The sequence below is a fragment of the Lycium barbarum genome, chromosome 3 (assembly GCF_019175385.1).
Source record: "Lycium barbarum isolate Lr01 chromosome 3, ASM1917538v2, whole genome shotgun sequence".
Taxonomy (NCBI): domain Eukaryota; kingdom Viridiplantae; phylum Streptophyta; class Magnoliopsida; order Solanales; family Solanaceae; genus Lycium; species Lycium barbarum.
In genome coordinates this window covers 31803742-31875830 of record NC_083339.1, presented here as the reverse complement: position 1 = coordinate 31875830, position 72089 = coordinate 31803742, and the positions used below count along the sequence as shown (strand labels likewise).

The 72089-nt window shown below is 38.8% G+C and overlaps 2 protein-coding genes across 9 annotated transcripts; one reads left to right on the top strand and one right to left on the bottom strand.

The window, feature by feature from the left end:
* Window positions 1–14261: 14261 nt before the first annotated feature.
* On the top strand, window positions 14262–33908 carry LOC132630954 (uncharacterized). Of its 8 annotated transcripts, none has more exons than XM_060346540.1 (14): window positions 14264–14700; window positions 23042–23095; window positions 23963–24051; window positions 25930–26112; window positions 26657–28861; window positions 28965–29094; window positions 29193–29281; window positions 29545–29789; window positions 30287–30373; window positions 30508–30607; window positions 31301–31508; window positions 31583–31715; window positions 33273–33330; window positions 33421–33908. In XM_060346540.1, exons 4-14 carry the CDS (start codon window positions 26044–26046, stop codon window positions 33604–33606), a joined length of 3510 nt encoding a protein of 1169 aa, XP_060202523.1. In that variant the 5' UTR covers window positions 14264–14700; window positions 23042–23095; window positions 23963–24051; window positions 25930–26043; the 3' UTR covers window positions 33607–33908. The 8 variants fall into 8 exon arrangements, with proteins under 8 accessions (XP_060202525.1, XP_060202523.1, XP_060202522.1 ...); XM_060346539.1 differs by having other exon boundaries at window positions 23949–24051; XM_060346536.1 differs by adding an exon at window positions 14800–21723 and having other exon boundaries at window positions 23042–24051.
* A 3579-nt stretch (window positions 33909–37487) lies between these two features.
* Window positions 37488–39999, bottom strand: LOC132630668 (uncharacterized). Its single transcript, XM_060346223.1, has 7 exons — window positions 39368–39999; window positions 39116–39256; window positions 38659–38937; window positions 38406–38550; window positions 37861–38345; window positions 37736–37801; window positions 37488–37623 (listed from the first exon to the last, which is right to left on the bottom strand). The coding sequence occupies exons 1-7, from the start codon at window positions 39997–39999 to the stop codon at window positions 37488–37490; spliced, it is 1884 nt and encodes a 627-aa protein (XP_060202206.1).
* Between the last annotated feature and the right edge of the window lie 32090 nt (window positions 40000–72089).

The following is a 72089-nucleotide window of genomic DNA, read 5'->3' as shown; positions in this document are numbered from 1 at the left end:
AATGGTTCATGGTAATATGGTGGAAGGCTAGGGGAAAAATGGGAATTTAAAAAAAAAGTTCAAGAGAGCTCTTGGAGAACCCCTTGGCCGTGTGACATATGAATATATATATATATATATATATGTAGAGAGATGACCAAAGTAAGACCATTATTCATCTTTACCATTCAAGAAATTTCAAGAATAAAACATAAGAGACCATTCGGCCACCATGGCCAAAAATTTGAATCCATGAAATTGATCAAGAAAAAATATTTTCTTCTAGTATTCCAACTAATTTGAAGGTCTTAATTAACATGGAGTGGTTGTTGGAACAAGCAAAGTACTCATGGTGCAAGATGGAAGCTCTATCCGAATAAGAGGAGCCAAAGAATAAAGGTAAGGTTTCACCCCTCCTTTCATGTGTTATAGATGATTTGTGAATATTGTAGAATGAAGAAACGGATGAAATTCATGAAATAGATGTATGTTGGGGGTGGCCGAATGGGATTGAATGGTGTAGGAAAGATGAATTGATTTTTATTTAGTAATTTGATTGTGGTTCTTGTGGATTTCATAATAAAAATGAAGATTTAATGGCTTGAAATGAAGTTGTATTCGTTTGTGGATTATGGAAGAAGCTAATGTGATAGTAGTATGGTTTCTTATGATTATAAGAATGAATGATATTGCTAAAGTATAGATGGTTGGTGTTATCTTGATTATATGTGATTGAATCGAATACAAATGAAATGTCGTCGGATTGTGTAGAAAGAATTGTTAATGTTAGAATGTATTTTGAGATAATTGTTGAAGTTGGAAGATATGATTGTTGGTATTGTTATTGATAATTTGGCCGAGTTGCATTCTCGGGTTTGTTGTTGATAAATTGGCCGAGTTAGATTCTCGGGGATGATGTGTTTACAGGGGAAATGCTGCCGAAATTTCGGCAGAATATAAGTGAATTGTTTGAGAAGCTAAGGCAAGTAAATGAAAATGAATCTACTGATTATGCAAAATCTTCTTGAATGTAGAATAGCAAGCTTGGATAAATAAGCGTAGCTAATAAGGCGTGGCACAGGTATGTAAGGCTTACCCTTTCTTTCTTTTGGCATGGTCTTTATGAAACGAATAAATGACGTATATGTATGATTTCAGAGAGATTCCTATTCTTAGAGCCACTAGGATGGCTAATATTCTTGGCATCCATAAGTGTTACATATGGCTTTGATGCAAATCTATGATGTCTGAAGTTTGTCGATATGTTTCCAAATGGCATTCGAAAGATAATTTATATGACTAAAGTTTTGGTTTTTCAAATGCTAGCACGTTCGACTATTCCATTGAGTCTTTGATATATTTTGATATGTACATATGATTCCAAAAGTTATATTTGATTTGATCTATACGATATCCGAAAGATACTTGATATGATAATTGCTTCGATTTTCCAAAAATGGCTTTTGAAATGCTCGTAGAAGGTTCTGTACTTCAAACGTCCATAACTTCCTCATACTAAGTCGGATTGACCCGAAACTTGTTTTTGAGCCTTCAGGAGTCGGTAAGTATACTTGTCTATCGAGTCTTGATTTATGTGCATATGGTTTCGCATTATTCTATTCGTGCAAGCCTCAGTTTGGATTTCACTGAGCCCGGGCCAGGACATGTTCTCGTGCGTACTTCACTGCATTGTTCACCGAGTCCCTCTCACCTGCGGGCCGGGACACGTTATATGTATATGATGATGTGATGATATGTGGATGGCGGCCAGGATGGCATATGATGATTTTATTCACCGAGACCCGCAGTAGAGGGCCGGGACACGTTAGATGTATCCACCGAGTCCCTCAATAGAGGGCCGGGACACGTTATGTGCATACATGATATATGATGTTGACATGCATGATTCTCTCCACCGAGTCCCTCACAGGAGGGCCGGGACCCGTTATGCATATATGGTCTATGATGTGGACAGGTATGATTTTATCCACCGAGTCCCTCATAGGAGGGCGGGGACATGTTATCTGTATATATGATATATGATATGGATACGCATGATTTTCATTTAAAAAGGCAAGTACTTGATGTTTTGAAAAGGTCATACTTGATTCTGGTAAATCTCTGTTTCAGCTATGATTCTCTTTTACTGTGATCCTTGCCTTACATGCTCAGTACATTTTTCGTACTGACCCCTTTTCTTCGGGGGCTGCGTTTCATGCCACGCAGGTACACCCAGATGAGTGGAAGATATTACAGAAGATGTTCCAGCAAGGTTGGCAAGCTTCGTTTTGTTCCTGGAGTGTTGCCGAGTCAGAGCATATGTGTTGTGATTTCTGATTGAAGTTAGAGACTTTGCAGACAGAGTCGTGGGTATTGGTTGTTAGTCCTGTAAGCGGCTCCATTAGCCGATGTGTCATTTGTGTTATGATATAAGTTCTATATGATTACAGATTTTGTTTGATTTGAAAGCAACGAAAAAGAATGTTTCTGAAAACTTTACCATGTATTTCATCCTTATTTGATTTAAAAGTTCGACAAGATTATGTGTGTACTAAGAGTCAGAGGGTTCGCTCGGCCCTAAGTAAGGGTCGGGTGCCCATCACACCCTAGTAAGATTAGGGTGTGACAGACGAACTTAGTTTCTCCGAGTCATATGACTTCAAAATCATATCGTATATACTTCAAAGGTACTTAATACTCTCCTTAATGTCATAAGGGCTTCATGTTCGCCTTGAGCTTGCATTAGTCTATTTACAGTACGACAACACGGAATGTTCGAGGTGTAACATTTAAGTCCATTTTATACATTTGAAGCTCATATACGCCCTCTTGTTTTGTCCCTTTAAGTTTGGGCTTTTGGCCCCAAAACCTTTTCTTTTTCTGAAAATATGTTTTAAGTCCAAACAAATTGTCACAAATCACTTCACTTTAAAAATCCAGATTTTTTATCCTAATTCAAGTCTACCCATCTCAATAAGTCTTAAACCCAAGTCATTTTTATGATCCAATTTCCAGTCCAATTCAACAATAAGGCCCGAAGGGCAAATCAGTTATGCATTTTTGTTTGGAAACAGTCTGTAAATAGGCTTAAGGCCCAAAAGCTAATTTTTCTTTCCTTGTCCGTTCATTTTAAGATTTCCACAAAGGGGAAAAGGCCCAAAATTTGTAACTTTGCTTCAAATAATTCGATGTGACTTAATATATATTCATCAAAACGGATTTTCAATTTAAGAAAGATGTTTACAGAATACCAATTTCATGCTCGTGTTTAAGAAACAGCCGAGTTTAAGAAAATCATTTAAGCGACTTCCTAATAACACTGGCATTTTTCTAGGTTCTAAGAATTCATAAGGATTTCAATATTTACAAGTGTTTTTACAAATACACATCACATAAATTTGAACGGAAATGGAGAAGAATTAGGCTGGTGGGCCTACCTAAGCCCACCAGTTAACTATTTTCACCCATAGTTAGGCCTTCAAGAAATATTAGCTTCTCTTTCAATGTTTGCTTCCCTTTAAATTCGGACTCGATCAAAGATGATAAAGTTGGGCCTCAGGACCAACATGTCTTAAATGCAGAGAAATGGCCCAAGTGGCCCGATGTTCATTCAGATGGGACACACAAAGGAAAAGAAGAAAATAAGGATTAGAGGGTATCTAGGACTTGTACAATAAACTAAAAGCTTAAGTAATTTAAAATACATATGATTCACGTATACGATCAGCTAAGTATAAGATATATGTATAAAAAAAAGGAAAGGCCTCAAACCAAATCAAACAATACGAATAAGGCTCAAACTAAGAAGATCGTTTAAACACAAATACAGACTGGCTCAATTCTAAAATAATAACTGCGGAATGAGGCCCAAATATATAAGGGTACATGACAAAACAAACACAAGAATACAAAGAAGGGAATCATGTTCAGATGTGAAGAAAAGAAGAAACATCAATTTACAACTAAATCTATGGCTTCATACAATCCTGTGGAGACTTATTGACACACATACTAGCATTCAAATACCAGTTTAGACTCTGATTCATGCAACACTTCTCACTACAGCTGATGGGGAACCATATATTAAGCATATCACTTTAAGAAGAGAGAGAAAAGTATGTAGATTTTGACATTAACCAGCTCACAAGTCATACATTTGGACCCCACTTCAAGAAGACTAAGCAGAATTCCACAGATGCAGAGGTATTTAAACCAAACAAACACATAAACATACATTCATTTTTTTCAGGAACTAGACAAGATTCCATAGGACTCATTTGATAATAACAGCGGTGGGTTCAGCTTATTCCAAGATTAGCTTCTTAGGTTCACTAAGGATCACATGACAATCTTCAAACTCATTTCAAGCAGTAATGTATCCATTCAAAGATGTTACACATATGCGGGTGAACTAAGACTAAGTTCAGGTTCTCATTTTGCCTTATTTAGACTTACCAGCAATATTTGAAGCTGATTTCTATCATGTTAAGGGGATAAGTAAATCCTATAGCTTATGTCAATACCACACTTATCATAATTAACTCCTACATCAACTTAGGGACCTTAGTTACATTATATTGGACTAAAGATTAGCAAACCTTGTCATTTAGAGTCATTAGTCCTATATTTTAATTAAGCATACCATCATTAGGTGTGAACTTAGGTCTAAAGGACTAAAACAATACAAAATTCAAGTTGGCACTTTAATCAAACCAAATGGTGCATATAGGCAGGTTCTTATATTGGTTTTAGACATGCTGAACTTAGACTATGTTTATTAATGGATCTCCAACAGCAGATTGATACTCATAAAGGCACATTAACAGTGGACCAAGTAGACCAAACTAAGACTACATAAACCCTTTAACAAAGGATGCAAACCGCAAATAAACCATTTAAAGTGTTTTTAACAACTTGACTTGATTATAAAGGGAGGCACCAGTTCATTAAGCTGAGCAGAATTCACCATTAAGGGAACACATGTGTTATGCTAAGCCATCATAAAGCACCAACAGGATACTATCAATCATGTTAAGCTATTATAATGCAAATGAGAAACACTAAATCATGCTAAATTATTATCAAATAGTGATTAACAGTAAATAAACAAACATGTTAAATCATATTGAACAACTATCAAAGAGTGACTAATAGTAAATAAACAAACATGCTAGATCATTTTAAACTACTAAAGACTAACAGTAATAATATCCTAATCACAGACATAGCACCAAACAAACATAGTAGAGATTAATAAACTAAAACTAAACAGAAAGGGAAGAACATTTACCTTTCTTTGGCGCAGCCTAGTCAAGAATGGACTTAGAGACCCTTTGCTCCTCCACACTCAACCACAGAAAATAAGAAACAATAAAAACTTTTAAAATTTAACTAAATCGAATAAGTAAAGGTCTCAATTAATAGAAACCCTAGGTATTTCGATTTTTGAGTATTTTTCTGATATTTCTGTATGCTCAAAGTCTGTCTAACTAAGTGAATTGGGGGTTCTATTTATCAAACCCCTAAATCTTGAAACCATAGCTCATTCCCGATCTGGGAGTTCTGCAATTTGAGAATTTCACTTCTCAACACCAAATCCAATGGCTGAGAATCAAATATTCAAACGAATCAAGGGTTAAATTTGACCCAAAAGTGGTCAATCCGCATGGTTTTTCAAGAACCAATAGAAATCGTGAATTCAAATCACAACAAAAAGTTCTAGTCGTTGTTATACAGAAAAAACACAGAGGGGCGGGGGTAATACCTTGTTTGGGGTTGCGTTTGGTGAAAATAGTTTAAGAATTTAATGCTTTGCTTCATTTGGCCATACCAGGCCTGAAGAAAGCAACATACGCCTGTCATATTGCATAAAATAGCGATGATGACTAGAGGAGAGAGAAGGAAAAGGGGGGTGGTGGCTAGGGTTTTGAACAGCCCTTGATGAGAGACGACCTAAAGGGTCGTTTGTTTTGTTGAAATGAAAGAGTATAGGGGCTTCATGTTATACCCCATATATTTATACGTCGAAATATTCGCAAGCAAGTCGACTCAAATTAAAGACAGGATCATTTTCGAACACGAAATAGAAATCCTTAATTTTAAATTTTAATTAGAACATAAATTGTTTATAAATTTTCCTTAGTGTAAAAATATTATTGGAGATTAGGGATTAATTAATTGGGATTAGATTATTAAGTAATAATTAGTGATTAATTAAATTAATTAAATTTAATTACAAAAGTGGGCCCCACCCGATTTTTAATTAAAAAAAAAAGAGAAAAACAAAACACAAACAAGTGACACATTAGAGGCCACGTGTAACATCTAGGGAGCAAGTATATAAGTCAAGAAGATGATTCACAAAATGCAACATTTCATTTGAAATCAAAAAATAAAAGAAAACAAAAAGGTTAGGGGGGCATTCGGCCATGGAGAATTTCAGCCGAGAGAGAGCTTGAGGAAGAGAGGAATTGGAAGTGTAAAATTGTTGTAACATCCAAGTGGTTAGCAAGGTTAAGGAGCCAAGTTTATTAAGGTAAGATTTAATCTTTTTTATACACATTTTGAAGGTGATTTAAACTCGTATAAATTGATAGATGTGTGCTGAATATAAAGAATTGTATGTGGTGATGTTAGGTTGTTGTGTTGGCCGTGAGTATGGACTGTTTTAGCTTAAAAATGGTGATTAATTTTGACGTTGTTATCGCTATGGTTGTTATGGATCGTGTGACGAAAGTAAAGGAGTTTGATAATTAAAGTAAAAGTTGGGTTGTTATGAACATGTTGTTATCCTTGTCAAGTTGAAAGGATTGGAGATGTGATCATGTCTATATGTTGTTGTTGGTATTTCTGTGTTAACAGGAGGGTAATTGGAAATTCGGATTAGGCGAATATATAAGGGAGATGCTGCCCGATTTTCGTTAAGTCTTTAACTAATAGAAAACCCTAACCGAGGTTGTGTAGGCTAAAGGATAAAGTCCTATACACAATGAGCTATAGATTTGTGAACTAGAAAGTAAAGCTACTAACGATATCGTTACTCTTATATTAAATAGGCTAAAAGAGCGACGACGCGAACGGATTTACGAATAGTCGCTAACAGGTATGTAAAGCTAATCCTTCTTTCTTTTGGCATGGTCTTTATGAAACAAACAGATGGCGTATATATGACTCCAAAGAATCTCCTATTCTTAGAGTCTCTAGGATGGCTAATGTCCTTGATTCTCAGAACTCACTTTATTATGTCTTGATACGTATCTATCATATTCATAAGCCGGAAGAGGCTGCCCGAAGGGGCCACCCTAGCTAAGCCGGAAACGGCTGCCTGAAGGGGCCATCATGACTACGCCGGAAGCGGCCGTCCGAAGGGACTATTGTGTTATTAGCCGGAAGCGACTACGAGTAGGATTCTATATTTATATTGTGTATGCTATAATTTGTGTAAGGGACCACATGACATGGTTCAAAATGCTGTTCCAGGTTACTCCCGGGTTGCTTTCTAAACTTGCTTAATGTTGCGCTTTTCCTTGTTTTGTGATTCAGTACTGCCTTACATATTCAGTACATATTCCGTACTGACCCCCTTTCTTCGGGGGGCTGCATTTCATGCCCGCAGGGTCAGGGATGCGGTTCGGCAATCCAGCCACCTAGGAGGAGTCAGCATTGAGAGTTAGACAGCTCCACTTGCTTCGGAGACTGTTCCTGTTTTGGTATAATTTTGTGTGTATATATTATGGTCATGACGGGGCCCTGTCCAGTCACTTATGCACGGTCATACTCTTCTAGTAGTCTGCGAACAGCGTGGGTGTCATGGATACTGTTTGGCCTTGCCGGCCATTATTCTGTTGTACAGAAGTATCGGCAGCCTCGTTGGCTTGCATTGTGATACGTTACGCATATATAAATATGTTTTGAGATGTTTTGGTTTACAGGTCGACTTTGGTATTCTATTTACAGCTTTCGAACTTAGTCAAATAAACCCTATTGAATGCCATGTTTGAGTACAGGTAACATAAGTTGGGTTATCAGGTAGATTAAGCTCGGTCGCTCGTCATGGCCCTAGGTTGGGTCCTGATAAAAGTGGTATCCGAGCAATTCAGTCCTCGGCATGTTCGCAGACGGTGTCTAGTAGAGTCTTGTTTATCGGTGTGTTGTGCACCACATCTATAAACAGGAGGCTACGAGACATTAATAGGGTGTCATTCCTTCTTTCATGTTGGAGATCGTGCGAATAGAGTTGTGTCATAAGTGAAGTCCTTAATCTAATAGTCTTGTATGATTTCAACGATGACTAGGAAGAGTGAAGCGACAGCAGCCCAGAAGGGCAAATCAGTTGAGGATGAGGCAGTTAGCCAAGCCCCCAGGTCTACCAGAGCTCAGACTTATGCTGGGATACACATTCAGTCCCAGAGTTCTCCTACTTCCCCACCTCCGGAGGAGCTCAGAGGGGCACCTGATCCAGCCTCAGCTCCAGCACCAGCACCAGTACCTCCAGTCCCTCATCCGAATGCTCAGGGTCAGGAGATAAGAGAGATGAGAGATGCTATACGTTTGTTGACTCAGATACTTGCTACCCAGGCTGAACGACAGGATAGGGGTCATGAGTATCCAGATAGGGCTACTAGTGCCAGGGCCCGAGATTTTCTTACATTAGATCCCCCAAAATTTAAGGGCACGGACTCTAATGCTGATCCTCAGGAGTTCATAGATAGTATGTAGCGTACCTTAAATGTGATGAAGGCGTCAGCTACAGAATCTGTTGAGTTAGCTGCTTATAGATTGCAGGGTATAGCAATTAATTGGTTTCAGTCATGGAGATTATCGAGGGGTAGGGATGCTCTTCCGCCGACTTGGCAGGAATTTTCAGATGCCTTCTTGTGCCATTATATTCCACCCGAGTTGAGGCGGGAAAGGGTTGATAGGTTCCTTAACCTGCAGCAGGGTAGCATGTCTGTTAGAGAGTATAGTGTGGAGTTTGATTCTTTGGCCAGATATGCCCCTTCTATTGTGCAGGAAATGGAAGATAGAGTTCACCGATACGTGATAGGATTAGAGCCAGGGTTGCAGGAGGCTTGTATGGCAGTAGCGATGCAGCCAGGTATGGATATAGCTCGTACTCAGGCTTATGCTCAGGGGTCAGAGGATCGTAGGCACCAGCGAAAGGCTATCTCAGAGCAGAGTAGTAGTCAGCCCAAGAGGGCCAGGTCAGAGGGTCAGTATAGAGGTTCCACTAGCGAGAGCAGACCCCAGTATAGTGCACCTCTGCAGTTTCGAGGATCTCAGCGGGGTAGGGAGACTTTCCTTAGGCAGGGACAGAGTTCCTCTTATGCATCGGGTTCTCAGCAGCAGGTGGGGTCATGGCAGGAGGTGATGCCCCCTCCTCGATGTGCGACTTGCGGGAAACGTCATGTAGGACGATGTCGTCAGGGTGTATGCTATACTTGTGGTGATCCGGGGCACTATGCTAGAGATTGCCCACAAAGAATGGGTAATATTGTTCCTGATAATTCGGTAGCAGCGTCGTCATCCTCAGTGAGAGCCCAGAGATAGGACTCCAGACTTCTTCCGGCCGAAGTAGGGGCAGAGGTAGAGCATCTAGCTCCAGTACTGGGCCGCATCGTATCTACGCTCTAGGTGAGAGGCCGGATCTAGAGACATCGCAGGATGCACCATCAAGTATACCCTTCTTCAAATAAATTATTGATGGACTTAAGCGATATACGAACTGTCCCTTATCACTATGACGTGATGTATTACAACATAAGTTAGAATACAAGCATAGGGGTTAATGGGGTAAATCGAGACAAAAGACTTAGTGGAACACTTAGTTGAAACCTTAAGGGGGGAAGTGCCCATAGCATAGCAAGACTATACCTATAAATCCGAACTAGGGTAAACGAATAGAAGACTATCTTTGATATGTAACCTTTTAGTTATTATAACATGATACCGGCGGTATCACATCCCATATTTTCTTGCATTGGAAAGCGTGTGAGTTAAATGACAGTACTAACGAAAACGTGGTTATCCCTCAAGCTTATAGGTTATTAAAGTAATGGTACGTATGTGTTGGAAATGTTAGAAGTTAAAAAAAACTGAATAAAAATAAGTTTTGTCGAGGTTTGAAATTTATTTGAATAAGACTAAGCGCACAAGGAAGAAAGTAAGATTTCAACGGAAGAGCTCGCAATACAACTGACGACGGACTGCGAAGTAAGAAGAGAGTAAAGGCAATGACATGAAATTATTACCTCGGGGGGTAATAGAAAGAGGAGATATAATGGGAATGACTATGTAGAGATCTGGGATGCGTTATAACAAATTATAGCGAATCGACAAACGGAAAAGGTATGTGAAGGGCATAATCAAATAAGAGAACACTTGAGAAAGTACTCGGGGTTCAGGACCAGATTAACATTCGAGGAAGAATGTTCTAAAGGGGGGAGGATGTTATACCCCGTATATTTATACGTCGAAATATTCGCAAGCAAGTCGACTCAAATTAAAGACAGGATCATTTTCGGACACGAAATAGAAATCCTTAATTTTCAATTTTAATTAGAACCTAAATTGTTTATAAATTTTACTTAGTGTAAAAATATTATTGGAGATTAGGGATTAATTAATTGGGATTAGATTATTAAGCAAGAATTAGTGATTAATTAAATTAATTAAAGTTAATTACAAAAGTGGGCCCCACCCGATTTTAATTAAAAAAAAAAAAGAAAAACAAAACACAAACAAGTGACACATTAGAGGCCACGTGTAACATCTAGGGAGCAAGTATATAAGTCAAGAAGATGATTCACAAAATGCAAGATTTCATTTGAAATAAAAAAAAAAGAAAAAAAAAAAGGTTAGGGGGGCATTCGGCCATGGAGAATTTCAGCCGAGAGAGAGCTTGAGGAAGAGAGGAATTGGAAGTGTAAAATTGTTGTAACATCCAAGTGGTTAGCAAGGTTAAGGAGCCAAGTTTATTAAGGTAAGATTTAATCTTTTTTATACACATTTTGAAGGTGATTTAAACTCGTATAAATTGATAGATGTGTGTTGAATATAAAGAATTGTATGTGGTGATGTTAGGTTGTTGTGTTGGCCGTGAGTATGGACTGTTTTAGCTTAAAAATGGTGATTAATTTTGACGTTGTTATCGCTATGGTTGTTATGGATCGTGTGACGAAAGTAAAGGAGTTTGATAATTAAAGTAAAAGTTGGGTTGTTATGAACATGTTGTTATCCTTGTCAAGTTGAAAGGATTGGAGATGTGATTATGTCTATATGTTGTTGTTGGTATTTCTGTGTTAACAGGAGGGTAATTGGAAATTCGGATTAGGCGAATATATAAGGGAGATGCTGCCCGATTTTCGTTAAGTCTTTAACTAATAGAAAACCCTAACCGAGGTTGTGTAGGCTAAAGGATAAAGTCCTATAAACAATGAGCTATAGATTTGTGAACTAGAAAGTAAAGCTACTAACGATAATGTTACTCTTATATTAAATAGGCTAAAAGAGCGACGAGGCGAACGGATATACGAATAGTCGCTAACAGGTATGTAAAGCTAACCCTTCTTTCTTTTGGCATGGTCTTTATGAAACAAACAGATGGCGTATATATGACACCAAAGAAGCTCCTATTCTTAGAGTCATTAGGATGGCTAATGTCCTTGATTCTCAGAACTTACTTTATTATGTCTTGATACGTATCTATGATATTCTTAAGCCGGAAGCGGCTGCCCGAAGGGGCCACCCTAGCTAAGCCGGAAGCGGCTGCCCGAAGGGGCCATCATGACTATGCCGGAAGCGGCCGTCCGAAGGGACTATTGTGTTATTAGCCGGAAGCGGCTACGAGTAGGATTCTATATTTATATTGTGTATGCTAGAATTTGTGTAAGGGACCACATGACATGGTTCAAAATGCTGTTCCAGGTTACTCCCGGGTTGCTTTCTAAACTTGCTTATTGTTGCGCTTTTCCTTGTTTTATGATTCAGTACTGCCTTACATATTCAGTATATATTCCGTACTGATCCCCTTTCTTCGGGGGGCTGCGTTTCATGCCCACAGGTTCAGGGATGCGGTTCGGCAATCCAGCCACCTAGGAGGAGTCAGCATTGAGAGTCAGACAGCTCCACTTGCTTCGGAGACTGTTCCTGTTTTGGTATAATTTTGTGTGTATATATTATGGGCATGACGGGGCCCTGTCCCGTCACTTATGCACGGTCATACTCTTCTAGTAGTCTGCGAACAACGTGGGTGTCATGGATACTGTTTGGCCTTGCCGGCCATTGTTCTGTTGTACAGAAGTATCGGCAGCCTCGTTGGCTTGCATTGTGATACGTTACGCATATATAAATATGTTTTGAGATGTTTTGGGTTACAGGTCGACTTTGGTATTCTATTTACAGCTTTCGAACTTAGTCAAATAAACCCTATTGAATGCCATGTTTGAGTACAGGTAACATAAGTTGGGTTATCAGGCAGGTTAAGCTCGGTCACTCGTCATGGCCCTAGGTTGGGTCGTGACACTTCACCCCCTTTAATTGGAAACTTGGGCCGGGTCGGTCCGTTACGGACTGGGTGTATATGGAGGGCAGGCAATGCTATTTAACAAATAGCCACAAAAATCAAAGTGTCTATTAATTTAAACATTTCAATTATGGCCAAAATTTAACTAATCAATCAATTAATTAAATTAAAGGCTCGGCTAAAACACATAAAAGGGTTCTAAATTTACAAATTTGGCCTTTTTTGAACTAGGCCGTGCAATCGGCTATTTTAATTATATCCAAATTGGGCTAATCCATCAATTATTTCTATTGTAGTCGCGATCAGACAATTTTCAAATATAATCATAATTAAGGGTCTAACCATTTATGATTAATTTAGAAATTGCAAATGCAAATGGATTATCCAAAGACTGAAATTAAGGGGTACAAATGACTATTTACTTGATTAATCCAATTTCTTGAAATTAAACGGAGTAAAGTGCTTGATTTCTGACAAATTCTAATAATTAAATAAATAATTATTTTAAATTATCTCCTTGATTAAATTAGCAAATATTCTATATTAATTATAAAATGTGTAAATTAATTTCTAAATGATTTACAATATTATTGAAGTCATTTTGCCAAATGAAATGGAAAAATATTATCGGGATAACTTTATGGAATCATTTTGATTGTAAAAAATACACATTTTGCTCTGTTTGATATCCAAGGGCTCTGGATAATTAAAATAAGTCCTGGGAGGTCAAAAGTTAGGTGTCAACACTACTTTATGAAAATAATAAAATACTAAAACTTAACTAGGATTAAACTAGAAAAGCATGTAAAATAATTTAAAAAACTGTTGCTAAATAAATAAGAAAAGAAAGTGCCAATTTAGCACCAAAAGCACACGTGAACTTCAGCCAATATTTGGGCCAAATATCACGTGAATCAGTCCCATGTTGTGCAACGATTTTAGCCCATTGTGGGCTGAACTAGGACTGTTCACAGTTTTGGTTAAAATCAAAATCAAACCGAAAATTTAACCAAATCGAATAAAATAACCGACATTTGGTTTAGTTTGGTTTGGTTTGGTTTTAAATTTGAAAAACCGAAAATATTTGGTTTGGTTATGGTTATCGTAATAAATAACCGAACCAAACCGATAATTATATACATAAAATTTATAATTATTTATATGTATAATATTAGCTTTTTATAAATAATTAAAGATATTTTATACCTTTTAATTATTAATTTAATTTTGGGCTACTTATTTTTAAGGCCCATGTCTTAAAAGAATATGTCCAACAATCCAAGCCCAACTCTAATAAGTCGTAAGCATAAGGGTTGTTTGTATTTTGAAACCTCTGTTTGACTTGTTCTTTTGAATCTAAACTGCGTTGCAAGTTTGGTCCACCTGATTTGCCAACAGCGTGTCTTTCCCTCAATATGCAGCAAAGTTCACCCTTGTGGGCTATGAGGAAAACAAAGTTTCATAAGAAATTTGAAGAATGTAGAGAGAGAATATTTGAATTGTCACGGCTAGTCATAAACCGAAAAACCGAACCAAACCGAACCAAACCGACAATAACCAAACCGGTGGTTATTATTTTACTTGGTTTGGTTATGGTTTTAGACATTTAAAAACCGACTAAATTGGTTTGGTTATGGTTTTAACCAATAACCGACCCAAACCGAACCATGAACACCCCTAGGCTGAACTTCCGCTCATTTGTGGACTTAATTTTTAAGCTTTTTGTTGGGCTCTACGTGGATCCTTTCTCTTGAGCTTCATGTGGCCCCAATCTTCCTCCTCTTGGATTTGAACTGGGACAATGAAATACATCTAGCACTTAGGCTATTCTTTTCTATAATTCTAGGTTCATTATTGGGCTTTTCTTCCGCGATAAACATCTTATTGATTTCTCATTGATGCCACTGCGAATGCTATCAGTAACCCTAGGGATTAGCCTTAAATCAAGGATTAGTATAATCATATGATTATTAAATCATTTATATCTTTCTTGTGTCCTTCATAATTTCTTTCCTTCGGCAGTTGGCTTGATTGATCTTCTTGTTGACTTGATTTATCTAATTCCATGAATCTTGTCTGGAATCCGACTAGTATCTTCATCAGACTTGATTGTTGCTTCCTTCCTTTTGCGATAGAATCACTCATCAGACTTGATTGATGCTTCCTTCCTTCTGCAGTAGAATCACTGGTGGTCTTGAGTAAATATCTTCACGCCTTGATTCTCCTTACGATTTTCCTTTTGGCTTTGAAATTTATTTCCTTTAGCACATCTCGTACAACTGTTGATATTATTTTAGGTTACTTCCTCGATGGCTTGATTGGTTTTCCTTTTGAGTCATTGTAAGTCGGTTACTTACTTTCTTCTTTGATACTTGATTTGCTTTCCTTATTTCTGATCCTATATAGGTGTGCTTAGTTAATAAGGAGTCGTCATTAAAACATGATTGATAAATGCGGATTAATAAAGCTAACACTAAATTTCTAGTAATTATTTTATCTTAATTTGTCTATATGATGATGACATGTATTTGTAAGCAATGATATGAATGGAATTATAGAAACAAAGAGGTTTCTGTCTTTCCCATTCCAGATGAAGGATCTTGGACAAGTTGATACCAAATTGGGGATCAAGATTAAAAGAAATAGTGGGAGATATGTATTGAGTCAACCTCATTACATTGAAAAAGTGCTAAATAAATTTAGTCACTTAAATATAAAAGAGGTTACTACCCCATTTGATCCAAGCATTAACTTAATTAAGAATGAAGGAAAAGTTGTCTCTCAACTTGAGTATGCAAGTGATATTGGAAGTCTTATGTATACTATACAATGCACAAGACCAGACATAGCAATTGCAGTTAATAAACTAACCAGATTTACTAGCAATCTGAGTATTGATCATTGGAAAGTCATTGAGCGAGTTTTTGGTTTTCTTAAGAAAACCAAAGATTTATGTATTCAATGCTCAAAGTTTCCTGCTATTTTAGAAGGATATACTAGTGCAAGTTGGATATTGTGCTTGGGAGACAACAAATCCCCTACTGGTTGAGTGTTTACCTTGGGAGAAGGTGTAATTTCTTGGAAATATAAGATATAAACTTGCATAACAAATTCAATCATGGAATCAGAATTTGTTGCATTAGTAGAAGTAAGAAGAGAAACTGAGTGGCAGAAGGATTTTCTTTTAGAAATTCGATTGATCTCAAAAGGTGTGAGTTCGATTTTAATTTATTGTGATAGTCAAACTACTCTAGCTCGGGCATATAACAATATCTACAATGGAATGTTAAGACTCATAAGTCTTCAACATGATTATGCTAATTGATTAAAGAAGAAATTATCTCTCTCACATTTGTGAATCAAAAAGTAATTTGGCTGATCAATTTACTAAACCTCTTATAAGGGAGTTGGTGAAAACAACTTCGATTTTAACTGGGTTAAAACTCCTTAGTTAGATCCACCAGTAATTGCAACCCTAAATGACACTATGAAATGAATAGTTACGGATCAAAGGATAACAAAAACTTATCGATACGTGGATGTTTCAGTACTAAATTAAGAAATATACCAGTACTGGTTGTCATAGATTAGAGGGTTGAGTTCGTACACTCTTAATGAGGTTCAGTTCAAAGAATAAATGTCTCAAATGTGACAAAGACACTGAAAGAACTTCACTTATATGAACATTAGTGGTGCCACTTTGATTGAGAGGTGGGGTTACTCTCATAAATGTTCATGAATTTTGGTAGCACATGGTCATAAAAGAGCTAAACATGTTTGCGTGGAAAGCATGAATGAAATATTTATGTGTATATGTCACCGACTGTTGTCACAAGGAATAACAGGTTTAAAGTTATTATGCTACATAGGATTTTGATTTCATCTTGTGAAATTATACTAAGGTAATATTCACATAGAAAGATATATTACTCTATGCGTGAACATAACTTGATCTTTGAGTCCTAATTTATATTTACACAAGTGGGGGATTGTTAGCAATTGTTTAAATTAAATTAAATAGTTTTAAAAGAAAATGTGTCTTTTAAACAAAAGGATGTGTCCTTTCATTCTTTGGCTACTACCAATTCTATTTAACGTCTACTTATTCTGATTTCTAATAGAACTTTCTTCTCTTCAGTAACTTTCTTCTGTCTGCAAAGTACTCTTACTTCTCCAATTCCAAAAATATCAAGCTCGAGTTTTTGCTTTCCAAAAGAATTTCTTCACTATTTGCTTAGTGCATAAATTCATAGTATGTCATATCTACTAAAAATATTTGCGTAAGATCCCATAGAAATCTCGCAGAGGAGAGGGAGCAAATATTTTTAGGAAAGTGTTTCGTACGTGTTTTAAGCCCAATTCCATATTCTTTATTCCTATTTTCCAAAAATTATCATGATATTGTTCAAGTAACTTTGCAAGTGAGAAATTAGAAGTTAAAAATATTGAGATATGTAGTTCATAGCAGAATAATGAATAGAACTAATAACCTAGCATCACAACACCTGAAAGCGTCTATAATAATGTCCAAGAAAGAAAGAGCACCACAAAACAACAACAAAAGTAGTTTATGTCTTTCCAAAAACATCAGCATTGCATCTAGGAAGTCAACACCAAAAGTAATTTCAACCATATCTACGAGGAGGTAGCAAAAAGTGGCTCCAGTTGTATTCCAAAAATTAGAAGCAAAAAAAATTTCATTGGTGATAAAATCAAAGAATAGCAGTCGGCAGAAGTTAAGTGAAAAATTGAGAATTCTACAAATATTTGCCAAGAAACAGAAGAGTGAAAATTTTGACATAAATAAAATAGCAATGAACAATCTTAATGACAAATTTATCAACAAAGAAAAAATAACAAGGATACAGAACTGTCTCAACTTTCCAAGTTAATGTGTTGAAGTCCCTACAACATTTAATTATGACATATATCCAGGCTTTTTTCTCTCCCTCACATATATGAATGTTGAATATTCTTGTTAATCAATTTCTATTTATAACGATTTATGTTGTAGTATGACTTCCACAAAAGGAATTAATTTTTCAAGTTAGTTATGAGGTACGATTTAGAAAGAAGGTGAATACCCTTCGATAATTTTTTGAAGGAGTAGTTTTCATCTCTAGGACATGCTTGTGGTGAGATGAATTTAGTTTGTTTGTTACGTTTTAGTTATCTTTTTTCTTTGTGTGAACATGTTCAATTTTCCTCTTGCTGCTTCCTGCAATGTCCATTACGGTAGGTGGAAATTGTGTGTCGATCGTGTTCTTTTTTTTCATAAAGGACAATACGATTGATTTTTCGTGAGTCGCATCCTGCGAACACCTTTCATTTGAATGTTGAACGTCTTGCCAGTCAGTTTCCTCCTTGAAAGTATAAATTCATGAACATTTTACTTGGAACTATTATTTTTCATACTCCTAACATTTGGCATTATCAACAATAAATCCATCATTTTAACTTAGAAATTTTTTGGTGATTGGTGAATTTGTTAGTGTTGAACGCTTCTTTTCTTCAATTTTTCCTTAACTCTTAATCCTTGCTCTAACTATAATTTTTTTTGTTGCATTTGCATAGTATTAATAAAAAAAGTTTAAAATATGTATTATTTAGTACATATATTATGTAGTACATATCTCTTTGTAGAGGAATCGTATGACCTATTTCTAATTTTTGAAGAAGGCAACAGACTTATAGAAGAAGAAAGGGAAGACAATAGACCGCGTTCGTCTCTTCGAGCCATGTGACCTAACTCTTTCTTATCTAAAAAGTTTCAAAAATAATTAATTACTAGATAATAAATTATTCGTCACCGATTTTGTCATATTAAGAGCATAACTTGGTGCATTCGGGAACAAAATAATTTGATAGCCACAATGTCATGGTGGACGACTTCTGCAGTAAGGTTGATATTATTTTAGTATTTTATGCTTTAGCACGAGTTTCGTTATTACTTCTTTTTGGGAGCAATTTATAATTTAAGGTTAATGCTAGCGAGTAGTAATACTTTTATTTCATTAAAGCATTTGTCTAAAGATCCCTGTTATTTAATCTACTATTTCTTTTATCTAAAATAAATGAATTTTTCAACGACCCAAAAACTATTAATTTTTTTTAAAAAAATTTACACTTCTATGTAATTGGTTTTTCAACTTTTGATGAAAAGTCTGGGGAAAGTAGAAGAGTATGTCAAATAAATCTTTGATCATTGTAATTAGTTAACTTTCTTAAAGGGAGTAAGTATGTAATTACACACAAAAAAATTCACTTATTTTGGACTAGAGGGAGTAAGTATTTAGGCTTGTTTCTGTCACAGGGATAGATGAGGAGCCAGAAACTTTAGTTTATGAGTTCTGAATAACATTTTTTTTCCTTCTAGATTCTGAATAATCTTTTGTAATATATTAAATAATTTCTTTAACATAAACTATAAAATTTGAGCCTAAATTATTGAATTTTGTCAAACCCATAATTAGAATGTTGGCTCCACCCTAGTAGTGGAGAGGCTTATACTCCTATTCTAAAGTAATTTATCCAACTTGATAAGATAAGGGTACTACTACGTGATATGAAATTTGAACATACTAAACACGATGGAGGCTCAAAAGTATAAGTAGAGTTGGAGATAAAGATCCGGTACGAAGGTGATCATTTGATGATACTACTACGAATTTTTTTTATTTCGGACTCACATAATTAATACTAGTTGTGTGAGGTTTCTTTTTGTGTTTACCCAAACTTTGTGGACCAAAAGTGTTAAATTTGAGTTCACTTCTTTTATGAGACAAAAAAATTCTCATAAAATTAATTTTTGTTATGTTAGACTTAGACACATAACAATATTTTTAGACTTAGACACATAACAATATTTTTCCTAGCACTATAATAAAAAATGTGAAAGTGAATAAAATATTAGGTAAGGCATGCATGGAGCTTTTGAGGGGATGAGGCTCCCCTCCAGTGCGAGATCTGTCCAGTTCCTCCAGTTGGTCCTTATATTGCTTACATCTATCCCCTAAAAGTTTTAATGGACCAAATTAATTTATTTAACTAAACGATTTTAACCATGGTCAAGCATTCTCTCTCTTACCACTCTGGCCATTTTCTCCCTTGATCCACAGTCACCATTTTACTCGTTGAACCATAACACCATGTAATCTACAATATTATTATTTTTTTTGCAAAGAAAATCCAGTTATTAACCAAAAACAAAAGCTATAACAAGAAGAAACAGTGGATTTCATAATAATCCAAAGTTGAGTACATTCATCATCTTTTCCCTTCTTCCAAGTACCTATGTCTCCCTGAGCTTTGCATCCATTTCGGTCAATTCCAATAGGTTAAAATAGGGAGGTTAATTTAGAGATCCGTTAATTCCAGATTGGGATAAAGAGGGTTGTTATTTGCAATGAGAACGGAGAATGGCGGAAGTGAGAAAGCAAGAAATTTAGATGATCTCAAAGGATGCACTTGGGTTATAAAATTTCAACAATCCGAACAATGAGACTACTTTGAAGCTTGATTTTGGGGAAATGGTGATTGACATAGCTTTGTTGTCTTCTTCCAAGATAAGAAATTCAACTTGGGGTTTCTATACAAATATAACGGTCAACTAAAGGACCTAGAGATTGCACTTGGATGTAGAATTCAATTTATTTCGTATAAAATTCTCTTATTTGATTTCTTGGGTTCCTTTTTCTCTTATTGCATTTATAACTGTAATCTTCAATAGGGGCTTTTCACTCTGTTTCAGTCTTGCTTTTCTGAAAATTTTTGTTCAGATGATAAGGTTTCCAGAGTCGGAGAATTTTTTTAAAAAAAATTATTTTGTTTATCGAACTAGATTTTGAATCTACTTGCTCTGTTTCCACCGAGTTTTTTAAGCAAGAGGCGGGTTTCTTTGCTGATAAGGAACGGGAAGACAGAGGAGAGAGAACTGTTGATAATCATAGTTAATGTTATTTGGTTAATGAAATAAATCTGGTCCTCCAAAAAATTAAAGAAACACGTGTAATTCATTTAGTGTAGGACCGGAGGAACTCGACAGATCTAGCACTGGAGGGGAGCCTCATCCCTTATGAGGTGCTGTTTCCAGTAAATAATGTCCACGTAGGCGTGTAAATTCTAGACAGAGTATGAATGGGAAGAACCTTTTTTGAGTTGGCATAGGAAAACGTTAAAATCAATTGAATACTTTTCCACATATTCCTCATGGCTACCTAAACGTAAGATTGTTTCAATTTGACACTCAAACTGTTAGACCCCGTATTTTATACGTCGAGTTATTCGTGAAGGAATCGACACGAAATAGAAACCTTCAGTTTTAAATTTCTAAACTAGAACTAATTGGCTATAAATTTTACTTAGTATAAAAATGTTATTGGAGATTGGGAACTACTTAATTGCAGTGTTAAGTAAAAATTAGTGGCAACAATGAGCCAAAATGCACAATAACGTGCCATGTCCAAAAGATGACTCAAAGTCATCTAAAATAAGGCTATTATGGAAGACATACAAATATGCATTTAAACATTAATTCATCCACTACACTTACATTGTATTGTGGACAACTAAGTTGAAAGAAAACCAATGTGAGGGTCGGCCAAGTGACCGAAATTATGGAGAGAAAAGGGTGAGGCATGCATTTAAATATTGAAGACATCCATTATTTTATGAAGGCATGCATTATTCTATGAAGGCATACATGTTGGAAGAATCATTGCACATTTAAATATTGCCAATTCATCCTTGTATGATTGCAAATGACAAAGGTTAGTGTATGATTCATCCACTACACATGCAATTACATTGTAAACAATTAAAAAGAAAGGAGAGACAAGGGAGGCTCGGCCAACATGTAGCCGAAAGTGAGGGAGAAAGAAAATGAAATTAAATGCAAAGTTAATTGAGTGGCTCAATTTCATGAGTGGAGCATGTGTACAACTTGTAGGCATCTTAGTTTAATCAAATGGATGACTAAGAGAGATCATCTTCTCATTTCAACTTCACAACACAAAAATAGAAAACCTAGAGAGGGGGAGAGTGACTCTCGGCCAAGAGGGCTGATTTTGAGCTCTTTGTGTGTTGACCAAAAAAAATATTTCTTCAAGCATTTCAACCCTTTAGAAGGTCCCTAGAAACGTGAAGATAGTCATTGGAGCAACAAGAACCATTATCATTTCAATTCACAAACTCTAGCCAAGTTGAGAAGTCGAATTGTCAAGGTAAGATCTAACTTTCTTTTACATGTGTTAAGGGTGATGTAGATGTGTGAATATAAGTTTCATGCATAAAATGATGTGTGTTGATGTTGGAACATGATAGTAGCCATGGAATTATATATGTTGATGTTGAAGTATGGTTGTAACTTGGTGAACATGAATTGCATGCATAAAATCATGAATGTTGGTGTTGGAATGTTAATGTGGCCGTAGGGACTGTTTTAGTGGCAATGGTGGACTGATTTTCTTTAGTAATTATGGTTGATGCTATCATAAATTGCATGGTAAAAAGAATGAAAAGAATTGGAAGGTTAAAGGTGAAGTTGTGTTAGTATGAATATAAATTGAATCCATGAAATTTTGTGTGTGATGTTGAAGCATGTTGAAACCGTGTAGGGACTGTTTTGTGTGGAAGATAATGAACTGATTTTACTTGATATTTTGATTGTTGTTGTCATGAATTTTATGATGGAAATGAAGGTGTTTAATGGTTAGAGTTGGAACTAAAATCGTTTGTGGGTTGTTGTAAGGATTATAGTGATGACGATGTAGCTTAGTTGCGTATGAATTGATGATGTACATGTCGTGTGGTTGCTGGTCATAATTCACTGAAATTATATGAAAAGAAGACATGAAATAATGTGTAAGAATCGTATGTGGTTTGCTTAATATGTTCGTAAACGTTTGCAAGAATTCCGAGCATCTTTATGTTGTTGGTTAGGGATTGTTTTGGACGTGTTGTTGTTTTTGTTAAGTTGGAAAAACTAATTATAATTAAGAGTATACATCATGTTGTCATAGTAATTGGGCTGTTATAGAATCATTTTGATGAGGTATTACGACTATAGACTAATGAGAATAAAATAGAGGTGTCATAACCGCATGTAAACTATTATCGAATGTTGTAAGGTATGGGCTGATTTGAAACCGCATGCGGGCTGTTTTGACATGTTGTTGTTGTTCTTATTGAGCTTGGAAGATTAATGATAATTAAGATTATGCATTGTGTTGTATGTTGAATGGGCTGTTATAAAGTTGTTACATGCAAACATTAAGGCTACGAACTATTAGGAATAACTTGAGAATGTAGTAGCCGTATGTGAATCGTTATTGAATGTTGTGAATGTGGGATGTTTGGAATGTTGTGTGGGCTGTCCGGATTGGTATTGAACGTATAATTATTGATGTGGGATTGGTTGTATGTAGTTGGTTTGGCTACAAGAGAAAACGCCGTCTAAACATCTAGAAAGGAGTTACTAACGTTAGAATACATTTTGAATCTCCCCGTATCTTAACTGTAGTTGTTGGCGTCTTAATATAGGTTGAAGTATTACTGGGCAGCGTATACATATTGTGTGACAAATAAGCGCTAAAGGTATGTGAAACTAACCCTTCTTTCTTTTTGGCATGATCGTTGTGAAATGAATATACGATATATATACGATTCCAAAGGAATTCCTATTCCTAGAACCACTAGGATGGCTAATGATCTTGATTTTCATAACTTACATTTTATATATATTTTTTGATATGTACATATGATTTCAAAGTTCCATTTTGATATAATCCACAGGGACATCCGAAAGGTAAATGACATGACTATTATTGAATTTGCGAACAATGGTTCGTGTTGACTATTCTATTGAGTCCTTAAAAACGTTTTGAATTGCATATAGTTTCTCACTACTCTGCTCGTGCATACCTCAACATATCTTTCACCGAGTCCCGGGCCGGGTATGTTTTCGTGCACAACCTCACTGCATTGTTCACCGAGTCCCTCACTAGAGGGCCGGGACACGTTATATGTATATGTATATGATGATATGATGACATGATGATATGATGATACGGTGATGGCGGCCAGGATGGCATATGATGACTTTATTCACCGAGTCCCTCACTAGACGGCCGGGACACGTTATATATATATGCATGATGATGATATGATTTTATTTACCGAGTCCCTCACTATAGGGCCGAGACATGTTATATATATACATATGTACAGGATGATTACCCAATTATGTCACTACATCCCATAACGGGTTGAGTATGATATATGATATTGACATGCATGGATTATGTTTCAAAGGCAAAATGTTTTGGTATTCTGAACATTGTACTTGTTCCCTGTACTCCATATTTCAGTTATGATCCTTTTACTGTATTTCACGCTTTACATGCTCGGTACATATTCCGTACTGACCCCCTTTCTTCGGGGGGCTGAGTTTCATGCCCGCAGGTACAGATACGCGCTTTGGTGAAACCGCCAGCTTAAGACTTCCCTTCTGCTATCTTGGAGAGTTCCGTTGTTCCAGAGCCCAAATTTTGGTATAGATCCTTTTTTATCTAAATATATGCATATGTTGTCTAAGGGTACGACGGGGCCCTGTCCAGTCATATTTCACTGTTGAAACTCTTAGAGGTCTGTGGACATGTGCGTGGGTCGTATTCAGACGTAATCAGTTGTGTGTGTATTATCAGTATGCGTATTCTATCGTTGTAGCAACCTCGCCGGTTTGCAAATATTGTCATGTTATGGTAGCAGCCTTGTCGGCTTGCATTTATATATATATAGTTGGGACGTTCCCACATGTTATGACAGCCTTGTCGGCTTATGTACTGCGTTATCTGTTGATAGTTGTGGACTGAACATATAGCTAACGGGTGTGTATACGAGTGCCCTCTTGGGTACTAGTCACGGCCTACGGGGTTGGGTCGTAACACAAACTCTTCAAAACATGTACCTATTGGCATAATGTGTGTGCTGCACTTAGTTGAAGCGCGTGAGGAGGGTAATCTAACTAAGCATTTCCTTTTTAATTTTTATTTTATCTTCTTCTTCATCTTACTTTGCCATCATTGACCACCAACCCCGACGCTGCCGCTGTCCACTCTTCTCCTTCCTATTTTTTCTCCGGCCACTTCACCATCGTCATTTTTAATTTCCATCACCGCTGCCACCCCGCAATTTTTTCATCCTCTTTTGGATGATGACCACCATCTCTGCCACTAGCCACTGCCTCGTCATTTTTCTTTCTTCAGATTTAAAAATGCTACCACCATTTCAATTTCATTTCTTTTTCTTTTTCAAATCTGAGTTGGCCATCAAGAAAAAAAGATATCAGATTTGGGTCTCAAAACTTTTCCGGCGAATCTCCCTTTTTCCTGGCAAGTAGAAATGATTCTGAAAATAATTTCTCTGAGATTATAAAAACACTCTAATCTCTAAAGAATCCACAACACAAGAAGGAAAAGAACCCAAAAGAAATCAATAAAAACTCAAAAAACTACGTTCATGAATTACCAAAAGATTGAAAGATTGTATCCATTAACTTGTATCACATCCTCCTTTTCTTACTCCTTATATCAGTGAGAAATTAGTCGAGAAAGCAAGTTTTTGTATCAGTGGAGTCTTCTTTTAGATGGATAAAAGAAGAGCAAAACCTAATGATATCAAAGAAGAAGAAAAGAAGGGGGTGGCAGGGGAGGGGGTTCTATAGCAGGGGAAGAGTGTTGTGGGTGGGGGTGGTAGGGTCCTTTTCTTTTTTGCATAAAATACTCCTTTTTCATTCACTCATAAAATAATTTTTAATCATTATAGAACTTAAATGCCATGTGTCCACGGTTAATTTGTCACTTGCCACGCCACTGGCAAGTGTAACTCACACACTTTACATTTTTGGCAGATTATTAAAAAAGTGTCTAATTGGTTCAAATTCGGAATATTATAAATGTTCAATAGATACAAGTCTAAGTTGAGATGGCCATAAGAAATTTGTGGATAAATTTAGGGGCTGTATATGACTTTCGCCATTAATTTTTGTTATGTTAGACTTAGAAACAAAACAATATTTTTCCTAGCACTATGTGAAAGTGAATAAAATATTAGGCAAGGCATGCATGGAGCTTATGCGGCGCTCTTTCCAGTAAATAATGTCCACGTAGGCGTGTAAATTCTAGACAGAGTATGAATGGGAAGAACCTTTTCTGAGTTGGCATAGGAAAACGTTAAAATCAATTGAAGTGGATGAATGTCTTGAGTTTCAACATAATAGTCGAGACGGACTCTTTTATTCGTGTTTGATGTGGGGTTTATTTATTCATTTACTTATTTACAAGAATAATATATAATATTAAGGTATAAAAGCTAAAGGTCTACAACTATTAGAAGGTCTACACCTATTAGAGGGTTACATTGAATTGCAGGCTTAACACAGAAAAGAAGGCGAGGATCAGAGGTTTGGAGGCGTAAGTAAAGAGCAGTCAAAGTCCAGCATAATATGCAATTGTTGCAAGTTATATTTTGACATAACTCTGACAATGGTCGTCATTCAAGAACCCATCAACGTTAAAATTCCTCGCAAACTTGAAGTTTGTGAAAAGGTCGAGGTAAGCTTTTCTATACGTATTCACTCTGGGTATTGGCTTTTCTTGAATTGCATTCTTTAATTTCGGCCTTGAAATTGCTTATTATCTTTGTTTTTATCCAGGCTCCTTTTTTTTTTTTTTTTTTGCTTGATTATTGCCACATTGCTTTAAATTTCAGGCAAACAAAGTGTATCACAATGGGTAATAAGCTGTATAGGGATGCATGTGTTTCTTTTTTAAGGTTCATGTACTGAAGAGCATTTAAACTAGTAAAAGCTATTAAATGGTTGCCAAACAGATAATAAATAAGTGTTTTTTTTCCCAAATTTGGATTTATTGTACATATAAAGCGTATTATTGAACATCAAAAGATTGAAGGGTTTTGTGAAAGCTTTCAATCACCAGTCAAAGCCATGCTTTCCTTTGGGCATTGAACAGTGTGCATTTGCTTTCCTTTGGGTATTGAAGAGTGTGCATTGTGTCAAAATAGTTCAATTTCGGGTTTTGAAGGAGGGGACAGGGCTTTTGGGTTTTAATAATTCACTTGGTGTTGATATTTATGCAGGTGAGGAGTATCGAAAGTGGATTCCGGGGTTCATGGTACTCGGCTACTGTGATTGCTTCTTATGATTTGGTTCGGCAAGTTCGATACGATGACCTTCTGTCTGATGATGGTTCCATCAACTTGATCGAATCCGTGAATGTTTCTCCCATGCTTGATGGGGTTATTCCTTCTGAAAAGATGCCACTTACCTATCGTGGTTTGATTAGGCCTTTGCCACCTCCACTTCAATTTACGAGATGGGTTCTACGTTATGGACAATGTGTTGATGTGTTTTATCAAGATGCTTGGTGGGAAGGTGTGATTTTTGACCATGAAGACGGTGCAGATGAGCGCAGAATTTTCTTTCCAGATATGGGTGATGAAATGAAGGCTCAACTCGACAATCTACGTATAACTCAAGATTGGGATGAGGTTTCAGAAGAATGGAAGGCTCGTGATAGCTGGATTTTTCTTGAAATAATTGAGGAGATTGAGCAGCTGCACCCCCTTGTGGTCTCACTGAAACAAATTTGGTATGAAATTCGGGAGAAGAATGGCTATGAAAATCTTAAGGAGTGGACATCTACTTCGAGGGATATCTGGAGGAACTTGATCAAGGAAGTTGTGCATGAAAACACCATGTTAACCGTCAAGCAAATCTTTTGTGAGTTGAACACTTCACCAGAATTTGGCCAATTTTCAGAACCCGCTTTCCAGAAGGTTGAAACATATTTTAATAACTCAGCCATTGTACCTTTTATTGAAGCCATATGCAATTCGGATATGGATCAGGATGTGTCATGTCTTCAGCCTGTAGTTGTTTCAGAGGGTTTTGCACCAATCTCAGTTCTGCCAAGCCAAGAAGAACAACCACCTAATGCTTTGTCAGTTTTACATCCCCCTAAAAATGAAATTTCTGGTACTCTGTCCATTACTGAGAGTGAAACACTCAACTTTAAGTCTTCCAATGAGATACATTCTAGAAAGAGGAAGCGACTTGGATGGAGGACCATCCATGTAGCTGCTGAGTGTTGTCCTGATGCAGTTTCTGAGTACAACCATAGGTCCCCAGAGTCCTTGCTAAAACTTAAGAAACATTTGTTTTATTTAGGATGGAAAATGGAGCAAGCAAAGGATTGCAGCATCACTAGGACACGGTACATTGCTCCTGATGGAAAGATATTCCATTCACTTCGTCAAGTTTCTAAGATGTTGGGAAAGTCAGGAACTCGGGCAGAAGGCCAAAAAACTTCATATGATGACCTCAACCTGTCTACTTGCCTGGCAAAAACACTGACATGCAGTGAGGTGTCTGAGATGCTATCTCCTTCTCAAGAACAAATCATTGATCCTGAATTCTGCCCTCAAGCGGTAATTGACTATTTTCTCGAAAGTGGGAAAAAGAAGCATCTGAACCTAAAAGCTAGGAAGCACCTAGCTGCAATAGGATGGGTGTTTTATTATCATTGGAAAAAGAGTGGCAAGAGAGAACTGCGGTACTTTTCTCCTAATGGGAAAGTACATTTCTCTCTTCAAAAGGCGTGCGAATGGTGTATGCAGCAGTGGGAAGCTGAGGGCCAGTTACCTGAATTAATTTCCCGATCAACTGCTCAACTTAATAAAGTCACAGTTTGTGAAATCAGCAAAACAAGAAAGAAGAGTAATCATGGTGAGATTCATGCAGGTGGCTGGAACATATCCAGATCTTCAAGAACAGTAGCAGATGGTATAGAATCTCAGTCTTCAGCTCGTCTGTTGCGATCAAGTAAAAGAGCTCGGCTTTCTTCGTCCTTGCATCATACACCTCGAACAGTGTTATCTTGGTTGATAGACAATAATGTGGTTCTGCCCCGTGCCAAAGTGCAGTATCGTGGCAAAAGAGATGGTCAGCCAATGGCAGAAGGGCGGATCACTCGTGCAGGGATCAAATGCAAGTGCTGCCAAAAAGTTTATGGAATTAGCAACTTTGAGGTGCATGCTGGAAGCAATTATCACAGACCTTCAGCAAATATATTTTTGGAAGACGGACGATCTCTTCTTGATTGTCAACTGCAGATGAAAGAAAAGACTAGTGTAAGAAGCACGAGGAAAAGACCACGTTCGTTGAAGAAAGGCAGCCATTTGGGCACAAACGACTACGTATGTTCTGTGTGCCATTACGGTGGTGAATTACTTCTGTGTGATGAGTGCCCATCTTCCTTTCATACTGGTTGCCTTGGAATGAAGGTATGTGTGTCTCTCTGTCCTAGTTTTGTTTCTTTCTCCTCTTAAAGATCCATATTGGCTCTACACTTGGTTTGATACCAACTGCATTATCTTGCTTAAACAGGAGGTCCCAGATGGAGAGTGGTTTTGCCCATCATGCTGTTGTGAAATGTGTGGACAGAGCAGATTTGATAAAAACAAAGACCACTTTACAGACAGCAGTCTACTTATTTGTTGTCAGTGTGAGCACAAGTGTAAGTAGCTCTTTTGATCCTTTTTTATTTATCTTCCTACAACAGCTTATCTTAGGCATACAGAACTCTGGCATTACTGATGATGATCAATTTTACAGATCATGTTCGGTGCGTGAGAAATAAGGGTCTTCAAAAGCTGGATTATTATCCTGTAGGAAGTTGGTTTTGCAATAAGAGATGTGAGCAGGTATGTGGTTTCACGCCTAACACAGGAATAGAAAGCATGACATCATGAGTAGAGAGCAGAGTTACCATATCTTGTCAATTGTCTGATTGACAAGTTATTTTGGTGTAGAAAAATTTCTTATTGATATTCCAATGTTATCAATCCTAGGGAAATGTTTAATGCGTGAAAAACATCATGTTGACATGCACCAGTAATCAGTTTCTCTCTATTGAATTTTTACTTTAAAGAAACATTTGTCTGAGTCAACTTAATATCTGTTGCAGATATATTTGGGTATCCGTCAACTTCTGGCAAAGCCAGTTATGGTGGGAAATGATAACCTCAGTTGGACTTTATTAAAGTACGTAAAATCTGACGATTTGGATTCTGATGCTGCTAATGACGAGTTCATCTTGGAGACTTATAGTAAACTTAGTGTTGCTCTGGATGTGATGCATGAATGCTTTGAGCCTGTCAAAGAACCTTACACAAGGAGAGATCTTATGGAAGATGTTATCTTCAATAGATGGTAATATACAACTTTGGAAATTCTTTAGTGACCATGCTGAATTATGTGCAAATATTTGTGTTCAACTGCATATTTTATACGAAACAGAATTATTCATTTCATTGTTGACACCTTTCATCAAGGATTAGAGTAGAGCTCTCACCGGTCATGAACTTAATTACCCTTGATTTTGGACTTGCCATAATTAGAAGTAAGTTGAAAATGCCTTTATTACTTGTGACTATAGATGACATGGTACTCCGTATCAAAAAAACTATAGATGACATGGTATAGTATATCTCAAGTTGAGTACAGAGCCATATTAGTTTCGAAGCTGCAGTACCTAGCTGGGGTATTTGGTTCTAACCAGATGTTCTTTTGACAGCAAACTGTCTTGAGGGTTTATTAAGAAAATGCATTTTGTATCTCTCGAGTTACTTATATACTACTTTCAGAGACTTGTATGAACATACTTTAATTATTTGTGCGCTGACAAAAGTTGGAATTTGAAATTGCAGGTCAAAGCTGAATCGTTTAAATTTTCAGGGTTTCTATACTGTGCTTCTGGAAAAAAATGATGAAGTGATTACAGTAGCGACTGTAAGGTATCCAGCCATTATATATTAGTATTTATCATTCAAGTATAGTTTTATTTCAGTATTGATCTCTTTAGTCTTATAAATTAGTTGAACAATGTGACTGAATCTTAGAAAGTAAGCTAACTCTTTCCTGCTCATAGGGTTTATGGAGAAAAGGTAGCCGAGGTTCCTCTTGTGGCAACGCGATTTCAGTACCGCCGACTTGGAATGTGTCGCATCTTAATGAATGAGCTTGAAAAGGTATGCAATTCTACTTTCTTTTTCTGCTTGGGGGAGGAAGGAAGAGTTGTTGCTGAGGATGTACCTATATATGTGGTTAAAAGTTCCCCAAAAATTACTTAATTAAGCAGGGATGTTCATGAAAGCTATTATTTGTAGGAGATATCTTTGAGTTTTTTATTTTTAGTCATGTGGTTCTTTCCTTCCATGGATATATAATTAATATTTTCGACACTATGCATTTGAGTTGACCATTTGGGGCCATCCGCTTGTTCTCCTTATCAGAAGGATAAACATGCATTTTATAGGAGAGAAACGTTTTGACACGGTTATTTTGGTTCTCTAGATGTCATGTTAGCAGCAGTCTTAGGGATTCTTTTTTCTGCTCCAACTCTCAATTATGCTTCGTCGATGTCAAGTTCTTGTTATCTATGAAAACAAGGACCTTAATTCTAGTTAAAATAGTTGATGGTATGGGGCATAAATGACAGTGGGAATTCCAATGGTCCTTAAAACTATGGCTACTTTCTTTTTTGCGATACGAAACAAAAACATTCAACCTTTAATTTGAGTCAGCTGCTGCGTACTGCTAAGCTTGAAAAATGTGTGAAGTAGTCTTTAAACGTGGGGATTTGCAGATAATCATGAACATGCTTTGACAAAGTTTGAAGATACTTGTCATTTGATCTAATGCTATTTTGTTATTCATTCCAGAAACTCGTGGAATTAGGAGTTGAGAGACTAGTTTTGCCAGCTGTCCCCAACGTGCTAAACACATGGACCACTTCATTTGGGTTCTCAGTGGTGAGAGAATCTCAGAGACTAAACTTGTTGAATTACACTTTCCTTGATTTCCAGGGTACAGTAATGTGTCAGAAACTCCTCCAGAATATCCCTCCAGAGGTATCAAGTGGATCAACAGGTAAAACTCTTCATTTACTATGACAGGAGATGGCGATTTGATATGGACGTACTAAAACATTCATTTTTATCCAGAAGCCTATCAAACTCAATTTGACTACATAAACAGCATGGAGAATGTTGAGTTGGATGGAAACAGTGCGCTTTCTGAGGTTCTCCAAGCTGAGCAAATTGAGGGGAGTGAAATTGTGGACCAAGGATCTGCAGAGTATGTTTCCCCTTTGTTTTCTCTGTTTTTAAAAGATTGTAATCAGAGATTGTAATCAGAGAGCTATAACATTCAAATCATGCAGAGCGTAACATGAAAATTGTAATAAGACTTTGATAACCTAATAGCCTATTCAAGCTTAATAATCATGTCGTGATCATTCTAACTACATAATAGCCTCAGCTAATCCTTATTCCATAATATAAGGTGAGGGTAGGGGCATGTTTTATTGGGGTTGAAAGTCCTATGCTTTGGTAAGTCCGGGGATGACATATCGTGATTAAGTGGTTTTGAGTTTTAGAAGAGCTACGTATGAGATGTGAAGATTCAAATTTCTATTGATTGAGAATAAATCACAATCCGACTGTATGAGAAATTGCAGAAACCTAACAAAATCATTGCAAAGGACCCTGTTTAGAATGTCATATAGTTAGCCCAAACCGCCACAACGTCCCTAACCAATCCACAGTGTGTAAAAGCTGTGTGCTTAGATTGTCTCATCAGATTAACTTTGGCAATTTAATGATGATGCATGGTGTTGGACTTGATGGGCTCGCCATTTTTCATTGTCAAACTACCGTTTTGAACATTCCTCTTAAGGGATGAGGAGCGCTCTTGTGTGTACCGTTTACTATTCTTGCTTAAGAAGCATTCAGTTTGAGAAAAGTGGTCCATCGAGATGATGCTTACCCAACGAAGGTGTAAATTGTTATTTTACTGGTTCATCAAGGCTTTCCTTAGACTACACGTGGGTCAAGAATATTGTAGTACATAGTTGCCAACTTGAAAGGCTTGACTCTTCTTCTTTTTGGCAAGAGAATACATCTGAGATATAGCTTATAGGTGTCGAAAATAAAAATTTCTTTTGCAGAATAAGAGGTTCTAAGTTTAAGCCTTCTTCCAGAGACCTAACAAGAACTTTTCAGAGGACCCTGTTTAGAATGTCATATGTTTAACCCAAAACACCCCAACCACAACAATGTGTAAAGGAGGAGCAAAGCCATGTACTTAGCTTGTCTCATCATGTTAGGTATAGAGATTTTATGGTGTTTGACTTCATCGTGGTCTCTTCATTTTCAATTTTGCTTCGGATTGGTTAAGAAAACTCAATTTGGCAAAGATAGTGTAAAACACACACACACACACAAACACAGAGATGATTACGTGGTGAACCATAGATACTGTGCAGGTATGCCCCATAACATGGTGCATACACTTTAAGATGTAAGATTACAGATTTGGATTGTCTTTTGTGTTTATATGTCTATTCTTCAAAGAGACGGGGATATGGATAGGGGATTAGGAGTTTAGCAAATGAACATCTTACTTATTGATCTACTATTTGTATAATAAAGTTGGGTTGCAGAGGCTGTTTGTAGTTATATTGTAGGTTGATCAGTGAAAGAGTTTAGTCTTGATTGACTTTGGAACAGTGAACACATTTAGGATCCGAATGCCCACTTAGAACTTGATTGTTTTCTTCTGCTGTTGTTGTGTCCAAACCCTGGCAATTTCTTTCCCAGCTGATAAAAACTTAACTGTTGTACTATTTCTCAGTGCATCTGGAGGATGTGAAACCAATGATATGGATGCTCCAGCTCCTCTCATTATCGTGGTACATTTCCTTTGCTCAGAACATTGTCTCCGGAGATTTTTCTTACTTAGATCCTCATGTTAAGTATAATTGTTTGTGGTCTTTGAACAGGCGAACCAACAAGCTCCTCTTGGCTGCCTGCCTTACCAGCATGAAACTAGTCCGGATTACGGAGCTGAAGTTACTGATGGTAAGGTTTTTGAGAAAGTAGGTGCTGGTCAATACATATGTTACAAGCGGAGAAGAAGATACCAGCCTGTGGAAGCTAAGCTGGTATTGGAAGGGGTAACTATCTAGGAAGCTGGTAAATTATTAGAAAAAGATAACCATGGAACTGTGGCATCTCTTAGAAGGCCAAATATTTTTGCTCCGTTAACCTTCTTTTTTCCTCAAGGAGATAACTTTAGGCTGTTGGTCTCTAGCTCATATATATATGCTCATGTACAGCTATCTCTAGGTACTATTAGCTACTATACATCTTTTCTAATCCTGAAAGTACAAATGTATAGAGCCAAAGTCAATGGCTTGCAAGTATTCACTGTCGCTCTGCGAATGTAAGCCAATTCATTTATAAAAAGCAGAATGTTTGAGAAATTTTCCATCATGGGTTTCGTGGCAACAAATGGAGGAACATACGGTTGGTTGACGGCCATGGACAAGGGTATGGTTACTTTTGGTAATCTGATACTTTGTTATACACCCATAGAAAGAATAAAACAAGGCAATGTTATAAAGTAGACTCTTATGGGAAAGAGGAAGTTATCCAATGTCGCCTCATTCCTTCTCTGTTTTCGCTTGCAACATTGAATCTGTTGACTTGATCATCAGTTAGTCGGCACCACTAAACACCCAAATGCTTTCTGTAAAGCCCCGAACTATTTTAACACTCCTTAAAGCTTTGAATTAATACCCGTTCAATGACGGTTTAAATAGCAGAGAAATCCTTTCCTCTGGTAATGTACAAAACTATCGGGTTAAGTTCACAAATGGCTTCCATAAAGGGTGGTTTTGATTTTTCGGCTCCATTTAACAAATTTTTTAGAAATAGCCTATGCTTAAATTCGTTAGGCTATGCTTTTGTTGTCCATCAGACATAAATTCGTTTTGCCTATAAGGCAAAATTTTAGAATATTTCAAGACAGTTAACTTGTTCCATTGACCACAACTTCTACCTTATAGGCAAAGGCTAGAATTTATGCTTATAAGGCGGAAGTTTAGAATATTTCAAGACAGTGAGTCTGCTAAAATGACAACAAGTTCTATCTATAGGCAAAAGTTAAAATTTATGTCTCATGGGAAACTTAAGTTCTTCTCAGCGAATTTTTTCAGGTTAAGGTAATTTTTTAGAGATTTTATTAAGCAGGGACAAAATTTCAAGACCGGACACTTTTGAAGACGCCACGCGTCATTTTATGAAAACTATCAACTGTGTCGTTGGGAAATCTATTTTCGACCTTATTAGAATTATTAAAATTGTTGAGTATTTCTTGATGATCCGAACCCTAATATTTGTAGAGGTGAATCAATGAAGATGGTTCGAAGGGGAATTGTCAACATAGAGGTGATCCTTAAGGGGAAGATGTACTTGAGTGCACGTAAAGAGAACATACAGAGCTATGAAGTTGCTTGAGTGCACATGAAGAGATATGAAGCTACTATGAATTTTCATCATGAAAAAGGGGAAATTTGTTTAGTTGCTTTAATCTGAATTTTAATTCAAGATCTTATGAAGTTTTGATGATTGACATATAATGTATAATTGACAATCAACATTCAAGAAGGATGGACAAATATATAGAAGAATCAGGTCCTTAATAGATCTCCAAAAGAAACTGGTAAAGTTGACAACAAGAATGCACAAACACAGAAGAATCAGGTCCTCTGCGGAAGAACTGGAGACTATTTGGTCCAAGCATAAGAAGTTGTTCTACACGCAAAGAAGGAAACCTTGAAGAATTGAAATTAAGGCTTAATCAAATTCTACAAGAAATACAAGTTCAAGACATAACAATATATTCATAATTGAACATATGGAATTAGCTTTGAAATAGGAGAAAACAAGTAAAAGTCTACGCGGATTGGAAATCAAGTCAAACTTTGTTTAGGTTCTTGATTTCTTGAACCTACTCTACAAAGATTTGGAGAACAAGAAGCGACCATCTTACTCCTATATAAAGCATCACATTGATGCTGGTTGAAGATAAAAAAATCGAGAGAAAATAGAGTGAGATCTATTTAGAGTGTCTTCAGACAGCAAGAGAAAGAATCAACTGCAACGAAGAAGAACCTGTTCCTATTAAGATTTATTCATTCAATTTTTCAATATGTAATAGTTAGATTCTCTGTTTTGTATACAACCTACTTACTTTATTAGAAGTTTTGTATTAGGTTGCATTGAGTTGCAGGGGACTTCTTAGACTGGGTAGAGTCTTTGAAGAAGTTAGCTACACTTAGAGAGCAGTGTAGAAGGGGATAAGTGTTGTAGTGATCAGTTCCTTAGGTTCAAATAGTTGTAATTAAGTGTTGTAGTGGTCAATTCCTTAGGTGTAAATAATTGTAATCTTAAAATTTCCCGAGTTACCGTGGAGATTTTCGCATCCAATTGGAGATAAGTCGCAATTTTTTGCCTCCCTTAAGCAAGGAGTTTTTCACGTAAAAATCCTAATGTGATTTACTATTCCTCAATTTACTTCTTGTTTACTGTTGAAACAGTAAGTTAGGTGACAACTTAAACTATCAAGAAAAAAACACAACTTTTGAAATCTAAATTGTATATGGAACAAAATTTTAACATCAAGAGGATGTTTGGATTTTTTTTTTTTTAAAAATAAATCCATCTAGCAGATTGCTAGTGGTGTTTTATTCCAAATGCAAAGTATGTACACAAATAGGAAAAAAGAAGCAAAAAGCAACAAGCAAATGAAGAAAAACTATGCTAATCTAGATAGACTGAAATCAGGATCATTGTGCTGCAATTGACTGCTCATGCTGCAAGATCTCTTGTTTTGGGATGATAACACTATCAAACACTTCAAAGCTCTCACCAGGTGCTATGCTATCTGACCCAATGATCATTCAAACAAAAGTAAGGCTGCATATACAACCTGCTGCTGTCCAAGAATCCTGTGTATCCATGTTGAATCCAGTTCACTACCAAAATTGACTATAACATAACTGTTATGATCTCCTAATCCAAACTTGCTAGAAGAATGAGCAATAACACTGCTAATACCACTATCTAGCTAGGCCAGTTTTAGATGATAATGCAGTCATATTACTGTCTACTGCTGAGTAGTGAAACTGAATTAGAGTCCATTTAATCCTTCTTCAATCTGGTTCCCTATCCTTGTATATTTTGAATCTGAAGTTAGGCATCATAGATTTATCCATATTCAACAATCTCTTCCCTGTAGATGTGAGTTCCTGAAAGTTATTGACTTCTAATGTACCTGCACAATTAAACACACTATTAGCTAAAAAATATGCCACAATATTTCCCTCCCTCGGGACATGGACAAACTGTACTTGTCCTCTCTTTCTCCAATCTGTGATCTTTTGCACCTCCATACTAACTTTCCAAGGAGTTTCCCAGAACAATCGTATTAGCGCCTTCGCAGCCTGCCTTTCCATTCTTCGAGTGCAGTTTCCTTGAATGATGTTTAACATAGCTAAAGAATCAGTTTCCATAATCACAGGAAACACATGATTATTAACACAATATTGCAAACCATCATAAATAGCAATTGCTTCTGCACATATATTTGTTGTGTTTGATATTCTTCTAACAGCAGCATAAACCAGATCACCTCTTTCATCTCTAATGCAAAATGCAGCTGAACTTTGGCCTGGATTACCCCTTGATGCATCATCAGTATTGCACTTATACCACCCTTCACTTGGACATCTCCAATTTACCATTTGACATCCTACTCTAGGATTGAATCCTTCTAAAAGTTGTACCATCTAAGGCCAAGTATATGGAACATTCTTCAACCATGGATATAAATTGCTTATCAAGTTATGATTATTTTGATTAATGCAGTAAATGACTTTACTCTTACTCATCTGTGCTCTATTCATGAGTGCATTTCTTCTCTTCCACAACTGCCAACAGATGAATGATGGCATTGCTTCAAAAACTGGTTTTAACTTAACTGCGTACTTCATATTCCACCATTTTACCACTGCTTGATGTAACTGTAATAGAGGATCGATAATACTATTGTAGTATAGTACTGCCACACTTCTGCTGCACATTTACCAGTCAAAAAGAGATGTTGCAAAGTTTCCTCTGACTGTGAATTTTGACAGCATCTGCATCTTGATACAATGAAAATATTCATCCTTTTTAGTACATCATCCACTGGGAGTTTAGCTTTCCACATCCTTCATAAAAAGAACGAAATTTTGAATGACACTTCTTTACTCCATATTCTTTGATAGCTCAATGACTCTTGCTCCTGTTGCCTCATTAAGTTCCATGCACTGCTCACTGTAAATTTTTCAGAATTAGTTAAAGTCCACCATGGTACATCTGCATGTGTTGATTACCCCATAATACTCAGTTCAGTTCTAACATGATTCACCACCTGCTCTGGTAAAACTGCGTTCATTTTTTGGAAATCACATCCTTCTGAGTTCATGAGTTCAGCCACCTCTTCTATGTTATGATCTGTACTTGAAGCATCCCTGAGAGGACCCAATCTAGTCCAATTATCTTCCCAAACATCACATGATCCATTTCTAGGTTCCCACCAAATTAAGTGATCCATTTGATCCCTGACTTCCAACATCTTTTTCCATACTTGTGAACCAACCTTCCATTGTACCCTTGTTGGTTTAAGCTTCTTACAATATTTATTCCACAGAAAAGTAGACCATAAGGTGTTTGAGGTCCTAAATCTCCACCATAGCTTAGCAAAAAAAGCTTTAGAAATGTCAAACAAGGACCTAAATCCTAGACCACCCTCAGCTTTAGGCATGCAAATCTTCTTCCATGATACCCAATGTCTGCTTCTATCCTCTTCTTTGTTACTCTAGAAAAACCTTGAAAAGATCTCATGGAGCTCATTTAAAGTGTATTTAGTAGGTACTACAGCAGATAGAACATACACTGGTACAACTTGTAGAACACTTCCTATCAAAACAACTTTATCACCATATGACAGCAATCTACCCTTCCAACTCTGTAATTTATCCTTAACCTTCTTGATGAGATCTTGGTAGTATATTTTCTTCTTTCTAGCATGAAAGATAGGACATCCTAAGTACTCAAAAGGGAACTGTCCCTTTCTGAAACCTGTAATCTGCTACACATCCTGCGTCACTCTATCTGCCACTTTATGATACATATAAAAGGCACTTTTTTCAGTATTAATCAGTTGTCCAGATATTATTGCTTCATAATCTCTGAGAATGTTCATGATCATTTGTAAGGAATTCCTCTCTGCAGATGCAAATATTATGGTATCATCTGCATATGCAAGATGATTAATGTTGGCACTCCATTTAGGCAAAGCATACCCTACATACAAACTGTTGCCAAACATTGAATTTAATGCCCTTGATAGCACTTCTGTTGTCAAAATAAACAAGGCTGGCGACAAAGGATCACCTTGTTTGACACCCCTTATGGAATGAAAAAACCTTTAGCTTTACCATTAAACAATATAGAATACCAGTTGTTTGCTATCAATCTCCATATCATGTCAATGAATACTTCAGAGAATCCCATTTGATCTAACACTTTTGTCAAAAAAATCCAAGAAACTCTATCATATGCCTTTGCCATATCTAGCTTGAAAACCGTTTGCCCTTCTTCCTGGTATCTGTGACAATTTCTTGCGTGAGCAATACATTTTCAATTATGCTCCTACCCTTCACAGAACCAGCCTGATTTGGGGAGATAAGAGTAGGAAGAACCTTCTCTAACCTGTCATGCAGAACTCTGGATAAGACTTTATTTATAAAGTTACTCAGAATTATTGGTCTTAAGTCTGAATAACTTTATACCATCTCTTCCTTAGGAATCAGCACTATATTAGTATGTGTGATTGACTTTGGAAGAGTATCACCTTGGAAAAAGGCAATTACCATCCTGATCACATCTACTTCTACAATACACCAACAAACTTGATGGAATAAACCTGAAAAACCATGTGGCCTACTGGCACTAGAACCACTGAGGTTGAACACATCTGCTTTCACTTTCTCATCTGAAAGAACCTTACATAACATTTCATTACTCTCCTGATCCAACATGCATGGAATATGATATAGAATATCCTCATTTGTATGTCCCATATCCTCTGGAGTAAACTGTTTGTGATAGAACTTTACAGCTTCATCTTCCATTTCCTCTTCATTGTCTAACCAGTTTCCATCAAGATCTCGAATCCTTTGAATTTGTAGCCTTTTCCTCCTACCTTTCACCAAATTATGAAAAAATCTGGTGTTTCTGTCACCCTTCACAAACCAATCAATACCAGACTTTTGTCTCCAATATTCCTCCTCATAATGTGAGTACTTTTTGAGTTCAGCTTGAGATTGTTGAAGCACACTTCTGTTCCCACAACTAGGAAATTCTTCAAACAAATCTTCCTTGATTCTGACTATTTCCTCCCTAATGATCAATTTCTTGAAGATATCACCATAAGTAGTTCTACTCCATTGAGTTAGCACCCCTTTCATATGCTTTAATTTCAGCTTGAAACTGATAAAAGGATCTTCATGCACCCAAGTAGGCCAATTCTACTCAACTGTGTCAAAGAAAGACTCATGTTCCACCCAAAACTTGAGAAATTTCAAAGGTCTGTATTGATTCTTAGTAGCATCCCCATAAGTGCATAAGAGTAGAGCATGATCTGATCTAGTTCTAGCCAAATGCTCCACCTCCATATGACTAAACCAGTTTTGTAATTTATCATTCACCAACATCCTTTCTGATCTTTCAAAAATACAATCATTAGATGCTCTACCATTCCACCAGGTGAAAGGACTACCCTTGAACTGGATTTCCTCCAATTCACAAGATTTGATACAAAAAGATAAATCTTCAATGTCATGAGCATGAACAGGTATCCCTCCTATTTTCTCCTCATTATTCAACACCACATTGAAGTCTCCCCCATCATCCAAGGAAGTGTCATACCATTTTCCAAACTATAAATACTATCCCATAGTTGCAATCTCTCCACCTTATTACATTTGGCATAAACTAAAGTAGTAACCAAGCTTTTACCAGTATCATGAAAGAACAATTTTAAAGAAATCTGTTGATCACTGTCTGAAAGAACTTCCACATCTATATTTTCTGCTACAAAAAACAAGATCTTTCCATTACAATTAGCACCAACATGATTCATTCTCGGCCTTCTCCTATACTACTGCACATGTCTAACATGCTAGAATGGTTCCATAAGTGCAACAAGGAAAAACTTATGATGTCTATGAAGCATTTGTAATCTTTGAAAAGCCTTTTGAGGCCTCACTGACCTGATATTCCAAATCAATGACTTTATCATCATTTAAAATTGGCTTTAGCTGCAGATCTCTTGTTACACCTCCCGTTTTCGTCGCAAGGAAGTCTTTGGCTTATTGGTGATTTATACCCTTAGTATGAAAATCCGCACCCGAAATTTTGAGATATTAAGTGTTTTACTTCGTGTGTACCAAAGTATAAGTATACATTATTTGCTATACGATAGGATTAGAAGTTAAACGAAACGAATCGAATCGACGTGAGTTGGAACGGACTCAGCAGAGTCTGTAGAAACCAGTCACCTTTGACGGGCCGTCGACACGTCGATGAGCCGTCGTGCACTATCCATGCTCCGCCACCTTTGAAGTTTCAGGTGGCAGTTCGACGGAGCACGTCGACGAGCCGACGACCCACCGTCGACCCGCATCGCTGGAACTTTCTTGATCCACCTATATATGTTTAGCCCTACGACTTTATTCCTTATTTTCTCATCTCCAAAATAGAGCAAAACCTAAAATATTCTCTCCTAACATTTTCCATCATATTGGAGGATTCTAGCAAGATCCGAGTCCTGTAAAACCCAAGCTAGTGAAGAAGAGGGTTGTTCTTAGGGTTTCATGAAGTTGTGGAGCTTGGAAGTTGGAGTTGAAGTTGATTTTTGGAATCCTAGTCCCCTCAAGGTATGTTTATGGTTCCTACCTTTGTGTTTGAGTTAAGTATCAAGAATTTTAATGGTTTTAGGTAAGGAAACATAATTATGAAAGTAGTAAGTTGAATAAGGGCCAAGTTGAGACAAGGGGCTGTTTTGGGAAAAGATTTGGAGTAGAATTGATTATATTGTGATATGTAAGAATTAATATTGTTATTGTTGATGTTATTGTTGATGTTTGGGTTGAATTGGAATTGAAGGATTATTAAGCTTATAAAGGATATGCTACCCAAATTTCGTTAAGTTGTAAACTAGATTAAGGGGGTATATGAGTACATTCTAGTCTAATAATTGATAATTGGTCTTGTGTGTAGATTTGGAAAGCTCGGGATAGTAGCAGAGTTAGCTTGAAATAGCGAATAAGGTATGTTAAGGCTTCCCTTCTTTTATTTTGGCATGATCTTATGATATGAATGAACAAGCGAATAAACGAGCTTCCATATAACTCTACTCTCAGAAGCACTAGGAGTATTTCAGTCTTAGATGTTCCTGTATCCCTCTTATGATTATTCCTTCTGTTCTTGAGTCCTGAGATTTCATATATTGATGATGTTAGCTCAAAAGATGTCCATCGGAGGTGGTACGACCTTATGTCACCCCGAGAGTTCTAGTATTCAGTATGCTTATCCATTGCATTCGTTATACATATGCATATTGACCCTTGACCAGAAGGCGTTATATACGCGTATATTATATTATATTATATTATATTATATGTGGGTCGGGCCGTACGTTCCTCGGCACTATTATGTATGGATCGGGTCGTACATTCCACAACACTATCAGTTATATTATGATGTATGCATATCATACACCCATAGAGGCAGTTCTAGTTATACAAAGTTTTGTAGATATTCTCAGATGTTAGCCACAGATGCATTCAGATATTGAGATTAGCTTTCATGTTTTAGATGTCTCTCATGACTTCTATGTACTTGCTATTCTTGTGCCTTACATACTCAGTACATTATTCGTACGGACTCCCCTATTGCTTGGGGGGCTACGTTCATGCCCGTAGGTACAAGTAGATAGACAGGCGGTCCAGCTCAGTAGGACCTCCATTTAGCTATAGTCAGCGCACTCCACTTGGTTCGGAGTTGTTGTTCGTTTTGGTATGCCATTTTTGTGATGTATATGTGGTATGGCGGGGCCCTGTCCCGTCCTTTCTACAGCTTTGCACTCTTTAGAGGTCTGTAGACAGTTGTGTACAGTTAGATGTGATGTAGCTTTGTCGGCTCCTATTCTTTTGTATACAGCATATATAGCGGCCTAGTCGGCTTGTACTGCAATTTCAGTACTTTTGCATATATATATATATATATATATATATAGTTGAATATGAGTCAGATATGGGCCACCCTGTTGTTATGTGATATAGTTAGATGTGATGTAGCTTTATCGGCTCCTATTCTTTTGTATACAACATATATAGCGGCCTAGTCAGCTTGCACTGCTATTTCAGTACTTTTGCATATATATATATATATATATATATATACACACACACACACACACACACAATTGGATATGAGTCAGATATGGGCCACCCTGTTGTTATGTGATAGTTAAGCAAGTACAGGGAAGCAAGTGAGGGGTGTCTAGTCATTAGGGGTCAGGCACTTGTCATGACTCATCGGCTTGGGTCGTAACAGAAGTGGTATCAGAGCAGTTCCGTCCTAGGATTGTCTACAGACCGTGTCTAGTAGAGTCTTGTTTATGGGTGTGTCATGCACCACACTTATAAATATAAGGCTACAGGACATTTAGGAATTTTTCATTCTTTCTCTATTAGATCGTGCGATAGACCCGTGTGTTAAGAGTTCGCCTTCTAATGATTTGTTCTGATTTCAGCGATGTCTCGCAAGAAAGCTATAGCCGCCCAGAAGGGAAAGAGAGTGGCTGGTGAGGCTACTAGCCATACTCATCATATTACCAAGGTTCAGGGCGAGTCCCAAAGTGAGACCCCATCCCAGACTTCGCATAATCCGCCCGCTTCGGAGGAGCGAAGAGGAGCCTCAGCTCCAACTCCAGCACTCCCAGTTCCCCCACTAGATGCCTCAGGCCAGGAGATGAGAGAGGCCATCCTTTTGCTGACCCAGTTAATAGCCGCTTAGGCTCAACGACAGGGTGTGGGCCATGGTGGTAGGGGTCAGAGCAAGAGGTCCAAGTTCTCAGGGTTGGACAGTGAGTTAGAGGTGGCCCAAGGCGGCAGTTCCCTAAACACTTAGCTTATTCAGTAGATAGTGCGCCTCCATGGTTTCCTAGACCCAGGTTTAATAGATCCGCTTATTTTGGGCCAACTCAGAGTTCCAGAGTTTCCAGTTCTCAGATTAGAAGTGGTTCTGGTCAGACGAGAACACCTATACTACGGTGTACTTAGTGTGGTAAGTTGCATTGGGGACTGTGCCAATTGGGTTTAGGTGTTTGTTATGCCTGCGGTCGGCCATGTCATATCTAGCATGACTGTCCCTCGATACGTGGTAGAGGTAGGGTTCAGCCTACAGGACTAACAGCTAGTTTTTCGTTATCTATACGCCCTCCGGGGCAAGGTTCACAAACACCAGCAGGCCGTGGTAGGGATCGAGGAGGAGCGGTCGGTTCGAGTGGCCCTCAGCCTCACATCTATGCATTGACTGGGTGACAGGATCTCGAGTCTTTCCCTGATATTGTCACAGGTATATTACTAGCATTCTTTTATGATGTATATGTATTGATTGATCCAGGGTTTACGTGTCACATGTTACTCCATTTATTGCTGGCAAGTTTGGGATAGAGCCTGAATCGATTAAACTGTTTGAGGTGTTTATGCCAGTTGGCGATCCAGTTATAGCTAGACGAGTATATCAGGGCTGTGTAGTGATAGTTTGTAATCGCTATACCCTAGCAGATTCGATTGAGTTAGACATGATTGATTCTGACGTTATTATGAGAATGGGTTAGTTGGATTCCTGTTATGCTAATGTTGATTGCAGAACAAAGATAGTTCGATTCTAGTTTCCCGACGAGCCAGTCCTAGAGTGGAAAGCTAATGCTGCTTCGCCATGGGATAGGTTTGTTTCCTACCTTACAGCAAGAAAGATGGCTCCTTGCGAATGTGTATTGATTATAGGTAATTGAATAAAATGACTATAAAGAATAAATATTCGCTTCCGAGGATTGATGATTTATTTGACCAGCTGCAGGGTGCCAGATATTTATCAAAGATAGACTTGAGATCAGGGTATTATCAGGTTAAGGTGAAGGAGGAAGACATTCCGAAGACGACATTCAGGACTAGATATGGGCATTATGAGTTCCATGTTATGTCATTCGGATTAACTAATGCTCCAGCTGTATTCATGGATTTGATGAATCGTGTATTCAGACCGCTCCTAGATTTGTTCGTGATTGTGTTTATAGATGATATTCTGGTTTATTCACCGTCAGCATCTGAACATGCAGATCATCCACCTGCAGAGTTTAGAGTTCTTCGAGATATAGAGTTATATGCGAAATTTTCTAAGAGTGAGTTCTGGTTGAACTCTGTGGCTTTTCCTGGTCACATTATTCCAGACGAAGGCATTAGAGTGGTTACTCAGAAGATTGAAGCTGTGAAGAATTGGCCAATGCCCATGACATCAATGGAGATACGTAGTTTCTTGGGCCTAGCAGGACATTATAGAAGGTTCGTGGAAGGATTCTTTCAGCCCCATTGACCAAGCTAACTCAGAAATCAGCTAAGTTCCAGTGGACGGATGCGTGTGAGCGGAGTTTTCAGATATTGAAGGACAAGTTGACCTCAACACCCGTCTTGAATCTTCCAGAGGGAACAGATGGCTATGTGATATATTGTGATGCTTCAGGTATTGGATTAGGTTGTGTAGTAATGCAACACGGTAAGGTTATTGCTTATGCCTTCAGACAGCTGAAGAAGCACGAGAAGAATTATCCAACCCATGATCTTGAGTTAGCTGCAGTGAACCATGCCTTAAATATGTGGAGACACTACTTATACGATTTTCATTTTGATATTTATACTGATCACAAGAGCCTCCAATACATCTTTAAGCAGAAGGACTTGAATTTACTTTAGAGGCGATGGCTAGATGTAACGACTCGTGTGGTCATTATAGTTCTTTTGGCACTTTCACCTGCTTCCGAGGACTGATTAGCTCCTTTTGACCCAAGGGGACCGTTGACACGCTTCCCGAGGTGTCTATACTGGATTCGAGTAACTTTGATGAAAATATAAGCTTAAAAGTGAAAGTAGTTGACCCGAAGTTGACTTTTGGGCAAATGAACCTTTTCGGAATTTTGTCAATTCTGAGAGGTCCGAGTAGTCATTTAGAACTTGTGTGTGCGTTTGGTTCGGTTCCCAATGCATTCGGATGCGCTTCGGGACATTGGATGGGAAATGGGAATTAAGACATTGGTGGTTAACTCGGTCAACGAGACCTCCGTTGGGAATTCCGAGGCCACAGCGTATTTGTAGCACGTTTTTATATGGGACTAGGTATCTGGTATGTGAGCAGATGGCCTCGGGAGTTAGTCAAAAAATTGGATCGAAAGGAAAAACTTAGGCCAAGTTCTGGTGTCTGGTGTCCGCTTTGGCGGCACCAACACCGCAGCAGCGGCACCGTTGGGGCGGTAGCTCTGCCGCTGAAGCGGTCCCAGCCATTTTGGCTTGACCGCTGAAGCGGTCAGGTGGCCGCTGGGGCGGTTCGGTTACCGCTACAGCGGTGACGGGCAGTGACCGTTCATTTAATGAGTCTTAAATGAGTCTTAGACCCTCATTAATTTCATATCTCGATATTGGGGCTTGGGAAAGCTATTCGTGGAGACAAATTGAAGGAAATCTTAGAGGTAAAACCTTGTCTAATCCTTTACTTCTCTTTAATCACTATCATCTTAGACTTTCCTCTTCCTTTTCAATCCCTTAGAAATGGAATTTGAAGGAGGGTTTTGGGAGATTTTTCTCTAAGAGTATACTTGATAAATTGATGATGTTAATGTTAAAATGTGATGAATCTAAGCTTAGTAATCATATATCTTTCACTTTTAACGTTGAATTTCGGATTTGGAGAATTAGGGTTCATACCTAATTTGGGGTTTGTACTAGAAATCAGATTAGGGGTTAATTCTTGAGCTAAATCAACAATTAATGATGGGGTTGTCATTACTTAGGATTCAATTTGGAATTTTACCCGTGAATTTCCCGTTTCGCCCTTGTGGGCCCATTTCCCCAATTTCTAGGGTTAAAATAGACCTAATTGATATCATAGCAATATTAGTATCAGTATTCATGATTTCTAATTTAGAATTCGATTGTGCTTAGAATACTTTGGTTCTGAGCTTCAGAGAAAGGGCAAGATGATAGAGTGACTTGTTGGTGTTGCAGTTCGGCAGTCCAGGTAGGTTATGGATTACCTTTGGTGAGACTTAGTATAGTGAATCACATATTTAGATTATGATGTCGGAGACATCATGAAAACCTTCAAGTGTGAAGTTGGGATGGACATTGCCTTAGGTTGGGCCCTGATGTGTGTTGGGACTAGCCACCCCGTTATATGTGTTTGATTATTTAATTGTGTTGGCTTGATGCCATGTGTTGTTGGTAGATAGCGAATGTCACTTATTGTCCTGATTCGGATAGGATTGACATACCCGTTGTTGGTATTTTTACTTTGATACATTATTGGCGTACCCATTGTTAGTACTTGAGTTATTGATATATATATTGGCTGCCCACTGTTGGTACTTGAGTTATTGATAAATGTTGGCATACCCACTATTGGTATTGTGATGTGATACATTGTTGGCGTACCCCGTTGAGGTACTTGTGATATTGAGCTTGCTTGTTGATGATTTACATATGCATTGCATGAATTCTCTCATATTATCATGCATGGCCGATATCCTGTGACGATCCGGTATCGTTGATTGAGTGAAACTGATATTTAATAAACTCTTTTACTTGAGTGATTGTGAAAAAGGCCGATGTCCGAAGATCCATTCTGGAATTGTTGTTTATATGAAACTGATACTTGATAAACTCTTTTACTTGAGTGATTGTGAGGAGGCCGATGTCCGAGGTTCAATTCCGAAATCGTTGATTTATGAAACTGATATTTGATAACTCTTTTGAGTGATTGTAAGGAGGCCGATGTCTGATGGTTATATTCGGGCATCGTTGTTGCATGGCCGATTTCGATGTTATTCCGGAATTGATTGTAGTGCATGGGCTCCGGGGGTCCCCCGGAGTGGTGCCGGTGAGACTCCCCCTATGAGAAATTAGCCAGGGTCCCATCTGTTTGTTTGGCAAAGATCCGGGACGGGTGGCACTCAGACTTAGCGAGTCACACTGGGTTGTGTTGCCGAGACGTCGATATTTCCGTCTAGATTACATGTGTACATCTCATTTGCATAGCATGGCATGGCATCACATTCATACCATTATTGCATTGCATTGCATTATGACTTGAGTGAGATGTCGTGATGACTGTATTGTGACAATTATGTTGTTGATTCTATTGTATTGATTGTTCCAGGATTAGATATACTCAGACTTATCATATTGGGGTTAGATACTTACATAGGTGCTTATGGATACTCGGTTACGATTATATTGTTCCATGCGTGATTGGCTTACTTGTTTATCTGCGTTATTTTCTGAATTGTGTTAACTATGTTAAGTCGGCCTATGATGCCTACCAGTACTGTTGTTTGTACTGACCTGCACTTGTTGCATTCTTTTATGAATGCAGAGTATCAGGCCGGATCTACTTCTCTGACTCGTAGCTGATCGACTCTTCAGCTTCCACTTGAGTTTTCCAAGGTGAGCATGGCGTCTGCTGACCTCGAAGACTCTTCTATTGCTTATGTCTTACTTTTCTTTCAAGACATGATTTGAGACATTTATTTATTATTATTCAGACCTTAGTATTCGGATTTAGATGCTCTTGTATGACCAGACCAGATACTGGGGTGGATTCATTGCGTCCGCACTTATCTATACTATATTATATTATGAGACTTACGTCATTTTACTTCTTCCGCTATTTTATTATATTTATAAATTTGTGAACGTTGAGTTAAGGGTTCGCCTACCAGGTGAAAATGGTAGGTGCCTGCATGACCTAGGCTAAAATGGGTCTTGACACTAGAGTTGCTGAAAGATTACAACTTTGATATTCTGTACCATCCTGGGAAGGCTGATGTAGTAGCTGATGCTCTTAGTCATAAATCCCCAGGTAGCCTATCATATGTGCAGCCAGAGAAAAGAGAGATAGTCCGTGAAGTTCGTCGATGAGCTAGCCTTGGAGTTCGGTTGTTAGATTCGGGTGATGCAGGAGTTACGGTTCAAGACACAGCGGTGTCATCTTTGGCAGCAGAGATAAAGGAACGCCAGTACGAAGATCTTGTTTTAGTTCATTATCGGGATACAGCTCCTCAAAAAGAAAAGACACCTTTCATGATTACAGGAGATAGAGTACTCAGGTATCGTGGAAGATTGTGTGTTCCTAATGTTGCAGGGCTTCGTCAGCAGGTTATGGGGGAAGCTCACTATTCTCGCTATTCTATTCATCCGTGCACAACAAAAATGTACCATGATCTCAAGGAAGTTTATTGGTGGGATGGTATGAAAAGAGATATAGCAGAATTTGTCGCTCAGTGTCCGAATTGTCAGCAAATCAAAATAGAGCACCAGAAGCCCGAAGGGTTATTACAGGCTATGGAGATTCTGAATGAAAATGGGAGATAATCAATATGGATTTCATTACAGGCTTGCCCCGTACTTAGCGAAAGTATGATTCAATATGGGTGATAGTTGATAGGCTTACAAAGTCAGCCCATTTCCTGCCTGTCAGAACTACTTATTCAGCTGAAGATTATGCGAAGCTCTATCTTAGAGAGATTGTACGACTTCATGGTATTCCTACAACCATTATTTCAGATAGAGGGGCATAATTCACAACAAACTTCTGAAGATCTTTTCAGAATGGATTGGGGGCTCAGGTGAGTCTTAGTACTGCATTTCATCCGCAGACAGATGGACAAGCGAAGCATACAATACAGACACGTGAGGACATGCTGAGAGCTTGTATGATTGACTTCCGAGGTAGTTAGGATGATCATTTGCTTCTTATTGAGTTTGTATATAATAACAGTTACCATTCTAGCATTCAGATGGCTCCTTATGAGGCTTTATACGGGCGGAGATATAGGTCATCTATAGGATGGTTTGATATTGGAGAAAATTAGTTAGCAGGCCCAGATTTAATACAACAAGCAGTTGACAAAGTGAAAGTAATTCAAGAAAGGTTACTAGCGGCACAAAGTCGAGAGAAATCCTATGCAGATAATCGGTGGCGCAAGTTAGAGTTTGAGGTAGGAGATTGGGTCTTCCTGAAGATCTCACCTATGAAGGGAGTGATGAGATTTGGCAAGAAGGGTAAGTTGAGCCCTCGATACATTGGGCCATATAGAATTATTCATATAATGGGTAATGTAGTATATGAGCTAGAACTACCCTCTGAGTTGGAGTCTATACAGCTAGTATTCCCTGTGTCGATGCTTCGTAAGTGTATATGAGATCCTTTGATAATTATACCGGTAGATGATATTCAGGAAACTGAGCAGTGATCATACGAAGAGATCCCTGTGGCTATATTGGATAGACAAGTTCGTTGATTGCGAACTAAGGATGTGGCTTCTGTTAAAGTTCTGTGGAGAAATAGTAATGTTGAAGAAATGACTTGGGAAGCTGAAGGGGAAATGAAGGCTAAATACCCTTATTTGTTTCCGTCATCTCAGGAGGCTCAGTCTGAGGCATCATCTCCCCAGGTATTAGTTTCATTTATAGTTATTGTGATTGGTCGTGTGAGGCCATAGTGTTGTATATTTTAGCATGTGGCCCTGTGTGGCATTATTTTGAGTTGTTGTGTACTGGTGGAGTTGGTATATTTACAGGGGAGATTCTACAGAAATTTTTATAGCCCACGACTTGTATGAACATTCAAGGACGAATGTTTCTAGGGGGGGGGGGGGGGGGGGGGGGGAAATGTTACACCTCCCGTTTTCGTCACAAGGAAGTCTTTGGCTTATTGGTGGTTTATACCCTTAGTATGGAAATCTGCACCTGCGTTTTTGAGATATTAAGTGTTTTACCTCGCGTGTACCAAAGTATAAGTATATGTTCTTCACGATACGATAGGATTAGATATTAAACAAATCGAATCGACGCGAGTTGGAATGGACTCAGGAGAGTCTGCAGAAACCAGTCACCTTTGACAGGCCATCGACACGTCGACGAGCCGTCGTGGTGCACCGTCCATGCTCCGCCGCCTCTGAAGTTTCAGGTGGCAGGTCGATGGAGCACGTTGACGAGCCGTCGACCCACCGTCGACCCGCATCACTGAAACTTTCTTGATCCACCTATATATGTTTAGCCCCACGACTTTATTCCTTATTTTCTCATCTCCAAACAAGAGAAAACCCTAAAATATTCTCTCCCAACATTTTCCATCATATTGGAGGACTCGTAGTGAAGAAGAGGGTTGTTCCTAGGGTTTCATGAAGTTGTGGAGCTTGGAACTTGGAGTTGAAGTTGATTTTTGGAATCCTAGTCCCCTCAAGGTATGTTCATGGTTCCTACCTTTGTGTTTGAGTTAAGTATCAAGAATTTTAATGGTTTTAGGTAAGGAAACATAGTTATGAAAGTAGTAAGTTGAATAAGGGCCAAGTTGAGACAAGGAGCCGTTTTGGGAAAAGATTTGGAGTAGAATTGATTATATTGTGTCGCGACCAGGCTAGGGGCCGCGATGAGCACCCGGTGCTACCCCACCCGAGCACCCCCTTATCGTACATAACACAACATCTAGGTGAACCATAAGTCAATTCGTGCTTTTCTTATCGTTAATCATATTGATCCCATTAGACGACCATCATCATTTAACACATCATAGGCATCTGTGCCACATCATAAGTACAAGGCCGAAGTGGCTAACAAAAGATATACAAAACATAGGCCGACATGGCCGAACATCTCTACCGAGATACACATGACTACGAGCCTCTAAGAGTATGGCATATCGTATGAGCGGGCAGGACCCCGATATGCCCATAATTATATACACAAAAGAATAAGTACCCAAAAGCTACGGCTCCGAAAGAAATGGAGCTCTGCTATGCAATCTCTGAATAAGCAGCTATGGATAAGGTCTGTCTCCCTGTGCACCTGCGGGCATGACGCAGCGTCCACAAACAAAAGGACGTCAGTACGAAGAATGTACTGAGTATGTAAAGCATGATCAACATCAATATAGAAGCATAATAGATATCATATGAAAATAGCATAGGAGGGGAGACAGTAATATCATCATCATCATGTCGCTTACTTGCATACATCGTCGTTCGTATCCCATAATAATACTCGTACCATACTTGTGCTCATATTCGTATACATGTCCTTATTCGTATTCTTATACATAGTCTTATCACATTCATATTCATATTATATACATAGTCATTTCATATACATAGCATTTACATAGCATACCCGACCTCATAGGATCGGTGTCTTATACATGCTTGGCCAACCAAGGCTCAAGGTCATACATACCTGGCCCTACCAAGGCATCAGGGTTATCCGTACCATCTACAGAGGTGTGCGCACGTTTCGTAATCGTATACATATTTTATACATAGTCATATACATATAGTCTTACCCGGCATCATAAGCTCGGGGTCTTATCATAGCCCTTCATAGGCATACATATACATATATCATAGCTCGTAAGCATCTCTAATCTCATTTTACTCTCATCATCATTACTATCCTCATCATTGTCGTTACATCTACATTATGGACTTACTCGTCATACGAGTAACATAGTATAATCGTAGTACATATCAAGGGTCGTGAGCTTATGAGCTCGGAATGTCAACCATGTGAAGACAACATACTCATATAGAGGAATTAGGAATTTGGCCAAGAACCATGCCTTATGAAAGAAGGGTTAGCCTTACATACCTTTCCGTCGAACTATTCTACACTTGCACGTTCCCTTCCAATGCTAGCGTTTATACCTTCATTAATATCATAACAATGGCCATTAGTCATTCACATTATCCACATTGTCTAGATTTCCTCAATTTGCCTCTAATTCACCCGCATTCATGGTCATAACACCCATCTTCGTCCATTCGTCTAAAGTGTTTAGTTCATGATCTTAATACCATTTATAACACATTCATATCACAACACAACAACATTCATAACTCAATTCAAACTATTTCTCAAAATGTCACTATTCATCATTCATGACCTAGTTGACCACATTTTCTACAATCCATGTATTTTAATTCTCCAATACCTTAAACATCTTGTAAAAATCATGAATCTTACCTTAGAAGTTGTAGGAACAAGCTTTGGTTGATAATACTCCTCTTTGAGCAAAACCCTAGTTTTTCTCCATTTGGATTTTTTTGACTTGGATGATCCTTGATGATTCCCTTATCCTTGATTCACTTGTCTTAATGTTATTGATGACTTATAATCCTTGAAAACTCATATAATAAATGTAGAGAGAAGTTTTAGAGAGAAGTGGTGTAATGTTGTAATGAAATAAAATAAGTCTTGATCCTCATATTTAATGAATTGGAAAATCTGTGCTGGGTGAACATTGGTCGTCCATGGAGGTTTACGGTCCGTATTTCAGTTTACGGACCGTCCCTCGTGGTCGTCTTTAAGCTTAAGCAGGACTAGAAACTTTGGCCTGCATGCATGGTGATTTACGACCATGGTTTACGGGCCGTAAATCACTTTACGGTCCGTCCACCAGGTCGCGTTTAGCCATTTCCTCGGCTGGCAGAAAGTTGAAGTTGGGCATGCCAGTTTACGACTTCAAGTTTACGGACCGTATTGCACTTTACGGTCCGTATATTGCACTATACGACCACTGGGCAGTTTTGCCAACTTTCAATTTTTCTCATTTCTCGACTTTTCATTCTAATCATCCACATCCCTTTACATACATTTCCCATGAAACATTATATACTCGCACTCCTCGCACACATCATTAGTTCATTTACTTGCGTACCAACGGGAAATTTTCCGAGGTGTAACATTCTACCCCCCTTAGGAACATTCGTCCTCGAATGTTAAAGGCTTGGGGAATTCTATAAAAAATTTGCCAGAGTTTCCTCTGTAATGTGGCACTACCACCCTGTCACAACAACCCACAATAACAATGCCTCACAGGGCAATAATATAACAACACTAGAAATTTGGCCACACACGACCTGAATGTATAAAAGGAAAACATGCATACCTTATGATTTTGACGTCTCATCTTGGACTTCTTCCAAGGGCTGAAATAAATGTGGGTATTTGGATCGCATATTCTCTTCTGCTTCCCATGTCATTTCCTCTCGATTGCTATTTCTCCACAGAACTTTAATTGAGGCCACTTCTTTGTTTCTAAGCCTCTGTACTTGCCTATCTAATATGGCAATGGGTATTTCATCATAAGTTAGCTTTTCTGTCACCTGAATATCATTTACTGGGACGATCCTCGTAGGATCTCCAACACACTTCCGAAGCATCGAGACATGAAATACTGGATGGACTGACTCCAAATCTGGAGGTAGATCTAGCTCATAGGCCACTTTGCCTATTTTACCCACAATCTCATAGGGTCCGATACACCGGGGACTGAGCTTCCCCTTTTTGCCAAATCTCATAACGCCTTTCATTGGCGACACTTTCAAGAATACCCAATCCTTAACTTGGAACTCTAAGTCCCTTCGACGATTATCCGCATAGGACTTTTGGCGACTTTGAGCCGCTAACAGCCGATCTTGTATGAGCTTGACTTTCTCTATTGCTTGCTGGACCAAGTCTGGCCCTATCAACTTAGCTTCTCCGGTTTCAAACCACCCAATTGGGGATCTACACTTTCGCCCATATAGAGCCTCATACGGCGCCATTTGGATGCTAGAATGATAACTGTTATTGTAAGCAAACTCAATGAGTGGCAAATGGTCATCCCAATTTCCTCCAAAACCTATCATACATGCCCGTAACATATCTTCAAGAGTCTGAATAGTACGTTCAGCTTGCCCATCGGTCAGGGGGTGAAATGTCGTGCTTAGGCGCACTTGGGTCCCTAAACCTTCTTGGAAAGACCCCCAAAACTTGGCTGTAAACTGAGTTCCTCTATTGGAGATAATAGATACCGGAACGCCATGGAGTCTCACTATCTCTTTAAGATAAAGCTTGGCATAATCTTCTGCCATATAGGTCGTTCTGACCGGTAAGAAATGCGCTGACTTTGTGAGTCTATCCACGATCACCCATATAGAATCATATTTACGTCGAGAACGGGGTAACCCTGTAATGAAATCCATATTAATCACTTCCCACTTCCAAGTTGGGATTTCTATAGCTTGCAATAAGTCACTCGGCTTTTGGTGTTCTATCTTCACTTGTTGGCAATTAGGACACTAGCCTACGAATTCCGCTACGTCTTTCTTCATCCCATTCCACCAATATATAGTCTTAAGATCATGATACATTTTCGTCGCTCCGGGGTGAACGGAGTAACGGGAACAATGAGCTTCTCTCAAAATCTGATGGCGTAGACCTGCCACATCGGGAACACATAACCTGCCTCGACATCGGAGAACTCCGTCTTCTGAAATGTCAAATGATGACTCCTCCTTCTGAGGGAGTGTATCTCTATACTGCATTAGCATGGGATCCTCATATTGTCGCTCTTTTACTTCCGCTACTAACGATGAAACTGCTGAATTCTGAATAGTAGCTCCGCTGCTACCAGAGTCCACCACTCGGACTCCTAGGCTAGCTAACTGCTGAAGATCACGGGCCATCTCTTTCTTTTCTGGTCGTACATCACTTAGACTTCCCATCGACCTACGGCTAAGAGCATCAGCCACAACATTTGCCTTTCCGGGGTGGTACAGGATTTCAACATCATAGTCTTTTAGCAACTCTAGCCATCGTCGTTGCCGCAAATTCAACTCTTTCTGCTTGAAGATGTACTGGAGACTCTTATGATCTGTATAAATATCCACGTGGACACCATATAAGTAATGTCTCCATATCTTTAAAGCATGGACCACCGCAGCCAATTCTAAGTCATGGGTAGGATAATTCTGCTCATGTTTCCGTAATTGTCTAGAAGCATACGCAATCACCTTACCATTTTGCATCAATACACAGCCTAGCCCGACGCCTGAAGCATCACAATAAATAGCATAACCTTCCAATCCCTCTAGAAGTGTCAAGACTGGGGCTGAAGTCAGTCGGTCTTTCAACTCTTGGAAACTACGCTCGCAAGCATCTGTCCATTGAAACTTAGCTGACTTCTGAGTCAACTTGGTGAGCGGTGCAGAAATAGAAGAGAAACCCTCAACAAATCTTCTGTAATAACCTGCTAAGCCCAAAAAGCTACGAACCTCCGTAGGGGTCGTGGGCCTTGGCCAAGTCTTCACTGCCTCAATCTTTTGGCTATCCACTCAAATACCGTCAGCTGCAACAATGTGGCCCAGAAATGCCACTGAGTTCAACCAAAACTCGCATTTGGAAAACTTCGCGAATAACTCTCGGGTTCGAAGAACTCCAAGGACAATACGCAAGTGATCCGCATGTTCTGCCTCGGATCTAGAATACACTAGGATATCATCGATGAATACAATCACGAATAGATCCAGAAAAGGCCTGAATACATTGTTCATTAAGTCCATAAACACTGCCGGTGCATTAGTTAGCCCAAACGACATTACTCGGAACTCGAAATGGCCATATCTTGTTCTGAAAGCTGTCTTAGAGATATCTTTCTCCCTAACTCTTACTTGGTGATACCCGGACCTCAAATCAATCTTTGAAAACCATTTGGCACCTTGCAATCGATCAAATAAATCATCAATCCTCGGGAGGGGATACTTGTTCTTAATTGTCACTTTATTCAATTGCCGATCATCAATGCACATTCTCAAGGAGCCATCCTTCTTCCGGACGAACAATACGGGTGCTCACCACGGGGATGAACTAGGCCTAATGAAGCCTTTTCCAAGCAAGTCTTTCAATTGCTCCTTCAACTCTTTCAACTCTGCGGGTGCAATCCTATAGGGAGGAATAAATATGGGATTAGTGTCTGGCAACACATCAATCGCAAAATCGATCTCTCGCTCGGGAGGAAGGCCTGGAAGCTCTTCCGGGAACACATCCGGAAATTCGTTCACTACCGAAACTGACTGAAGAGTCGGCGACTCAGCTTCTACATCTTGAACTCGCACTAGGTGATAAATGCACCCTTTCGTGACCATCTTCCTTGCCTTTAGATAGGAAATAAACCTACCTTTTGGTGACGCCGTATTTCCTTTCCATTCTAAAACTGGTTCTCCCGGAAACTGGAAGCGAACCATTTTCATTCTACAATCAACATTGGCGTAGCAAGAAGCCAACCAATCCATGCCCATAATGACATCAAAATCTACTATCTTTAGTTCATGAAAGTCAGCTATAGTACGGTGGTCACATATCACGACTACACAATCTCTATACACTCGGCTAGCTATCACCGATTCGCCAACAGGCGTAGACACCTCAAAAGGTTTGATCGACTCCGGCTCGACTATAAACCGACCCGCAATATATGGAGTAACATAAGACAATGTGGAGCCCGGGTCAATCAAAGCATATACATCATGAGAGAATACCGATAATATACCTGTGACTATGTTAGGAGACGACTCAAGATCTTGGCGTCCAGCCAAAGCATAAATACGGTGCTGAGAACCGCTAGTACTGGGATGTCACGACCCGACCAGGGGCCGTGACGAGTACCCGATACTTGTACCGAGCACCCCTTAGCTATCCTGTACAAACAGTGCCATATTTTTTTTTTCTAAACATTAACATTTGCAGTAAACTTTCTAATATCGCGTTACACCAGAACGCGGACCATTCGGAATAAAATACATTAAACTGTACATAGCTGACTGTGTATATCTGTCTACGAGCCTCTAGACATAGTACATTTATACATAAGAAGGGCCGAGTACTATCGCGCCCGAAAATACATACACAAAATAGTACCGATGAAATAAGGCTCCGGAACAACTGGAGCGTTGTCGAATGCTGCTGATAGGGCACTAGGAATCTGGTCCGTATACCTGCTGACCTGCGCGGCATGAAACGCAGCGTCCACAAGAAGGGACGTCAGTACGAATAATGTACCGAGTATGTAAGGCATGGAAAACAATACAAGCAGTAACATGAAGTACGATCAATAATAATATCACGGAGCCATAGGGTGTATAACGAGGCAAGAACGTAACCTGTACATAGGAAGGCCCCTCTTTAGGCCTGCTGTCATGTAGGCTTGTCTTTTCGTCTTTGAAACGTTTCTTTTCATAGGCATAGGAATCACATCTTTATATTACTTATTCTCGTGTACAGAAATAAAACAGTACGTTTCAGTAACGGTATCATTTGCTCACGTTTACGGACACCGAATACAATCGGCTCTCCCAACCCCCCCTCGGTGTCCCTTATTCATGTATACAGAAAACAGTACAATTCAGTAGACGGTATCTTTCATTTACATTTACAGACGCCGAATACAATCGGCTCTCCCAACCCCCTCCCCAACGATGACCCAACATAGTACATCACATATGTATCACACATTATATATATATATATACAGACGCCGCGTACGGCTCATCCCATATCCCGCGTCCGGGCATCCCGCGTCCAGGATGGAATCCAGCTGATCAGGTGGTGATATCACAGTGGCCCTTCCCTTTTCCCCATATACACATACATATATATTTACTCATCTTTTATGCATATACCTGTCTCATACACAATTACTCGCTTTATATACATATATCCTGCAAGCAAACAAGAGAACCAAGAAAATTCATGTATCCATCGGAGTGACGTAAGGTCGGTAACCTCCGATTACAGTACGGAATGCTAGTGATATCTTTGTCTCACCTTGAAGGAACAAGTATTTTAAAGTGAGACTTTTAACGGAGAATAGTGTTACAGTAACCAAAAGTGAAATCGCAGGCATTTTAGGTGACAGTCATAGGTCTTGGAATCTTAGAAAATAAGATTATAACTAGAAGGTATAAATACGATTTAGAAAATTAGTTTATCAATTTAATGTTTACATAAGGTACTTGGCTTAGTCATAGGGTCGTTCCGGTCGTATTTATCATAGCTACATTCTCTTGCCCGACATTGTCATTATCATTATCATCATAGGGGCACTCCCGTTGGGGTAGTCATAGCACTTATTACTTGGTGACGGAATCGGGATCAAAGGCCCCCTTTAGATTCGCTTCAAGTACGTTAACCAAGACTATAGGAAAATCCGAGAGTATCGGGCCCACCTCGGGCCGGACGAGGTAGCGTATACAATTTACCCATATTACGTGTCATAGAGTTACTCGTATGAGTCTTAGGGTAATCGGGTCCCACTTAGGCAAGTTATAGGGGTCTAGGAGGTCTTTTCATCATTTTGCACACTTTCTACTTCAATTCAATTGAACGAAAAGGTGAAAACTTTAGGTACGGATTCCGGGGAACCGGGTTGTCCCCGAGGCTCGTGCCCGACTCGTTATATCTAAGACATGCCATAGAAAGAAGGGTGAAACCTTACATACCTCTTTTCGCTCCTTTAGCTACTCCAAATTCGCGTCACAATCTCGTCAAAATCTGCGAATTGGTCATTTTTACCAAAACTTCCATTAGTATACTTTGAGTTAGAATCTTACGGGAACACTTGGCTACCGAAATTTCGGCAGCATTTCCTCTGTAATTACACCATTCCCAACATTCAATATAGCCAAATTCCTGACACACACAATCCGGGAATTCAAACCCGGCCAAACTATTAACATAATCAACAATCATCCTAGCAATTCACATATTCGACTCACGATACATTATATCAATTTACCACTTTCTTCAACACTTTCCAACATCTATAAAGCCAATAACAACCATATATATACATTCCAAAACATCATTCTAATATCATGACATTTCATTCATGCAAGAACATAACATTCAATTCACATAACCTTCCGAAACGAACTTCCAATTACTAATATTTTACTAAGTTTATTATGCTTCCACAACACGACGATCGACATACCAATTAAGACTTGCTCACTATCCATTCATCAAACATACACACACGGCCATTTTCAACTACACACAACTTCAATCTTTCCAAAATCATTCAACTTCCATTTTCCACATTTCATTCACAACCATAACAACCAACACTAGGCAAGATAATTAAAACATACGTTCTACACACATATATATACATATATATATACGGCCATGCTTCATATTCCTCCCCTTCATGAGTTTCATCAATTTTAACATACTACTACACATATAAACCATGCATAACTCATAAAACAAGATCAATACTCACCTTTCTTCTTCAACTTCTCACTTGCCTATCTTTTGGCAACTTGTAGAATTATGAGTTGTTCTTGCTCCAACAACAACTCCACCTTGTTAAGAACCTTTAGCTTGGTAGGAAATGATTTTTGGAAGAATTTTATCAATTTTTCTTTGGAATTTCCACTATGGCCGAAAGGCCCTAAGGGTTTGTTCTCTCTTTTGTTCTTCCACTTCTTGAATTTTCTAGAGAGCTTATGTGATAAATATGACTTTATCATCTTATTTATTTCACAATATATTCCATTTTGGGCCTAGCCCATCAATATGGCCGGTTGGGCCTATGATTTTCCCTTAAAAGAAATGTCAAGCCCACTTTGTATTTTGGCTAGTTCTTGCAATTCTTGAAAACAATTTTTCCGACTTCCAAATTTGCCCTTCGTCTCCCTCCATCTTTCCACGAGTCATATTGCGAATTTCCTTTTATGCCCTTGACCTTTCTCATTATTTTTACTTCTAAATTTTTATAAACACTTGTACACCAAACAAAATCAAAATTATAATCTTGCTCTTAATCTCCCGCAATTACCTTAAATTATCCGAATGCGAAAAATGCGGGATATAACATGGGAGCTCTCCCTCTGCCTCTACCATGGCTAGCTGGCGCATGTGAACCTGGCCCCGTAGGGCGTACAGATGCCGAAGATCCAGCTACCGACCTTGATGGCTGGGTCCTACCTCTACCATGTACTGAGGGGCAATCACGCATAATATGGCCTGGCCGACCACATGAATAGCAATCATCTGAACCAAATCAGCATCGACCCCAATGCATCTTCCCACACTGGGAACACGGTGGTACGGGTGGCCTTGACTGGCCCAAATCACCTCTGAACTGAGGTCCTGTATAACTCGGACTCAGCCCTGAACGAGCAGATCTATCAAGGCCCTGGCCTGAAAACCTTGGAGGTGGACTGGTCATAGAATAGCCTGAATGGCTGGGAAGCTGCTGTCTGTGTCCACCCCTGGACTCGCTCCTCGAACCTGAAAGTCTAGCTCTCTTGCTTTGTCCCCTATCTTGCTCACGTTCATTTCTCCGCTGCTGTAGGTGTTCCTCTAATTCCTGAGCATGTGCCTGAATGCGTGCAATATCCATGCCATCCTGAAAGGACGCAGTTAAGCATTTATCCATCAAGTGTGGCCCTAGGCCTTTCACAAACCGGTGCACCCGATCGCCCATATCCGCTACCATGGCCGAAGCATACCTAGCCAAGGAATTAAAGCAGAGACTATACTCTGTAGCACTCATGCTACCTTGCCTCAGATTCAAGAATTTATCGGCCCTAGCTCGCCGAACTTCTGGGGGCATATAATGACGGAGAAAAGCATCAACAAACTCTTGCCATACCGGTGGAGGTGCATTGGCTCCCGCGAAGCCATCCAAACCGTATACCACTGGATTGAGACATCCCTCAATCTATATGACGCTAGCTCCACCGATTCGGTGTCTGAAGCATGTATCAACCGGAGCGTCCTTAGCATACCATCAATAAAGTCCTGGGGATCCTCCTCCAGTTTTGACCCAAAAAATTCCGGGGGTTTCAAAGCAATGAAGTCACGGGCCCTTGCACTAACAGCCCTATCACCTTGCCCTGTGCTTGGCCTCTGAGTCTGGGCCGCAACCAAATGAGTCAACAAATTAATGGCCTCTCTCACGTCTTGGCCCGAAGCATTCGGTGGAGGAGCTGGAGCTGGGGCTGAGGCTCCCACGTGCTCCTCGGTAATAGGCACTGTCTGGGAGGACTGAGATTGAGCCGCACTCTGGGACTCATCTTCCTCTACTACCGGTGGCGGTGCTCTTTCAGCCCGCTTTTCTGCCACCGTCTTGCCCTTTTGGGCTGCTGTAGCCTTTTTATTTTTAGGCATCTCTGAAATACACAACACACGATTTAGGAGCAAGAATTTCTTACATCATAGCTTTATCGCACGATTCTTATGAAGAAAGAAGGACATATATTCCTAAAATGTCCGCAGCTTCTCGTTTATAAGTGTGGCGCGCAACACACCCATAACCAAGACTCTACTAGACACGACTCGTAGACACATCCTAGGGAGACAGTAATGTCATCATCATCATGTCGCTTACTTGCATACATCGTCATTCGTATCCCATAATAATACTCGTACCATACTTGTGCTCATATTCGTATACATGTCCTTATTCGTATTCTTATACATAGTCTTATCACATTCATATTCATATTATATACATAGTCATTTCATATACATAGCATACCCGACCTCATAGGATCGGTGTCTTATACATGCTTGGCCAACCAAGGCTCAAGGTCATACATACCTGGCCCTACCAAGGCATCAGGGTTATCCGTACCATCTGCAGGGGTGTGCGCGCGTTTTGTAATCGTATACATATTTTATACATAGTCATATACATATAGTCTTACCCGGCATCATAAGCTCGGGGTCTTATCATAGCCCTTCATAGGCATACATATACATATATCATAGCTCGTAAGCATCTCTAATCTCATTTTACTCTCATCATCATTACTATCCTCATCATTGTCGTTACATCTACATTATGGACTTACTCGTCATACGAGGAACATAGTATAATCGTAGTACATATCAAGGGTCGTGAGCTTATGAGCTCGGAAAGTCAACCATGTGAAGACAACATACTCATATAGAGGAATTAGGAATTTGGCCAAGAACCATGCCTTATGAAAGAAGGGTTAGCCTTACATACCTTTCCGTCGAACTATTCTACACTTGCACATTCCCTTCCAATGCTAGCGTTTATACCTTCATTAATATCATAACAATGGCCATTAGTCATTCACATTATCCACATTGTCTAGATTTCCTCAATTTGCCTCTAATTCACCCACATTCATGGTCATAACACCCATCTTCGTCCATTCGTCTAAAGTGTTTAGTTCATGATCTTAATACCATTTATAACACATTCATATCACAACACAACAACATTCATAACTCAATTCAAACTATTTCTCAAAATGTCACTATTCATCATTCATGACCTAGTTGACCACATTTTCTACAATCCATGTATTTTAATTCTCCAATACCTTAAACATCTTGTAAAAATCATGACTCTTACCTTAGAAGTTGTAGGAACAAACTTTTGTTGATAATACTCCTCTTTGAGCAAAACCCTAGTTTTTCTCCATTTGGATTTTTTTGACTTGGATGATCCTTGATGATTCCCTTATCCTTGATTCACTTGTCTTAATGTTATTGATGACTTATAATCCTTGAAACTCATATAATAAATGTAGAGAGAAGTTTTAGAGAGAAGTGGTGTAATGTTGTAATGAAATAATAAGTCTTGATCCTCATATTTAATGAATTGGAAAATCTGTGCTGGGTGAACAGTGGTCGTCCATGGAGGTTTACGGTCCGTATTTCAGTTTACGGACCGTCCCTCGTGGTCGTCTTTAAGCTTAAGCAGGACCAGAAACTTTGGCCTGCATGCATGGTGATTTACGACCATGGTTTACGGGCCGTAAATCACTTTACGGTCCGTCCACCAGGTCGTGTTTAGCCATTTCCTCGGCTGGCAGAAAGTTGAAGTTGGGCATGCCAGTTTACGACTTCAAGTTTACAGACCGTATTGCACTTTACGGTCCGTATTTTGCACTATACGACCACTGGGCAGTTTTGCCAACTTTCAATTTTTCTCATTTCTCGACTTTTCATTCTAATCATCCACATCCCTTTACATACATTTCCCATGAAACATTATACACTCGCACTCCTCGCACACATCATTAGTTCATTTACTTGCGTACCAACGGGAAATTTTCCAAGGTGTAACATATTGTGATATATAAGAATTGATATTGTTATTGTTGATATTTGGGTTGAATTGGAATTGAAGGATTATTAAGCTTACAAAGGATATGCTACCCAAATTTCGTTAAGTCGTAAACTAGATTAAGGTGGGTATATGAGTACGTTCTAGTCTAATAATTGATAATTGGTCTTGTGTGTAGATTTGGAAAGCTCGGGATAGTAACAGAGTTAGCTTGAAAAAGCGAATAAGGTATGTTAAGGCTATCCCTTCTTCCATTTTGGCATGATCTTATGATATGAATGAACAAACGAATAAACGATCTTCCATATTACTCTACTCTCAGAAGCACTAGGAGTATTTCAGTCTTTGATGTTCTTGTATCCCTCTTATGATTATTCCTTCTGTTCTTGGGTCCTGAGATGTTACACCTTGGAAATTTTTCGTGAGCCAACAATGAATAGACCAACGAATAGCATGAGTGTGCGATGTTTTATTAAGTAGGGAATGACTATTTATGAACTTTGGAATTAAGAAAGTTGTAGAATTTCATTTTAGCCAGTGGTCGTAAAATGGAATACGGCCCGTAAAGTGATTTATGGACCATAAAGTGCCATCGTCCTTCAACATTTCAAAAATTTCAACTTTCTGTCTATTGCTTCAAATGGTTAAAAATGATTTGGAATACGGACCGTAAATTGAAATACGACCCGTAAATTGAGTCGTTAATTGCCATGATCTTCAACCAACCTTTCTGTTTCTGATATGCTTAAATACGGTCGCGAAGGACGGACCGTAAACCAGTATACGGCCCGTAAACCAGTATATGGCCCGTAAAGTGGGGTTTACTACCACTGTGCATTTCGACCACTGTTCATAAAAATCAGATTTTAGCTATTAAAAAGGAGGGACCCAGGTTCATTTTCTCATTTCATCTTCACGAAATTCCTCCCTAGAAATCTCTAGAACACTCCAAACACTTCAACCACAAGAATACCAAGGAAATCAATGATCATCAACACCAAATCTATGAAACAAAGTGTATGAAACCTAATTGGAAGTCATCTCCTTCAAGAAATTCCAAAAGAGGTGAAGAAGGGTTTTGGTGTTAAAGAAGTGATTCCACTCTAGGCTTGTTCCACCATCAAATAAGGTATGTTTCATGACTTTATCATGTTATTTAAGGTATTGGAAATCTAAGATGCTTGAAATGTAGAAGAACATAGAAAATGGGCCATTACTGAGTGAATAGTGTCACAATTGAATGATAGTTGAATGGAATCATGAACGTTGATATGTTGTAATGATGAATACGTTATAAATGGCGTATAGACCATGGAATAGGTGTGAAGTAAGCAAAATTATGATGATGAGCTAAAACCATTAAATGTGGAGAAATTGGAGAAAAATGATGGATTTTGCTAAATATAGATAAGTGATGAATGTTGATACGATATTGTGAGTGTTGTTGTAAATGTTGGGAGTTGAAATAGAACATGAGAAAAGTAGTAGAAACAAAGGAAACGCTGCCCAATTTTCTCTAGAAATAACGATGCGTTCTTATGATCGATTGACTAACTATAATGTGTATTCTCTCGTGAAGGTAACAACGTGATATTGAAGGAGAACAAGTGAATGATAGCTTAACTAAGCGACAAAGGTATGTGAGGCTAGTCCTTTTCTTTCTATGGCATGAATCCCATGACATGATTCTTCTCCCTTTTCATGGTTCTCCTATATCCCGGAAAGCCAAGAGCCTAAGATCATGCATAGCTACATGAGTCAAGATATATGATGTGACTTCCTTATAAAGTTGATACAATTCGAGTGGCATCAAGACCTTTTACAAGGAGCCAAGCGAGAGAACTTCAAGCTATGCAAGCATTGTTCACGAGGAGGGACATACTTGAATACACTCTAGCACCTTCCCGGGGATTTCAAGTGTTCATGATAGCATGGGAGGATTGTTTGGAGAAGAGGGTTGAAGATGGTCATACTTGCAATGTGGCTATTACTTGAAGATTTGCAAATTCAAGCTTTGTTCCCAAAAGAAGACACCCAAACAAGGCTCTTACTTCATTAAGGGTAAAAGTGTAATAGTGTGGTTGTCTTCTTTTGAGCCTTAGTATAAATATTAGTTTCTTTCATTTAGAAGACTTAGACTACTTTGAATATTGATATCTTGAAATTGTAAACTCTTTTTGAGTGTTGAGAGCTTGCTAAGCTAGAGATTGTGAATCTTGTGAGAGGATTGGTTATTAGGATATCTAATCCCTATTGGTCATCCTAAGAGTTTGGTGCTCTTTAGTTCCTAAATTAGAGGTCAAGTTAATTTAAGAACTTTGGTTGGTAATTTGGGTCTTTAATTGTGTCAAATTATCTATCCTTTATTTTCTTGTCCTTTTTTCTTCATTTTCGTTTTGAATAATGTATCAATTGGTATCAGAGCTTGGATAAGATTTGTTCTATCAAATCTAGCCTAGGGTTTGTTGCTAAAAAACAAATTCTGGAAATTTTCCACCAAAAACCCCAAAACTTTTGTGTTTGTTTTGTTGTTAGATTCTTGTTCCTTAGTACGTTAGGGTTTCAAATCTTCAAATTTCGTGTCATTCGGGTCAATATTGAAGAATCAACCATTGTTGGGTTGAAGCTTTAGAAAAAAATTGAAGAACAACTTGGTGGGTTTTGATTTGTGACGAAATTGGGAGTTGATAACCATTGAGCTTTGTTCTACAAGGTTAAGGGAGCTTAAATCCGAAATTTGGGGGTAAAATGAGTTGATTTGAAGGTAGCTAGAAATTTGAATGTTCATGTGTTCTTGAGCTATCTTCATAGATTCAAGTGGGGAAGAAGACTCAAAAGGAAAGTTAGATCCAAAAGTTTATACCCAAGTTTTGGAAAAGTGTTTTTCAGCCCCAAATGGAATGATCCTAGGTTGAGTGGGTCCATTGTGTCAAAAAAAGTCAACAAACCCAGCCCAAGATCCAAGAAATCACGTGCTATACGAAATCACTGAAGCCACTATACGGTCCCACATACGGACCGTATAAATTTTACGGTCCGTATAATTTGGTCCGTAAAATTGGAGGTCCAAAAGTTACTTTCTGTAAGTGATCTACGGTGGAAAAATACGGATCGTAATAATTTTACGACCCGTATAATTTGGTTCGTAAAATTGGAGACCCCAAACGTTACATTCTAGAAGTGATCTACGGTGGGAAAATATGGACCGTAAAAATTTTACGACCCGTAGATTTTGGTCGTAAATCTGGTACCAAATTATTGAGTTTCTGTTCCTATTCTATGGACACCTTTTACGGTCCGTGAATTATATACGGACCGTATAAGTTCCACAACCAATCCGTGAATTTGAGGTACATTTTCAATTCCAAATTTCATTTCATCCCACTTCCATTTCTCAAAAAAAAAAAAAAATCTTGATCCCTTAGTTGATGGTCTTGTTTGTGTCCCTAATCCTTTGGTAGGGAACAAAAAAAAAAAGTATAGAAATTTTTAAATTTTAGTTACTTCAAATTGATACCTTGGATCAATTGGGGCTTCAAGACCGTGTTTTCAAATTATCACCAACCCAGGGCCGAAATTTTATTTATTTCCGATTTTTAGCATTCCATTTTCTTGTGTCTCTCAACTAGTAGCCATTTAGTAGTTGTTCCTACTTGTGTTTGCTAGTTCTTGTATCCACATTTCTTTCGTGCCAATTCTTTCGTGCTTTTCTTTGTTTTTGCTTCGTTGTTAATTCCTTGGTTCAAGTCCGTTAGATTGAATTGAGTCGTCCATCTTTCTTAGTCTAACAAGAATCTATTCCGACCAAGAGTAGAATTTGAACCCTTGTGACTAGTCGGCATTAACAAGCACACAATCTTTGGCGGGAGCAATTGAAGGAGGTAGTAGGGAGGTCTCGTATTCGCCCCGTGTGCAATACCAAGGTGGCACAAGTGGAGCTACTCGAAGCACTTCACTTACATTGTCACCCGGCACCTTCCATCATCTATATAACCCCACTCCCCAAAACACGACTCTCACCCCACCAAACAACATTCCCATAGGCCAACAGAACAACCCACCCCAACAAGATCAAACTCCAAATGACCCACATCCAAATGACCCACCCCTAAATGACCCACACCCAAATGAACCAATGCCACCCCAAAACCGTCCAAACATCCAACAACCAAATGAGGAAGAGATAGAGGAAGCTATACTTGAGCACGAACGTTATGGTGACCAAGGTTGGAGGCCACGAGGGCAAGCACAAGGAGGTTATCGGGGAAGGGGTGGAAGGCATGGTCCAAACCCTCACATAGGTAGGCAAAGAGGTTACCAAGCTCGTGAAGGGTACCAAGGTCGTGACCATCAAGGTTATGACGATGATGGAGATTTTAATGGGAATAACGGTTATGGAGGAGGGCGAGACACGAGTCTCAATTCTATCAATGTTACTCTCCCAACCTTCAAGGGAAGTAGTGATTCCGATACATTCCTTGATTGGGTGATGCATTGTGATAGAATCTTCTTGACGAATGACATGTCCGAGGTGAAAAAGGCGTCTTACGCCATTGCTCAATTCGAAGGGTATGCCTCTACATGGTGGGAAACTCAAGTGAAAGCAAGAAGAATTATTGGACTCCCACCCATACCTACTTGGGATGAGTTGAAGGAGGCCATGCGGCGTAAGTATGTCACCGAACGCTACAAGCAAGAACAACTCAAGAAGGTGTATACCTTAAGGCAAAACAAAAAGAGTGTGGAAGAATACTATGATGAGTTCCAACTTGTCAAGATGAGAATTGACTTTGACGAGGATGAGTTAAATGCTATGACTCGGTTCCGAGCCGGGTTAAATAGTGACATTGTCTCCCAAATGAGACTCCACAACTATAGGAGCATTGAAGAGACCCTTCAAGCGGCTATTGAAATAGAGGAGGGTCTCAAGGAAGACAAAATCAATAAGTCATGGGGCTATGTGAGTTCATGGAACAATAACAAAGAACGAGGAACTTCCTCCTCCAATTGGCAAAAGAATAAGGGCCCCTTGAAAGAAGCCAAGAAACCATTTGTGAAGAATTCTCAAGTTGAGAAGCAAGTTGACAAGCAACCTCCAAAGTTTGCTCCAAAAGAAGGAGGTACTAAAACTCCTATTCAATGCTTTAAATGTCATGGCTTCGGACATAGAGCAAGCGAGTGCCCTAATCGTAGAGCGTTTATTTTGACAGACACTTATAGTGAGGATGAGGAAGAATGTGAGGAAGGGGATGATGAGGGCAATCATGAGAATGAACATCATGATAGTGAAGGGGATGGTGTTGAAGGTGATGATGAGCCTATTGTACCTCTCTATATGGTGCGAAGGACCATGATAAGCAAAGCAATGGATGACCCAAGTCAACGGGAAAATCTCTTCCATTCCAAGTGCATCATTAACCAAAACACTAGCATCATGATCATTGATAGTGGGAGTTGTGCCAATGTTACTAGTACCACCCTTGTTGATTTCTTGAAACTTCCCACCACCCGCCATGAAAACCCTTACAAACTTCAATGGCTCAATGAATGTGGTGAATTGAAGGTGACTAGGCAAGCTATCATCAAATTCGTGGTAGGGAAGTATCATGATGAGGTGTTATGTGATGTTGTTCCCATGCAAGCGTGTCATCTTCTACTTGGCCGACCATGGAAATATGATAGGTCCGTCAACCATAATGGGAGAACTAACCAATACACCCTTGTCCACAATGGTGTCAAACATGTCTTGAATCCCATGACCCCCTCCCAAGTGGGTGAGATCTATAACAAAATGAGGGAGTTAAAGGAGAAGGGTCATGGTGCATTGCAAAAGAAGAATGTGGGGGACGAGGGAGTCGATGAGAGTAGTTCTCAAGAGGTGAGTGGAAAGAAAGGAGAGCTTAGAGGAAAAACCAAGGTGTCAATTTTGGCGAATTGTAGGGAAATTAGGGAGGAATTGGGGGAGCGTCAACCGGTGATTCTCCTCATGCATAGGGACTATGCATTGCACACTAATGAACTAACCCCTTCTTTTCCTAGCTCTATTTCTTCTCTTTTGCAGGAATTTGATGATGTGTTCCCAACGGAACTCCCAAAGGGGTTACCACCCTTGCAGGGAATTGAACACCAAATTGACTTTGTCCCGGGGTCTCAATTGCCAAACAAACCGGCTTATAGAGCCAACCCGGATAACACTAAGGAGCTTCAAAGGCAAGTGGATGAGCTCCTTGAAAAGGGAGTTGTGCGAGAAAGTATGAGTCCTTGTGCCGTGCCCGTGATCTTGGTGCCAAAGAAAGATGGATCATGGCGCATGTATGTTGATTGTCGAGCCATCAACAAGATAACGGTAAAGTATCGCCATCCCATACCTCGTCTTGATGACATGCTTGATGAGTTGAATGGTTCATGCATATTCTCTAAGGTAGATCTTAGGAGTGGGTATCATCAAATCCGGATGAAACCCGAAGATGAGTGGAAAACCGCATTCAAGACCAAGTTTGGTCTATATGAATGGTTGGTGATGCCTTTTGGTCTCACTAACGCTCCTAGTACTTTCATACGTTTGATGAATCATGTCATGAAACCTTTTTTTGGCAAATTCGTGGTTGTTTCCTTTGATGATATTTTGGTGTATAGTAAAACCATGGATGAGCATGTTTTTCACTTGAAATGTGTGTTTGAAGTGCTTAGACAAGAACAACTTTATGCTAATGTTGCTAAATGCTCTTTTTGTGTTGATGAAGTTGTTTTCTTGGGTTTTGTTGTGAGTTCAAGGGGCGGTGAGGTTGATGAATACAAAATAGACGCTATTAAGAATTGGCCAATTCCTAAATCCATTGGTGATATTAGAAGTTTTCATGGATTGGCTAGTTTTTATAGGAGGTTTGTTAAGGGGTTTAGTACCATAGCCGCTCCTTTAACTGAGGTAATCCGAAAGGATAAACCTTTTTCTTGGGGTGTGGAGCAAGCAAAGACTTTTGAAACTCTAAAACAAATGCTTAGCTCCACACCGTTGTTGCAATTACCCGATTTTGACAAAATCTTTGAAATTGAATGTGATGCTAGCAAAGTAGGTATTGGTGTCGTTTTGATGCAAGACCAAAAACCCATTGCCTATTTTAGTGAAAAACTTAAGGGTGCGACGTTGAACTACTCCACCTATGATCTTGAATTGTATGCTTTGATTAGAGCTTTGGGTAATTGGCAACACTACTTGTGGCCTAAAGAGTTTGTGATTAGGACCGACCATGAGTCCTTAAAACATCTCAAGGCCCAAGGAAAGTTGAACAAAAGGCATGCTAAATGGGTTGAATTCCTCGAAACCTTTCCTTATGTCATCCAATACAAAAAGGGAAAGGAGAATGTAGTGGCGGATGCCCTATCAAGGAAACATGTATTGATTAATACCTTGTCTTCCAAATTGATGGGTTTTGAAAGCTTGAAGACATTGTATCCCGAGGACCCCGTCTTTGCCAAAATCTTTCTAGATTGCGAAGAGTGGGAAAGGGAGAGGTGGATTAGGGATAGGTCTTCTACTCCCTATTCTAGGTTTGATGGTTTCTTGTTAAAAAACAAGCGTTTGTGTGTGCCCATGAGCTCTTGGAGGGAATTATTTGTGAGGGAGGCACACAATGGGGGATTGATGGGACATTTTGGGATTGATAAGACTTTGGGGATTCTTGAGGAGCAATTTTATTGGCCTCATATGCGGAGGGATGTGGCTAAGATTTGTGGCCAATGCATTGAATGTCGCGGCGCCAAGTCTAGACTCCTTCCCCATGGTTTGTATACCCCTCTCTCCACCCCTCAACAACCTTGGGTTGATATTTTGATGGATTTTGTGTTGGGTTTGCCTAGAACCAAAAGGGGTAAAGATAGCATCTTTGTTGTGGTTGATCGATTTTCTAAAATGGCTCATTTCATTGCTTGTCATAAAGTTGATGATGCTCCTCATGTTGCCTCTTTGTTTGTTGAACATGTGGTAAATTTGCATGGTATTCCCAAAACCATTGTGAGCGATAGGGATCCAAAATTCCTTAGCCACTTTTGGAAAGAATTGTGGGGACGACTTGGTACTAAATTGTTGTTTTCTACCTCTTGTCACCCACAAACCGATGGCCAAACCGAAGTTGTCAATAGGACCTTGGGTTCTATGCTTAGGGCCATGGTTAAAGGAAAATTAGCATCTTGGGAAGATCGATTGCCTTTGGTTGAATTTGCTTACAATAGAGTCATTCATAGCACTATTGGCATGTCACCTTTTGAAGTGGTTTATGGTTTTAACCCCCTAACC

Bases quoted from the DNA above. Each gene is read 5' to 3' on its own strand.
- LOC132630668 (XM_060346223.1), bottom strand. From the start codon at position 39,999: ATGAAAGGGGTGCTAACTCAATGGAGTAGAACTACTTATGGTGATATC. The intron at 38,938-39,115 runs GTTTTCAAGCTA...TCATTCCATAAG, and splicing joins ACCAGGAAGAAGGGCAAACG to GGGTGTCAAACAAGGTGATC. The intron at 38,346-38,405 runs GTAGTACCTACT...AGGTTTTTCTAG, and splicing joins CAGTGTATGTTCTATCTGCT to AGTAACAAAGAAGAGGATAG.
- LOC132630954 (XM_060346541.1), top strand. From the start codon at position 26,044: ATGGTCGTCATTCAAGAACCCATCAACGTTAAAATTCCTCGCAAACTT. The intron at 29,282-29,544 runs GTATGTGGTTTC...TATCTGTTGCAG, and splicing joins GCAATAAGAGATGTGAGCAG to ATATATTTGGGTATCCGTCA. The intron at 29,790-30,286 runs GTAATATACAAC...TTGAAATTGCAG, and splicing joins GATGTTATCTTCAATAGATG to GTCAAAGCTGAATCGTTTAA.